The sequence below is a fragment of the Hordeum vulgare genome, chromosome 2H (assembly GCF_904849725.1).
Source record: "Hordeum vulgare subsp. vulgare chromosome 2H, MorexV3_pseudomolecules_assembly, whole genome shotgun sequence".
In the NCBI taxonomy this organism is placed as follows: domain Eukaryota; kingdom Viridiplantae; phylum Streptophyta; class Magnoliopsida; order Poales; family Poaceae; genus Hordeum; species Hordeum vulgare.
This window is the reverse complement of record NC_058519.1, coordinates 637,131,149-637,203,237: the sequence shown is the minus strand read 5'-3', so window position 1 is coordinate 637,203,237 and position 72,089 is coordinate 637,131,149. Positions and strand designations below refer to the sequence as shown.

General features: G+C 44.6%; 3 protein-coding genes across 10 annotated transcripts; 1 reads left to right on the top strand and 2 right to left on the bottom strand.

Annotated features, from left to right (window-relative positions):
* Positions 1-20,301: 20,301 nt before the first annotated feature.
* Positions 20,302-37,748, bottom strand: LOC123428170. 7 transcript variants are annotated; one of them, XM_045112348.1, is made up of 11 exons: positions 36,866-37,748; positions 36,301-36,355; positions 34,957-35,092; positions 34,805-34,879; positions 34,653-34,719; positions 32,709-32,823; positions 21,893-22,013; positions 21,599-21,658; positions 21,228-21,507; positions 20,795-21,127; positions 20,302-20,728 (listed from the first exon to the last, which is right to left on the bottom strand). In XM_045112348.1, exons 6-11 carry the CDS (start codon positions 32,813-32,815, stop codon positions 20,550-20,552), a joined length of 1,080 nt encoding a protein of 359 aa, XP_044968283.1. In that variant the 5' UTR covers positions 32,816-32,823; positions 34,653-34,719; positions 34,805-34,879; positions 34,957-35,092; positions 36,301-36,355; positions 36,866-37,748; the 3' UTR covers positions 20,302-20,549. The 7 variants fall into 7 exon arrangements, with proteins under 7 accessions (XP_044968283.1, XP_044968279.1, XP_044968280.1 ...); XM_045112344.1 differs by having other exon boundaries at positions 34,962-35,092; XM_045112345.1 differs by having other exon boundaries at positions 34,662-34,719; positions 34,962-35,092.
* A 103-nt stretch (positions 37,749-37,851) lies between these two features.
* Positions 37,852-40,046, bottom strand: LOC123428171. Of its 2 annotated transcripts, XR_006622502.1 has the most exons (4): positions 39,614-40,046; positions 39,479-39,527; positions 38,555-38,669; positions 37,852-38,134 (listed from the first exon to the last, which is right to left on the bottom strand). XR_006622502.1 is itself a non-coding variant. In XM_045112350.1 (3 exons), the coding sequence occupies exons 1-3, from the start codon at positions 39,894-39,896 to the stop codon at positions 38,655-38,657; spliced, it is 360 nt and encodes a 119-aa protein (XP_044968285.1). In that variant the 5' UTR covers positions 39,897-40,045; the 3' UTR covers positions 37,852-38,654. The 2 variants fall into 2 exon arrangements, 1 of the variants encoding a protein (XP_044968285.1); XM_045112350.1 differs by having other exon boundaries at positions 37,852-38,682; positions 39,614-40,045.
* Positions 40,047-60,885: 20,839 nt separating this feature from the next.
* On the top strand, positions 60,886-63,145 carry LOC123431057 (early nodulin-75-like). Its single transcript, XM_045114870.1, has 3 exons — positions 60,886-61,035; positions 61,762-61,843; positions 61,968-63,145. The coding sequence occupies exons 1-3, from the start codon at positions 61,024-61,026 to the stop codon at positions 62,879-62,881; spliced, it is 1,008 nt and encodes a 335-aa protein (XP_044970805.1). The 5' UTR covers positions 60,886-61,023; the 3' UTR covers positions 62,882-63,145.
* Positions 63,146-72,089: the final 8,944 nt, after the last annotated feature.

The window sequence follows — 72,089 nt, the reverse complement described above, 5'->3', positions numbered from 1 at the left end:
AGTAACATGAATCAACTTACTTACACTATGAATAAGACTTTATAGCTAATAAAATAAAATAAGGCTTTACCTTGATGCAAGATTATGAAAAAAAAATGTACATTAGCAAAATAAAATCCAGCCTCCTATGAACAATTTAAGCTGAGAAAAAACAGGAAATAAAGAAAAAAAGAAAGAAAAAAAATTACCTGCAGTGGGAGGAGGGCAGTGGGAGGAGGGGAGGGCGAGCTCCGGCCCTGGGCGGCGGGGAGGAGGGGCGTGGGGAGGACGTGCGCGGGGAGGAGGGGCGGGCGAGCTCCGACTATGGGGGTGGCGCCCCTTTGCGGGGAGGAGGGGAGCGGGGAGAGCCGGTCGTCGGCGGCGGGGAGGAGGTCCGTGGGGAGGAGGGCCGCAGGGAGGAGGGCGGCGGCGGTGGGCCGGAGCAGTGAAGGGGGTGGTGGCGGCGGCGCTGTAGTGCAGGGAGGAGGGGCGGGCGAGCTCCGGCCGTGGGGGTGGCGCCCCTTTGCGGGGAGGAGGGGAGCGGGGAGAGCCGGTAGTCGGCGGTGGGGAGGAGGGCCGTGGGGAGGAGGGCCGCAGGGAGGAGGGCGGCGGCGGTGGGCCGGAGCAGTGAAGGGGGGTGGCGGCGGCGGCGCTGTAGTGGGCAGGGGCGCGCGCGAGATGAGGCAGGAAATCGACGGGGAGCGTGCCGTTAGGGGAGCGGGGGTGGGGGCTGGGTGCCGTTAGGGGGAGCCCCCTTGGCCGTCTGCAGAAGCTGGGAGGCGGACGGCAAAGGGGTGGGTGGGTGGGGCGGGCTTCGGCCGTTAGGGGGAGCCCCCCTTTGCCGTCCGGGTTTTCTTTGCCGTCCGGGTTTTCTTTTCCGTCCGCCTCGGGGCCTTTGCCATGCGTCAGCAGACGGCAAAGAGGTAGCCGACGGCAAATAAAACCTTTGCCATCAGCAACCTCTTTGTCGTCTGCTTTGTGCCAGCTGACGGCAAAGAAGATCTTTGCCATGTGTCAGCAGACGGCAAAGGCATGGCAGATGGCAAATTTCTCAATTCCAGTAGTGACCGTAATATTTGCTATCATGAGATAAGCCTCTAGTGAACACTATGGCCCCCGGGTCTACTTCACATAATATTTTCAGCTCCACAATTTTACTTTGTTGCACTTTCCACCTTCAGATCTCACCTTGCAATCAATCGTGAAGGGATTGACAACCCCTTTTTAGCGTTGGGTGCAAGTTTGCTGTTTTTGCGCACGTACTTTGGAGACATGGCTTGATACTCCTACGGGATTGATACCTTGGTTCTCAAACTAAGGGAAATACTTAGTGCTACTGTGCTGCATTGATAACCCACAAGTATAGGGGATCAATTGTAGCCTTTCTCGATAAGTAAGAGTGTCGAACCCAACGAGGAGCTAAAGGTAGGACAAATACTCCCTCAAGTTCTATCGACCACCGATACAACTCTACGCACACTTTACGTTCGCTTTACCTAGAACAAGTATGAAACTAGAAGTACTTTGTAGGAGTGATAGGAAAGGTTTGCAAGAAAAGAAAGAACATGAAAAAACTTGGGACTGGTTAGAAACAATTACTTTAGTTTAACGAGTGTGGAAAAGTGGTGGTAGTCATTGCGGAATTGTCCCTAAGCAATTGACTACGTTACTAGACCGATATCAAGTTTTACGTGGGAGAGGCCACTACTAGCATGTCATCCCTTACTTGGAATTCTATGCACTTATGATTGGAACTATTAGCAAGCATCCGCAACTACTAATGTTCATTAAGGTAAAACCCAACCATAGCAATAAGATATATTGGTCCCCCTTCAATCCCGTATGCATCAATTTCTATGCTAGGCTGAAGCTTCTGTCACCCTTGCCCTCCAATACATAGTCCTATCAACATACAACTAACCCTATGGTGTGATCCACGTGCGCTCATATGATGGGCACCAAAGGACAGCAACATAACCACAAGCAAATTAAACCAATCATAGCAATTCATCAATCACCGATAGGACAACAAAAATCTACTCAGACATCATAGGATGGCAACACATCATTGGATAATAATATGAAGCATAAAGCACCATGTTCAAGTAGAGGGTACAACGGGTTGCGGGAGAGTGGACCTCTGAATATAGATGGGGAAGGTGATGGAAGTGTTGGTGAAGATGACGGAGGTGTTGGTGTAGATCGCTGTCACACGATGATGTCCAGGGCGGCGTTCCGGCGCCGCCTAGAGAGAGGGGGAGAGAGCCCCCTTCTTCTTATTATTACTTGACCTCCTCCCTAGATGGGATAAGGGTTTCCCCTCTGGTCCCTGGTCTCCATGGCGGCGGAGGGGCGAGAGCCCCTCCGAGATTGGATCTCTCTCTCTCTGTGTCCTTCTGTTTCTGCACTCCCACATTTTTCCTTTCACCGTTTCTTAAATTCCCGGAGATCCGTAACTCCGATTGGGCTGAAAGTTTAACACGATTTTCTTCCGGATATTATCTTTCTTGCGGAAAAAGAAGGGCCCCAACCGCCTTAGGGATTGGTCACAAGCCTGCCAGGTGCGGCCCCACCCCCAGGCCGTGTCTAGGGGGCTTGTGACCTCCTCGGGCATCGTTTCGCGTAGATTCTTCTTCCCAAAAATCATAAATTCCAAAAGAATCCCCGTAGGTTTTTTATTGCGTTTGGACTTCGTTTGGTATGGATAATCTGCAAAACAAAAAAACATGCAACAAACAGGAACTGGCACTGGGCACTGGATCAATATGTTAGTCCCAAAAAAAGTATAAAAAGTTGCCAAAAGTATATGAAAGTTGTAGAATATTGGCATGAAACAATCAAAAATTATAGATATGACGGAGACGTATCATCATCCCCAAGCTTAATTCCTACTCGTCCTCGAGTAGGTAAATGATAAAAAAGATAATTTTTGATGTGGAAGGCTACCTAGCATAATCTTGATCATATAATCAAATCATGACATGAATACTAAAACACGAGTGATTCGAAGCAATAGTCTATCATTTGACATAAATACAATAATATTTCAAGCATACTAACAAAGCAATCATGTCTTCTCAAAATATCATGGCCAAAGAAAGTTGTCCCTACAAAATCATATAGTCTCGCTATGCTCCATCTTCCCCACACAACGTATTTAAATCATGCACAACCCCGGTTTCAGCCAAGCAATTGTTTCATACTTTAGTGTTCTCAAACTTTTTCAACTTTCATGCAATACATGAGCGTAAGCCATGGACATAGCACTATAGGTGGAATAGAATATGTTGGTTGTGGAGAAGACAAAAAGGAGGAGATAGTCTCACATCAACTAGGCGTATCAATGGGCTATGGAGATGCCCATCAATAGATATCAATGTGCGTGAGTAGGGATTGTCATGCAACAGATGCACAAGAGCTATAAGTGTATGAAAGCTCAGAAAGAAACTAGTGGGTGTGCATCCAACTCGCTTTCTCACGAAGACCTAGGGCAATTTGAGGAAGCCCATCATTGGAATATACAAGCCAAATTCTATAATGAAAATTTCCCACTAGTATATGAAAGTGGCAACATAGGAGACTCTCTATCATGAAGATCATGGTGATACTTTGAAGCACAAGTGTGGTAAAGGATAGTAGCATTGTCCCTTCTCTCTTTTCTCTCATTTTTTTATTATATATATTTTTTTTCTCTTTTTTTGGTGGGCTTCTTTGGCCTCTTTTTTTATTTGGGCTTCGTTGGCCTCTTTTATTACTTCCTCACATGGGACAATGCTCTAATAATGATGATCATCACACTTTTATTTACTTACAACTCAATAATTAGAACAAAATATGACTCTATGTGAACGCCTCTGGCGGTGTACCGGGATGTGCAATGATCTAGCGTAGCAATGACATCAAAAAACGGACAAGCCATGAAAACATCATGCTAGCTATCTTACGATCATGCAAAGCAATATGACAATGATGGTGCATGTCATAATAAACGAAACGATGGAAGTTGCATGGCAATATATCTTGGAATGGCTATGGAAATGCCATAATAGGTAGGTATGGTGGCTGTTTTGAGGAAGGGTATATGTTGGGTGTAATGCACCGGCGGAAGTTACGTGGTACTAGAGAGGCTAGCAATGGTGGAAGGGTGAGAGTGTGTATAATCCATGGACTCAACATCAATCATAAAGAACTCACATACTTATTGCAAAAGTCTATTAGTCATCGAAACAAGGTACTATACGCATGCTCCTAGGGGAAGGGTTGGTAGGAGTTAACCATCGCGCGATCCCGACTTCCACACAAAGGATGACAATCAATAAATAAATCATGCTCCGACTTCGTCACATAACGGTTCACCATACGTGCATGCTACGGGAATCACAAACCTTAACACAAGTATTTCTACGAATACACAATTACTCACTAACATGACTCTAATATCACATCTTCATGTCGCAAAATTATTGCAGGGAATCAAACATATCATATTCAGTGATCTACAAGTTTTATGTAGGATTTTATGACTAACCATGTCAATGATCAACTCCTGTTAACTCTCTAAATAGGTATAAGTGAAGCATGGAAGTTTGATTCTTTCTACAAAAGATATGCCCCACTCTAACTATAAGTGAAGCAAAAGAGCATTCTACAAATGGCGGTTTCTATGTCTAGGGAAACAGGCAATCCAAACTTCAAATGAGATAAGTGAAGCACATGAAGCATTCTATAAAGCCATACTCAAAAGATATAAGTGAAGTGCAATGAGCATTCTATAAATCAACCAAGTACTATCTCATACCAGCATGGTGCATAAAAGTAAAAGGAAAAATAAACACAAAAGACGCTCCAAGCATTTTCACATATCATGTGACGAATAAAAATATAGCTCCGAGTAAAATTACCGATAGATTGTAGACGAAAGAGGGGATGCCTTCCGGGGCATCCCCAAGCTTAGATGCTTGAGTCTTCCTTGAATATTACCTTGGGGGTGCCTCGTTCATCCCCAAGCTTAGGCTCTTGCCTCTCCTTATTCCTCCATCCATCGTGGTCTCACCCAAAACTTGAAAACTTCGATCACACAAAACTCAACAAAACCATCGTGAGATCCGTTAGTATAATAAAGTAAATCACCACTTTAAGTACTGTTGTGAACTCATTACAAATTCATATTAGCATTATATCTACTGTAATCCAACTTCACCATGGTTCATACCCCCCGATACTACCCATAGATTCATCAAAATAAGAGAAAATGCATAGAAAACAGAATCTGTCAAAAACAGAACAGTCTGTAGTAATCTGAACATTTACCATACTTATGATACTCCAAAAATTCTGAACAATTATTAAAATTAGGGAAATTTCCATATCAATCATCATAAAAAAGAATCAACTCAAAAGCTCTTTCTGGATAGGAATTAAAAATAATTTTGTGAGCACAAAGTTTCTGTCTTTTTTGGCATGATCAAACAACTATCACCCAAACTAATCATAAAGGCTTTACTTGGCACATTATTTTTATAATACAATGTAATTGTACAAGGGGATAATTATTTTTGCGAGAAACTTCCATGGAAAATTCTACATTGTTTCTATGAGCATGAACACAAGTGTTAAAGGTCGACCCTTACTTCCGCAATGCATCACCTTTCAATCGCTTCTCTTTTTGAAAAAGTTTTAAGTTCCCCTCTATTTTTAAAAAAATATAAAAGCCCTCAACAGAAATAAATGACTCTCTAAAACTTCCGGGTTGTCTCACAGGCAACGCTTTCTTTAAAGCCATTAAGCTAGGCATAAAGTGCTCAAGTAATGGATCCACCCAGATCCCAAGGTATATCAAAGCCAATTTTAATTAACAATGATTTGTAATTTAGTAGTGAGGACAAGGTAACATATATCATGCAATGACGAAGTATAACTCTCTTCCTATGCATTGGCATGTCATAAAAGAACAATTCGTGCACATCAAGTAAAGGACAATACATAGCATAAGCAGTTTCTTGCAATTTTATCGTATTGGAAACATATAGAGGTGGAGATGTAGTTCCTCTCTCATAATAATTGCAAGTAGGAGCAGCAAGCACATGCATATTATATTCGTCAAAATCATCATGTGTAATAGTAGAAGGCAACCCATCTATGTAATCCCTAATAAGAGCAAACTTCTCCGATATAGTGTAGTTGGGAGAGTTCAAAAAGATAATAGGACTATCATAAGTGGGTGCGATAGCAACAATTTCATGTTTAACATAAGGAACTATAGCAAGTTCATCTTCATAAGCATCATTCATATTGGCATCATGGCCACAAGCACAGCAAGCATCAAGTTCATCAAAAAGGGATATTTCAAACGAATCCAAGGGATCATAGCAATCAACATAGTATTCATCCTTCGGTAAGAACGAAGGGGAATTAAACAATGTATGAGTTGAAGAGTTACTCTCATTAGAAGGTGGGCACGGGTAGCTAGTCCGCTCTTCCTCCTTTTGTTCTTTGCTCTCCTCGTCATCTTTTCATCTAATGAGCTCACAGTTTCAGCATTTTCTTCTTCCATGGTTGCCTGCAAAATATTATTCTCTTCTTGGGCAGCGTAGAATTTCTCCATAAATCGATAAATATGTGCATAATATTCATAATTAGTATAACAATAAAGAAGCATAACCAAATTTTCAGATCGGTAAGCAGCATCATCATTATCATCACACCCTTTAAATAGAGCTTCAATTTCATAAGCACCCATAAAAGCAACAAACTATTCTATTTGTTCCACATCATAGTAATCATATATACCATTAGCATAAGAAGCCAAGGTTTCATTAGCATTAAATTTACAAGAAAAGGGAAGGAGTTGAGCCTTCATCCTAGAGCAACAAGTAATATCATATCTCGAGCATAGCTCCCAAGCATACCATTTCAACATATGAATTTGATCCCATAATAGTTTCCCTTTTTGAGTCAAGCAATAATCCTTAAAGTATTCATGTTGATCCAACGTGTATCCCATTATATAATTTAATGGGGTTTTCTCAGGATTATTAAAGAAATGCATAATATTTTCCACATAACGAGCATCGAGGGTTTTAGGAGGTTCCCCATCTCCATGAGTAGCAAGTACACCTAATTTTTTTTGGTATTTCGTGTTCCATATCCATAACTAAAGATAGAGAACAACTTAGAACAACAAATAAATCTACTTAGTGATAAAGCAAACAAGCACACACGAGAATATTCACCCCACACTATTGCTCCCCGGCAACGGCGCCAGAAAAAGGTCTTGATAACCCACAAGTATAAGGGATCAATTGTAGCCTTTCTTGATAAGTAAGAGTGTCGAACCCAACGAGGAGCTAAAGGTAGGAAAAATATTCCCTCGAGTTCTATCGACCACCGATACAACTCTACGCACACTTTACGTTCACTTTACCTAGAACAAGTATGAAACTAGAAGTACTTTGTAGGAGTGATAGGAAAGGTTTGCAAGAAAAGAAAGAACACACAAATAAAAACTTGGGACTGGTTAGAAACAATTACGTTAGTTTAACGAGTGTGGAAAAGTGGTGGTAGGAGTTGTGGAATTGTCCCTAAGCAATTGGCTACGTTACTAGACCGATAACAAGTTTTATGTGGGAGAGGCCACTACTAGCATGTCATCCCTTACTTGGAATTCTATGCACTTATGATTGGAACTATTAGCAAGCATCCGCAACTACTAACGTTCATTAAGGTAAAACCCAACCATAGCAATAAGATATATTGGTCCCCCTTCAATCCCGTATGCATCAATTTCTATGCTAGGCTGAAGCTTCTGTCACCCTTGCCCTCCAATACATAGTCCTATCAACATACAACTAACCCTATGGTCTGATCCACGTGCGCGCTCATATGATGGGCACCAGAGGACAGCAACATAACCACAAGCAAATTAAACCAATCATAGCAATTCATCAATGACCGATAGGACAACGAAATTCTACTCAGACATCATAGGATGGCAACAGATCATTGGATAATAATATGAAGCATACAGTGCCATGTTCAAGTAGAGGATACAACGGGTTGTGGGAGAGTGGACCGCTGAATATAGATGGGGGAAGGTGATCGAAGTGTTGGTGTAGATCGCCGTCACAAGATGATGTTCCGGGCGCCGTTCCGGCGCCGCCGGGAGAGAGGGGGAGAGAGCCCCCCTTCCTCTTATTATTACTTCACCTCCTCCCTAGATGGGAGAAGGGTTTCCCCTCTGGTCCATGGTCTCCATGGCGGCGGAGGGGCGACAACCCCTCCGAGATTGGATCTCTCTCTCTGTGTCCTTCTGTTTCTGCGCTCCCACATTTTTCCTTTCACCGTTTCTTAAATTCCCGGAGATCCGTAACTCCGATTGGGACGAAAGTTTAATACGATTTTCTTCCGGATATTATCTTTCTTGCGGCGAAAGAAGGGCCCCAACCGCCTTAGGGATTGGTCACTAGCCTGCCAGGCGCGGCCCCACCCCTAGGCCGCGCCTAGGGGGCTTGTGACCTCCTCGGGCATCGTTTCGCGTAGATTCTTCTTCCCAAAAATCATAAATATTCCAAAAAAAAATCCCCGTAGGTTTTTTATTATGTTTGTACATCGTTTGGTATGGATAATCTGCGAAACAAAAAACATGCAACAAACAGGAACTGGCATTGGGCACTGTATCAATATGTTAGTCCCAAAAATAGTATAAAAAGTTGCCAAAAGTATATGAAAGTTGTAGAATATTGGGATGAAACAACCAAAAATTATAGATACGACGGAAACGTATCATGCATCACCCTTTCCTCTTCAAGGGAAAAACCAACGCAAGCTCAAGAGGTAGCAGCAATCCCCTTTGTCTATCGGTATATAACTTGCCCGAGATTCGATCGTCGGTATCACCATACCTTGTTCAGTCTCGTTACCGGCAAGTCTCTTTACTCGTTCTATAACACATGATCATGTAACTAACTCCTTAGTCACATTGAGCTCAATAGGATGATGTATTACCAAGTGGGTCCAGAGATACCTCTCCGTCATACGAAGTGACAAATCTTAGTCTCGATTCGTACCAACCCAACACACACTTTCGGACATACCTGTAGTGCGCCTTTATAATCACCCAATTACGTTGTGACGTTTGATACACCCAAAGCATTCCTACGGTATCCGGGAGTTGCACAATCTCATGGTCTAAGGAAATGATACTTGACAATAGAAAACCTTTAGCAAACGAACTACACGATCTTGTGCTATGCTTAGGATTGGGTCTTGTCCATCACATCATTCTACCAATGATGTGATCCCGTTATCAATGAAATCCAATGTCCATGATCAGGAAACCATGATCATCTATTGATCACCGAGCTAGTCAACTAGAGGCTCACTAGGGACACATTGTGATCTATATATTCACACATGTATTACTGTTTCTGGTTAATACAATTATAGCATGAATAATAGACAATTATCATGAATAAGGAAATATAATAATAACCACTTTATTATTGCCTCTAGGGCATATTTCCAACACTTCCTGTGATGTTGTATTACCGAGTGGGCCCTGAGATACCTCTCCTTCACACTGAGTGAAAAATCCAAGTCTTGATCCATGCCAAATCTACAGACACCCTCGAAGATACCTATAGAGAATATTTATAGTCACCCATTTACGTTGTGATGTTTGATAAACACAAGGCATTACTCCGGTGTCAGTGAGTTGCATGATCTCATGGTCATAGGAATAGATACATTGACATGCAGAAAGCAATAACTGTTGGAAATATGCCCTAGAGGCAATAATAAATTAGTTATTATGATATTTCCTTGTTCATGATAATTGTTTATTATCCATGCTAAAATTGTATTGATTGGAAACTCAAATAGATGTGTGGGTACATAGATAACACACTTTCCCTAGTGAGGCTCTACAGGTCTAGCTCGTTGATCAAAGATGGTCAAGGTTTCCTGGCCATAGACATGAGTTGTTATTTGATTACGAAATCACATCATTACGAGAATGATGTGACCAACAAGACCCAAACTATGTAACACAACATATGATCGTGTCAGTTTATTGCTACCGTTTTCTGCATGTCAAGTATCGATTCCTATGACCATGAGATCATGCAAATCCCAAACACCGGAGGAATGACTTGTGTGTATCAAACGTCACAACATAACCGGTGACTATAAAGGTGCTCTACATGTATCTCCGAGGGTCTCTGTTGGGTTAGCGTGAATCAAGACTGGGATTTGTCACTACGTATGATGGATAGGTATCTCTAAGGCCCACTCGGTAATAAAACATCACAAGAATCTTGCAAGCAATGTGAGTAAGGAGTTATTCACACGATCTTGTATTACGAAATGAGTAAAGAGACTTGTCGGTAATGAGATTGAACTAGGTATGCGAATACTAACGATCGAATCTCAGGCAAGTAACATACCGATGGACAAAAGGGAATAGTATACATGATTGATTGAAGCCTTGACATCGTGGTTCGACCGATAAAGATCTTCATAGAATATGTAGGAGCCAATGTGGGCATCCAAGTCCCGCTATTGGTTATTGGCCAGAGAATGTCTCGGTCATGTGTGCATAGTTTTTGAACCCGCAGGGTATGCACACTTAAGGTTCGGTGATGATTTGGTATTAACGAGTTATGTGTGGTGATAACTTAAAGTTGTTTGGATTCCCAGATGAGATCCTGGGCATCACGAGGAGCTCCGGAATGGTTTGGAGGTAAAGATTGATATATGGGAAGTTCCGTGTTGGTCACCGGAAAAAGTTCGGCGTCACCAGTAGCGTACCGGGAGTGCGAGAAGGGTTCCGGGGGTCCACCGGAAGGGGCCACCAGCACCGGAGGGGCCACATGGGCTGTGAGGGATCCACACCAGCCCCTGGTGGGCTGGACACACCTCCCCACCTAGGCCCATGCGGCTGGGCTGGTGGAGGGACAACCCTAGGAGGTGGCGCCACCCTAACTTGGGTGGCAAGCCACCCCTAGGGCAGCCGCCCCTCCTCCTCTTGGCCGCCCCCCTAGAGGGGAACCCTAGGGAGCAGCCTCTCCTTGCTTCCTCCTATATATAGTAGAGAGGATAGAGGGCTACAACACCCCAACACCATGGTGCAACCCTGCCTCTCCTATAGATCAGTTTTCTTAATTAGATCGGTTTCGGTAGTGCTTGGCGAAGCCCTACCGGAACAACTCCACCACCACATCCGTCATACCATCATGCTGCCAGAGAACTCATCTACCTATCCACCCTCGCTTGCTAGATCAAGGAGGCGGAGAACATCATCGAGCTATACATGTGTTGAACGCGGAGGTGTCGTCCGTTCGGCACTAGATCAAGATGGACCGTGATGGGATCGCGGGACGGATCGTGATGAGATCGCATAACGGGTCGTGATTGGATCGCGAAGACGTTCGACTACATCAATAGCATTATATACGCTACCGCTTAGCGATCTACAAGGGTATGTAGAGCATATGATTTTTTTTTGTTTCCAATGCGATGTTCCCCAACAGTGGCATCATGAGCTAAGTCTATGCGTAGATGACATCACGAGTAGAACACAAAGGAGTTTGTGGGTGTTCATATTCAGATTGCTTCCCTCCTTAGTATTTTATTGATTCAGCGGTATTGTGGGATGAAGCGGCCCGGACCAACTTTACTCGTCCACGTACGAGAGACCGGTTCCATCGGCTGACATGTAACTCATTGGATAAATATGGCTGGCGGGTGTCTGTCTCTCCCACTTTAATTGAATAGGATTCGACATAGGCGGTCCTTGTAGAAGGTTAAATAGCAACTTGTATATCACTGTTGTGGTTTTTGCGTAGGTAAGAAGCGTTCTTACTAGATACCCATAGCAGCCACGTAAAACATGCAACAACAAATTAGAGGACGTCTACCTTATTTTTGCAGGGTATGTTGTGATATGATATGCCAAATACATGATGATATATATTTGATGTATGATATAATCATGTTGTAATAGTTAATATCGACTTGCATGTCGATGCCACGTCAATCGACAAGAGCAATAGGGTTGTCTTTAATTCTTGTATGACCTGCGTGTCAATCATTGAGCGCTATGTAGTGCTTTACTTTATTGCTAAACAATAGCAATAGTATTACAAGCATGGTTGGCGCGACAACCTTGATGGCAACATGATGATGGACATCATGGTGTTGTGCCGGTGACGATGGAGATCATGCCGATGCTTTGGATATTGAGATCAAAAGCACAAGATCATGGCCATATCATGTCACTTATGATTTGCATGTGATGTTAATTCTTTTTTATGCACCTTGTTTTGCTTAGGACGAGATAGCATTATAAGGCGATCCCTCACTAAAATTTCAAGATAAAATTGTGTTATCCTCGAGTGTGCACCGTTGTGAAAGTTCATCGTTTCGAGACACCACGTGATGATCGGGTGTGATAGACTCTACATTCACATACAATGGGTGCAAGATAGTTTTGCACATGCAAAACACTCGGGTTAAACTTGAGGAGCCTAGCATCTACAGACATGGCCTCGGAACACAGGAGACCGAATGGTTGAACATGAGTCATATAGTAGATATGATCAACATAGAGCTGTTTACCGTTGAAACCACCTCATATCACGTGATGATCACACTTGGGTTGGTGGATTTGGATCATGTAACACTTGAACAACCTGAGGGGTGTTGAGTTTAGTGGGAGTTCTTAAGTAATATGATTAATTGAACTCATTATCAAGAACATAGTCAAAATTTCTTTGCAAATTATGTTGTACATCAATAGCTTGCACTGTAGCTCCCGTGTATTTTTAATACGTTCCTAGAGAAAACTAAGTTGAAATATGACAGTAGCAATTATGTGGATTGGGTCCGTGAACCGAGGATTGTCCTCATTGCTGGACAAAAGGCTTACGTCCTTAATGCACCGCTCGGTGTGCTACCCCAAGCATCGTCTGTGGATGTTGCAAATATCTGACATACATGTTTTGATGGCTACATGATAGTTCAACGCATCATGCTTTACGACTTAGAATTGAGGCTCCCAAAACGTTTTGAATGTCACACAACATATGATATGTTCCAAGAGATGAAATTAGGATTTCAGGCTCGTGCCTGTGTTGAGAGGTATGAGACCTCTGACAAGATTCTTTGCCTACAAAGTAAATGAGAAAAGCTCAATTTGAGCATGTGCTCAGATTGTCTGGGTGCTACAATCACTCGAATCGAGTGAAAGTTGATCTTCCAGATGAAATAGTGATTGACATAGTTCTCCAAAGTCACTGCCACCAAGCTACTAAGCTTCGTGATGAACTATAGCATACCAGGGATGGAGTAGATGATGCCTGAGCTATTCGCGATGTCTAACACCACGAAGGTAGAAATTGAGAAGGAGCATCAAGTGTTGATGGTTAGTAAAAGACTAGTTTCAAGAAGGGCAAGGGAATGAAGGGAAACTTTGAGAATGACAAGTCAGTTGTCACTCCAATGAACAAACCCAAGGTTGAACCCAAACCTGAGACTAATTGCTTCTATGATGAGGGCAATAGTCACTGAGGCAGGAATTCCCTAGATACTTGGTAGATAAGAAGGTTGGCAATGTCAACAGAAGTATATTAGATATACGTGTTATTGATGTGTACATTACTAGTACTCCTAGTAGCACCTGGGTATTAGATACCGGTTCAGTTGCTAAATGTTGGTAACTTGAAATAAAAGCTATGGAATAAACAAAGACTAGCTAAAGGTGAGGTGATGATGTGTGTTGGAAGTGTTTCCAAGGTTGATGTGAGCACCATCACACGCTCCCTCTACCTTCGAGATTAGTGTTGTACCTAAATAAATGTTATTTGGTGTTTGCGTTGAGCATGAACATGATTAGATCGTGTTTATGCAATGCAGTTATTCATTTGTCAGAGAATAATGGTTATTTTGTTGACATGAATAATACCTTCATTGGTGATGCACCCAATGTGAATGGTTTATTGAATCTCGATCGTAGTAATAGACATGTTCATAATATTGATGCCAAATGATACAAAATTAGTGATGATAGTACCACTTACTTGTGGCATTGCCGCTTCGGTCATATTGGTATAAAATGCATGAAGAAACTCCATGTTGATGGATATTTGGACTCACTCGATTTTTGAATCATTTGAGACATGCGAACCATGCCTATCGGTGTAAACGCATGAAGAAACTCCATGCCGATGGATCTTTTGAACTCACTTGATTTCGAATCACTTGAGACATGCGAGCCATGCCACATGGGCAAGATGAATGAAGGCCTCGTTTTCCAGTGAGATGGAACGAGAAAGTAACTTATTGGAAATAATACATTTTGATGTGTGCAGTCCAATGAGTGCTAAAGCACGCAGTAGACATCGTTATGTTCTTACTTCACAGATGATTTGAGTAGATACACGTGTATTTAGTTGATGAATCACAAGTCTGAAATATTGAAAAGTTCAAGCAATTTCAGAGTGAAGTTGAAGATCATCGTGACAAGAGGATGATATGTCTATGATGTGATCATAGAGGTGAATATCTGAGTTGCGAGTTTGGTATACATTTAAGGCAATGTGGAAATTGTTTCACAACTCATGCCGCCTGGAACACCATACACTACTGGAATCACATAATTCTCCATCTGCTGCTTCTTTGCCGTGTGCTGGCTGATGGCAAAGACCCTCTTTGCCATCAGCTACCAAAAACCTGACGGCAAAGAGCATACTGATGGCAAAGATACTCTTTTCCATAAGTCTATTCTTTGCCATCAGCCAACTGATGGCAAAGATTCAAGTGGAAGACGACAAAGAACTGACGGCTCGTTGCCGTCTGCCAGCTGACGGCAAAGCACATGCAGGCAGACGGCAAAGAGCACGGGGCGGCCCACCCCACACCCCCTATCTCCCCATAATGGTCCAATCCTTTGTCGTCTGCCTTATACCTCTTTGTCGTCGGGGGCAGACGACAAAGAGGCAAATAGACCAAACGTCATCAACCCCCACCCACACCCCTCTCTCCCCCATAACGGTTCCACCACCGTCCCCTTCTCTCTCCCCACAACCCACCGCGCCACCGGAGCTCGTCCTCCCTCCTTCCCGTGACCCGCCGCCGGAGCTCGCCCCCTCCTCCACCACCGTGCCCCTGCTCCACCACCGCCCCCTCCTCTCCGTGCCCCCTCCTCCACCATCGCCCCGGTACCCTCCTCCCCGCGACACCCTCTCCTCCACCATTGCGCCACCCCTTGTCTGCCACTACCCTCTCCTCCCTGCGGACCCCCTCCTCCACCAGCTCCGGCCACGTCACCCACCGCCCCAACCGCCCACCGCCCCGGCTGCCCACTGCTAACCAAGGTGATTTTTTTATTTTTTTGCTAATTAATAGATTTAGTGGTATATATAGTTTAGTTGGTAGGTTAGTTAATTAGTAGATTTAGTGGTAGTTTAGTTAGTTGGTAGATTATGTTTAGTTAGTTGGTAGTTTAGTTAGTTGGTAGATTTAGTTAGTTAATTAGTAGATTTAGTAGGTGGAGCTACGTGGAACTCCAGCAGGGCTTCGCCAAGCACCGTTGAGGACGAGTAGGGAGAGAGGTAGGGCTGCGCCGAGAGGGAGAGAGAACTTGGTGTGCAACAGCCCCAAAACCCTCTCTATATATAGGAGGAGAGGGGAGGGGTGCGCCACCTCTAGGGTTCCCACCCTAGGCGTGGCGGCAGCCCAGATGGGGACCAAGGCGGCGGCCAGGGTAGGGAGAGGGGACGACGGCGCCCTACGTGGGCCTTGGGGCCTCTCCTGCGCCTAGGGTTTGCCCCCTCCACCTCATGTTGCGCCTTGGGCTGGGTGGGGAGGCGCACCATCCCACTTAGGGGCTGGTTCCCTCCCATACTTGGCCCATGTAGCCTCCCGGGGCTGGTGGCCCCTCCCGGTGGGCCCCCAGAACCCTTCCAGTGGTCCCGACACTTTGCCCGTGGTGCCCGAAACATTTCCGACGTCCAAACCCATCCATCCTATATATCAATCTTTACCTCTGGACCATTCTGGAACTCCTCGTGACGTCCGGGATCTCATCCGGGACTCCGAACAACCTTCGGTAACCACGTACATCATTTCTCTATAACCCTAGCATCATCGAACCTTAAGTGTGTAGACCCTACGGGTTCGGGAAGCATGCAGACATGACCGAGACACCTCTCCGGCCAACAAACAACAACGGAGTCTGGATACACATGTTGTCTCCCACATGTTCCATGATGATCTCATCGGATGAACCACGATGTCAAGGATTCAATCAACCCCGTACACAATTCCCTTTGTCTACCGGTATAGAACTTGCCCGAGATTCGATTGTCGGTATCCCTATACCTTGTTCAATCTCGTTATCGGTAAGTCTCTTTACTTGTTCCGTAGCACATCATCCCGTGACTAACTCCTTAGTCACATTGAGCTCATTATGATGATGTTCTACTGAGTGGCCCCTGAGATACCTCTCCGTCACACGGAGTGACAAATCCCGGTCTTGATTCGTACCAACCCAACAGACACTTTTGGAGATGCCCATAGTGCACCTTTATAGTCACCCAGTTACGTTGTGATGTTTGATACACCCAAAGCATTCCTACGGTATCCGGGAGTTGCACAATTTCACAGTCTAAGGAAATGATACTTGACATTAGAAAAGCTCTAGCAGACGAACAACACGATTTAGTGCTATGCTTACGATTGGGTCTTGTCCATCACATCATTCTCTCAATGATGTGATCCCGTTATCAATGACATCCAATGTCCATGATCAGGAAACCATGATCATCTGTTGATCAACAAGCTAGCCAACTAGAGGCTTACTAGGGACATATTGTGATCTATTTATTCACACATGTATTACTGTTTCCGGTTAATACAATTATAGCATGAACAATAGACAATTATCATGAACAAGGAAATATAATAATAACCACTTTATTATTGCCTCTAGGGCATATTTCCAACACGCCCTGTGAGCGGCATCGGCACGCAAGACATGGTATGCTAGCAAGTCGCCCTCTTTGTGTGTCATCAAGTTTATGCTTGGGTGTTCGTTTGCATATCATTTTGACCAATATGCTTGCATTATACATTTGTAGGCATTTCAAGCTTTGGTGGCATTCAAGGTCCAACACAATGGCAAGTGCTTCAACCTCTCCCATTGCTTTAGGGTGATCAAGGACGAGAAGAAGTTCAAAGCGCAATATGCCGGCCTCAAGTCGTGTGGTGGGAAGCAAGTCGTGGAGGAGGTTGGGGACAACGAGAAGGATAGGCCGCGGGGGAAGACCAACTCAAAGAAGGAGGACAAGCGGGATGCGGCATCGATCACCTTGATCGCAACCGTGGAGGGCATGATCACCAAGAAGGACTCAAGGGAGGAGAAGCGCCGGCAAGAAAGAGAAAAGCAAATGAACGCCTTCTTGGAGATCCAAAGGAGGAGGCTTGAGATGGAGGCGGAGAAGCAAGCACGGATGCTTGAGATGGAGGCGGAGAAGCAAGCCAAGATGCTAGAGATCGAGGCCACCAACGCCAAGACCAAGGCCAAAGAAGTGGCTCTCACGAGCATGAAGACCAGAGTGAAGATCATGAAGGTGGATCTTAACACCGTGTCGCCAAGGAAGAGGTCGTGGTTTAAGAAGATGCAGACCGACATGCTCAAGTTCGATGAGGAGTGATCTATGGCGACGAGCGCCATCCTTTTTTATGTCGGCAAGTGTGCTAGCATGACTACGGGGCCGCGATGGCGTGGTCTAACTCGAGTCCCGCCCATTTTGTGTGATGGCATGTGTGCTGGCCGGCTGACGAGTGCGCCAGCATGAAAACTGTGGTGTATTTTCTAAAGCTGGCATTGTATGCCGGCGCCGGCATGGTGCCGGCATGATCGGCCACGGGCCCTTTTATTTAAATATTGACTACGGGCATGAAATGGGTCGGCGCGTTGGGCACACTGCCGACCCATATTTAAAACAGGGTGGACGTCGGGCGGGCGGCCGACACAAATGGACAAAAAGCGGACAAAGTCACCGTCTGTTTGGGTCGGCCCGTTAGAGTTGCTCTAACTACCCTTGCATTTATGGAAATATGATATTTCCGTACAATTTTGACAGAATTTTGATGGACGAATTTTGACGGACAGAAACTGCATGTACTTTCGTGCCCGGACACCCTCGCTTCATGGTGCCATGCCGTGATGCCACCTCAACACCCACCATTGCCCACTCCACATTGCCAACCACCTTTATCATCCCCATGCTGCCAGCGAGTCTCCGCCGCCACACCACATGGCTGGCCACCATTGCACTACGTGTCATAGGCCATTAAAGCAACTCTAATGGACCGACCCAAACGGACACCGTTTTTATTCATTTTTTATCTCTTTGGGTCCCCGTCCAGCGTCCGTTCCGTTTTAGATTCGGGTCGGCACTGCGCTCAACGCGTCGATCCATTTCTACCGGCGTGGCCTGCTGGCCGCTCTATTTCAACAAATATCTCATTTTTGCATTGCTTTTGCATTCAAACATATAGTCAAATAATAGTTTCGACCAAATAAAATAGCATAGTTTTACAAGCTCGATAAAAGTAAAAATGTATCACATAGTTTTGCAAGCAGAATAAAGAAGATACATCTATTGATTGCCAACATGAGCCCACATATGCTCAACCAAATCATTTTGCAGTTGGACGTGAGTTTTTCAATCACGTATATCATAATGAAATTGGGTGTACTGTTCAAACGTTACCGCTTCTCCATGCTCACGCACAACATTCTCACTCTGAAACTGAAACCCTTGATCGTACAGACGTTCCGGGCGCTCATCTTCTATACGATCATATTGTGCATGATCACACAAGCAGTCATCACCTCCCATAATTTCTGCGTGCTTCAGGTATTAGCAGGATACCGAACGATGCCCCATCAAGATTGCAAAACACCAAAGGCACGCTCGACATCCTTCCTAGCACTCTCGATTGCGATTCAGCGCCGGAAGGTGGCCCGGAATGGAGCCACGGAACAACGGCCGCTGGCTATTGTGGTGGTGATGGACCAACACGGCAGCCAATATCTCCTCCTCATCATCGGACGACGAATCGTCGGAGTCACAAAGGAAATTGTGAAAAAAGAACTCGTCGGCGGAGTCCATTTTGTACCTTGGCAAAATGTCGAACACCTTGCGGGCGTCGACGAAAGAGACGGCCGGCGAAGGGAGTCGCGGCTTGCACGGACCAGCTAGCTACCCTGCCGGCCTCCGACGAGCGTGCCGGTGAGGATCTGGATGGGGCAGTGAGGCGACTTCTTGGTCGCGGTGGGAAGGAGTTGGTTCCCCAGCGGCAAGACGACGGTGGCGGGCGCCGGGTGACGTGGGAGGTGGCGGCGTTGTTGAGCGGATGTTGCAGTACTGGCAGCTGGCAGAGTCACGGGAAAAAATGGACGGCGGCATCGCCGACGAAGGGGGCGAGGGTTGCTGTTGGATGAAGGGAGGCCAATGTGCTACCGACCAGCGGGCCCGGGAGGAGGAGAAGGTGAGCGCGTGTGTCCGTCTCGTGTCCGCGCTGACGCAAATCCGGCTCAAAAATGGGTCGGGAATGGGTCGCCCACGGACGAAAAGCGGACGCGCGTCCGTCTGGGTCGGCATGTTGGGCCAACTTTTATGTCCTCACCGACCCAAACAGATGTCAGCGGACGAAATTGATCACCCCGTTGGAGTTACTCTTAGGTAGTCTTGTTTATTGAGAAGTTATAAAAAAGATTTTAGTGAAACATGTTTACGAGACCGAGAAAAGTTATTCTCTAACAACTTCCCATAAAACAACTTTTACACGAAGTTTTCAGGGGAGTTATTGAAGTTGCTCTTATTCGGTTTAGAAGATCACACCCGTTAGATTTTCTATTCACAATTTTTGGGTCATTTAATAGTAGGGGGGAACTTTAGCTGTGACCCAAATCAAAGGCAGACAAGAGGGGACACAATCAGGAGAGAGGTCCCATCAAAAAGGACAATCATTTGCATCCGATTTTTCTTTTAAATCTAATTTATGTCAAGGGAACAATTATAATAAAGAGAGCAGACAATGTGGGAAAAAAATCCACTCACAACCACAAACACAACCTATGAAACTCCAACTGCACGGTAGCTTACATTTGAAGCCAAGCTTACTGTGCAACTGGGTGGCATCCTGCAAAAGCTCTGTGGTAGTCAACGACGAGGGAGGTGTTGGACAAGCTTTTTTTCAGAAGGAAAACTTTCAATGACTTATCCAGAAAAATACTAAAATACCACAAGCTTGTTGGAGTACATAATAACATCATTTAGCACCAAATCTAAAGATACATGTAGCAATACCGGTTGGAACATAACAGTGCAGCATTGTACACATCAAGAATTCTGTTCTGCAGATATTGCGAGTAACTGGTCCAAATGGAAATAGAAACAAGAATCCATGTCTGGTGTCTGGCTTGTAATTCTGAATACACCAATCTAAGATAAATCATTCTGAATGCTGTTTGGGACAAGGCTACGCTTTCATCAATGACTTTAGTTGGGAGGCATACTACCTGACCCATTTCTGAATCTAGAGTAATATGTGGAGCTAGAGCCAGAGAAGCCCTGCGATCTTACAGAATCATAACGATCGTTACCGGGCCTCGGGTGCGACATGGGAGGCCACACACGACCAGGAACAGAACCGCTAGGTGGCCTCAAGTGTTGTGAACCTGCAATAACATAGTCAGTCTCACGCCATTTGCTAAACATCCAATGGTGCTAGTCAGGAGAAATACCATTATTGTTGTTTCCATGATCTGTTAAGGGCCTGAAATATTCTGGCACAAAACTAGGAGGTCGATGGGAAATGAAGCCTTGACCTCTTGCACAAGGAGGATGCCAATGAAAGACACCTTGACAATCTGGAGCATGAGGAGGATGTCGAGGATGTAACCCTTGACCTGGTAGTCCAGGAGCAGGATGCCGAGCATGGAAGTTGTGACCTAGTAGTCCAGGAGGAGGATATGGACAATATGAGCCTTGCGCTGCCAGTACCAGAGGAGGACGCCGAAAATATAAGCCATCATCTACTGGTACATGAGGAGGATGAACAAGCAATGATCGTTGGTCTGAAAGAAGAGAAGGATTATGTCCATGATCAGCAACTAAGGAGGACAGTGAGAGAATAAGACTTCCATGTATGTGGACTAATAGATAATACAAGCTTACCATATATCACTTCTTGTGCTTCCATACGAGTGCCCCCAATTTCTTGTATTTTGTCAATACTTATCTCTCCGTTGCTTGTGTTTACCGGTGATTTTCGGTCCCGTACAACAAAACCGATTAATGAGTCTTGGTTTGTATCGACTGTTGACGCACCTTTCCAGAAACCATATTTTTGAAGGACTGTTATTATCTCCTTCTGCCCGGGACATACATAAATACATGTATCATCTTCTATTTTTGCTAAACCGATTCTTTTGTTCACTTTTAATATCTTTGCAACCTGCATCAGTGTCATAAATAGCTTAAACATAATATTCTGAATGTCCATACCTTCTAAAGACTGGAAATGGAAAATCAAGTGTCCACGTTACCTCCTTCACTCCCTCTAAGCCATCTTTCGAAGACTCAACATTCAAGCACAGAGAAATTACCTAATAGGATATTGATTGCAAGTAAAAATTAGTTCAGGTTTATTTCTGTGATGTATCATTAACTAATAAAACTTATGATGAAAGAAACTGATGCTACAAAACACATAGTTATCTTGGTATGTCACATACAATTTCAAACTCATTTCAGCACAATAGTAAATAATCCTAAAAGAGGAGAATGTCAAATCATAAGAACGAGGATGAATCATATATAATGTAAGAAAATAATCTTACCATTATCGACCGGTTTTGAGAGTGACGAAGATCCTTGAGGAATTTTTTAAAATCCCCCCATTTCACTCTTCCTTTGATTTCTATGGTTTTCGGCCAGACAATATCTTGAATTTTTTCCCCACTGCAAAAAGAACACATGGAAATACTATAATAAGAAACAACATGGTTCGAACATCCACCACTAACAACAACTAAATATTTGTTTTTCAATCTAAGAAACAAGTATATTCCCACTGTATGATTATGGTGGAAACAAATAAATATACTATGTACATCAGACTATCATTAAATCTGGTCAACTCAAGACATGTGTTGTCATACAAAGACAAATTACATTTATTCTAACTTGTAGAAAGCAAACAAGTATATATCAATTTAGTTATGCTTCACACTTTCACTAAGAAAATTATACAAATGTGATCTTCTATGTAGGCAAAGATATTGATAGCAAGGTAAATGTCTTGCCAAATGAGGTCTTGCATGTAGGCCCAAGTCATGTGGTGTAGAGGTACTTCATCTGAGAGTGCAGAACTCTGGTCTACTGATGAAGTTCCTATACATAGTACACATATTCTTCAACAAGCAGAACATCCCTTGGATGAACTTCATCTAGCAAGCTCATTACTCTGACATGTCTGCCCCCACAACACTTTGGCAGATGTTGCTCCTTTTGGTGGAGAGATTGTATGTCTCCATGGGACCAATTTCATTCTTTTGCTAAATGTGACGTTGGGAGAGGTGATACTGTTAGGTTTTGGTAGGACACATGGTCTGATCATACTATGCAATCTAAATCCCCCTAGTTGCATTATTTTACTATTGATGATATCACCATTCAGAAGGCCTTAACCTATGAATCCATATATGACATGTTTCACCCTCCCCTGTCTTTTACGGCATCCTCCCAATGCAACAACCTTGTCATTATTCATGCTCAATTGAGCTACTTTGATGATGATGGCTCCTGGAAACTCACTGTGGGAAGGGTCTTTTTTCCCAGCAACAATGTTTACAAGACTACAATCAATCAGGATCCTTATCCCATCCCTATGTCCTGGATATGGAAGCCATATTGTGAATGTAAACATAGGCTCTTTTCTGACTCCTACTTGACATGCTTTATAACAGAGATCTTCTGGGGAAGGACTGCAACACTCCTATTTTTTGGATGTGACTTGGCCAAAAGTTTTTGTGAATGTTGAACCAGCTGGAGCGGAATTTGGACATGCAACTCATGGATATGTCAGAAGAAAGTAAACGCAGGAGCCAAGACAAATGCTTCTTTGAGATGGTTATTCTTGTATGCTGGAGCTAATGGAATTCATATTTGATGGTGACACACCTAACATTCATGAATGTTTTAGGATGGTCAAAGAAAATTTTGCTAATGATACTTATAGAGAAAAACCTAGCCTCCAAGAGGGAATGCAGGAGTTCTTAGATACTTTGTAAGGAAACTCTGGCTGCCCACCCTCCATTGTACATTTTCCCTCAAACAATTTCTAGAAGCGCAGTAGCGTCTTCCCTACTATTTTCCACTTAAAAATGATATAAGGAATAATTGAGCAGGAAAAATATAATAGACTTGAACAAAAGTCCGCATATACATACGGAAATATATATACGCTATCTGATGACCAGTACCAAAAATCACTAGCAATATGCAAACTCTTGTTACATACAAAAGATGGAATCATATGTAGTGGAGATGTTGCAAACAACGAAATGTTTCAACCCCGAAATAATTAACATGTTACCACTACCTTATATAATTCATACAATAATATGACGAAAGGCTCATTTTGTTGGAATTTGACTTGTTTTGACCTCATTGACCTCTCGCTATCAAATTCCTTTTGGAGAATATGCCCCATTAGTACCAATAGAAAATGCATGTTTTGTCCCTGTACTATTATGAATGTGATGCCTAGGGAACCAAGACCATCTCACATCCTACAATTGAAGGCTTCAACACCTATTATGTAAGGAAATGGAGATTTGACTGGATTGAGTAGTAAAACAGTTACATAACTTAGAAGCACGGTGCAAACTTCTACCAATCAACATTCTAGTAAGGATATATGTTGGGCTGAGTGTATGTGTGGGGTGTGTGTATGCATGGGTTTGGCACAAAGGCCCACCCTTGTGTATATCTACTCATGCTTGTAGCCTTGCAAGCTGTAGCTACTAGCTAGAGAGGATCCAGGTTGTCAGTAATTTGATAACAGCCTAAAATGGCTCTCCGCTCCGCTCCACCCTGCTCCCCGCTCCACCCCCGCGCCCCGCTAGCCTGACTGCTGCGCCGCGTCGCCAACGCCGCCTCCGTCCCTGCCGGCCGGACCTCCCCCGCGGCCCTCCCTCCTGCGACATGACTCCAGTGGGGGCTGACCCTGTCGACCGCCGCGAGACCCTCTCCGGCGAGCGTGTTTCCTACGGGGACCGCTGGTCGAGTTCGGAGAGCGAGTCCTCGGCGCGCTCGTACAGAGACGTCGCCCGCACTCCGCCGGCCGCTGCTGCGCCGCCGGCCGCCCTCGCTTCCGGCCGCCTTGCGCCTGTAGTCCGTCCCCCCGCCAAGGAGCGCCTCGGACCCCGCTCGGAGGTTCATCGCGTCTCGGGCGGCCCAGTGCTCGACGCCGACGGCTTCCAACAGGCTCGTCACAGAGAACGGCCCCGTCGCCCGCGTCGCGTTGCGCCGGCCGCGCCTTCACCTGCGCGCCGCCGCAGCCCCTCCCCTGAGGAGCTCGCGGGCCTCTGCTTCCGGCGCCTTGATCACCGCCACTGCGTCAGGGACTGCCCCAACGACATCCGCTGCCGCCACTGTCTCGCCTCTGGCCACGCTTCCCACGACTGCGATGGTCGGCGGCCTGCGGCCGCGGCCGCGCCCCAGCGCTCCCAGCGCGCCGCCGGGGACCAGCAGCCCAGGCCTCCTCGCGGTGCCCCTGCCAGGGCGTCCCCCCCGACGACGCGCCTGCCCGCTCCGATCCCCACCGCTGTAGCCCCTCCCCTGCAGCGGTCTCGCCAGCTCGATGATGCCCCCGCCCGCGTGTTCCTGGCCCAGACAGAAGAAATGGACGAGGCGGAGCTGGTGCTCGGCCGCGCGATGGTGGCCACCGTCACGGGCACTCGGCCATCTGTGTCCCTGGTCGAGGTGTCCGAGCTCGTCATGTCCTCTCTGGAACTGGAGGAGGGAGACTTCTCGGTCCATCAGCATCACCCGGAGGACTTCCTGATTCTCTTCTCCTCCCTCGCAACCATGAGAAGGTTCCGCGGCGAGCACTTCATCAGCTCGTCGCGCTTTGCACTGTCCCTCCAGCCCTGGTGCAAGCTTGCCCACGCCGGCGCTGGCGAGCTCGAGTACCGCGTCGAGCTGGAGCTCTGCGGCATCCCCGCCCACGCCTGGCTGCTCTCCACGACGGAGCACGTGCTGGGTGGCAGCTGCTGGATCGAGCGCCTGCACACCCGTACGCGCTCCCGCGAGGACATGGCCGTCTTCCGCGTCACCGGGCGCACCCACGACCCGGCTGACATCCGGCGCGCCGCCACCCTGGAGATCATTGAGCAGTTGCCCGGCCGTGTCCCGTCGGAGGCGCCAGACATCAGAACGCTCACCTTCCCCGTCTCCATTGCTCTCACTAAGGCGGAGCTGATCAGGGCTGCTCCGGCTATCGCCCAGGACGCTGCGGGCAGCGCCGGAGACGGTGAGGACGGTGGCGCAGACGGCCGGCATGGCCCCGGCAATGGGCATGGTCACGGTCCTGGTCCTGGGCTCGGGCGCGCTCGCCGGCGTGGTCGCAAACGTCGTCGTATGGCGGAGGCACAGAACGGCTGGGCCGATGGTATGGCAGTGGACGCGCTCGCGCCGCTCGCGCACGCATGTGGCCGCTCCGGCCGTTCAGACGGCGCCAGCGTGGTGGCTCCCTGGCCGTACCCGGCCGCGCCGCGGCAGGGGTTGTGCCCCAAGCGGGATGTCATGCTGACCTGGCCCGGTCAGCAGGGCCCAGCACGCTCTCGTCACGGCGTCAGGAAAGGGCACCAGCAGGCGCGCGTCGTGACGCCCAAAGCGCCTTTGTCGACGGGCCCCTCGCGCAAAGTGGCGAGCACAGGCGTGGAGGACGGTTTGGCCGTTCGCATCGGGACAGCTGGCGCTCCCCCGTTCGCTGCTCAGGGCCACGATGCGGCTGGGGCGTCGACGTCGTGCACGACCGAAGCAGATACGGACGGATCCACTTCTACAGCAGCTGATCCTATGCCCTGTCGGGATCGGTGCCTGCTGCGTCTGGGGCCCGCCGAGCAGCGCGTGAGGTCACCGCCCGCACCCCGGTCGGGGCAAATCGAGCCGATCCCATCCCTTGCCGCTGCTGCACCAACAAAGGCCCTCTTTGACCAACCCCCTCGGCTAATTTCGCGCGCCTTTGAGGAGAGGGCGGGACGCGCATCGCCCTCCCCCGCCAGCTCTGCTGACGCCGCCCCGTCCCTACCAGCCAGCTCTCTGGAGGCGGGGCCCGCGGCCGTCGTGACCACTATCACCGCGCCAGCGCCCTTGGATGCCGATGGGACCGAGCCCTCTGGGCTGGAGGCTGCCGTCGCTGTTGCTGGAACCCTAGCCGAGGATCCCCTGCCCGCTGGGGCCACGCCTGCTCCTGCAGATGCGCACACGGCAGGAGAAATGCCCACGCCCGATGGCTCGCATGTTCGGTCTGTGGTGCCCTTGGACGCGCAACAACAGCAGGGACCAGGCGTGGATCCCCTCCGCGGCCGCGGCCACATCTCCATCCTGCCGAGGCCTACCTGCCAGCCGGACCCTGGGGCGTATCCCATCAGCAACCGGACGCAGCCTTCGATGCCAGGACGCTTTGCATTGCCGCCGCTTACTCTGCAGAGACGCCGACCCTGTGTAGCCACTGGACAGACATGGACGCTGGGGGCCTTCCTGTCTGCAGCCACTAAGCAGCTTGATGCGATGCTGCCATCTCCCGGGATACGCCAGCGGCCCCCTCTCAACTTCGGTCCAAGGAGGGGACGTTCCGCCGCCGTCGTCGCTCCGGCACCCGCGGCCTGCACTACGGACAGAAGGGCGGTGGTGCAGATTCTCCGCACCCTCGGGATCGTTGGCGCGAATCAGCAGATCACCCCCGTCGAGATGAAAGCATATGACGACATGTTCGCCGCGCCGATCAAGCTTCCGGCGCTGCATGCCATAGCCGCTCTCGTAGACCGTGCGATCCCTGCATGCCTATCTATGTCGGCTGGTGATGCCATGGCATGCGCGCGCCTAGGCTGGTGGTGCCTGTAGTCGACCTCGTGCTTATGTATCCAGGACCCCAGATAGTGGTTTGGAATGTCAGGGGCTTGAACTCACGCGCTAGGCGCTGTGCTATCCGCTCACTGATATGTACCACCAGTGCGTCCATTGTATGCCTTCAGGAAACTAAAATGGCGTTGGTCTGCTCGTCGATTGTGCTAGACACCCTTGGGTCCGAGTTTGATGGCTCTACTTATCTCCCTGCCGACGGCACCCGCGGCGGTATTCTCATCGCTTGGAAGAGTAGGGCTGGCACCATCTCCGACCCCCTATTCACCCAAAATGCGATCACGGTTAAAGTGTGCGCGCCTAGTGGTGCACCGTGGTGGCTTACCACGATGTATGGCCCCCAAAGCGACCCCGACAAGATACTGTTCCTGCAAGAGCCGCGGGACATCCGGGCTGCTTGCCCGGGCCCTTGGATGCTATGCGGCGATTTCAACCTCATCTACCGTGACGCGGACAAGAGCTCCGGTACCCTGAATCGCCGCATGATGGGAAGGTTCCGCCGCGCCATCAACGATCTTGCCCTGAAGGAGGTATACCTGAATGGGCGCCACTTCACATGGTCTAATGAGCAGACCCCGCCGACGCTTGTGCACCTCGATCGTGTACTCTGCACCACGGACTGGGAGGATTACCACGGAGAGTGCCACCTCAGATGCCTTGCATCTGTCGTGTCTGATCATTGCCCCCTGCTGTTGGACTGCTCCCCCATGCCCACGGCCCACAGACGCTTCCGCTTCGAGTCTTTCTGGCCCAGCCGTGATGGATTTCACGACACGGTCGCCACAGCCTGGAGCTCTGTGCATGACCCCGACCCCTTCCAGCGGCTGGTTCGGCGTCTGCAGGCCACCGCCCGCGCCCTTACGAGTTGGAGTGCTAGGTCCACGGGCAATGTCCGGGACAAATTGGCCATATGCCGAGAGCTGATCGCCCGCTTCGACCACGCGATGGAGAGTCGCCTTCTCTCTCCGGCAGAGGACTGGCTGCGTAAGCAGCTCAAGGTGGCGTACCTTGGGCTGGCTTCTCTGGAGCGCACCATCGCGCGGCAGCGCGCCCGCATCTCCTTCCTGGCCGAGGGTGACGCCAACACGAGCTTCTTCCACAAGCAGTGCACGTTCAGGCGTCAGAAAAACCGCGTGCAGAGCCTCCTAGTTGACGGGCATGTGCTATGTGAGCATGAGGAGATGGCCCAAGCGGCATTCGCGCACTTCAACGGGCTGCTGGGCACCGCCGTGGACCGAGAGCGCACTCTGGATCTCGAGCAGCTCGTCACGGCCGATGACCTTGGCAGCCTGGATGCGCCCTTCACCCCTGAGGAGATTTGGGCTGCGGTGCAGCACATGCCGACGCACAAGGCACCAGGGCCAGACGGGTTCTCTGCAGAGTTCTTGCGGGCCTGTTGGGGCGTTATCAGGCAGGATATCCTGAATGTCTTCGAGCAGTTATTCCTGCTTCGTGGGAGAGGGTTTGCTAAGCTCAACCAAGCCCTCTTGACCCTGCTGCCTAAGCGCGCGGATGCACAAAAGCTGGGCGACTACCGTTGCCTGATCCACATCATGGCCAAGCTATTCGCGGAAGTTCTGTCGTTGCGCATCGCCCCCAAGTTGTACAGCCTAGTCAGCCGCAACCAGAACGCATTCATTGCCGGACGCTCCCTCCACGACAACTTCATGCTCGTTCGGCAGTCTCTCCGGATGCTTCACCACTTGGGCGCCCCGTGCATCATGCTCAAGCTCGATCTCACGCGGGCTTTCGACTCCATATCTTGGCCGTTCCTCTTCGAGATGTTGCGCCAATATGGGTTTGGGGACAGGTTCAGGGAGTGGATAGCCATCCTCCTCTCCTCGGCCAGCACGCGGGTCATGCTCAATGGCGTGCCTGGCCCCCCGATTTGGCACTGTCGCGGGCTGCGTCAAGGGGACTCCACATCACCGCAGCTATTCGTCCTCGCTGTCGACGCGCTGGGCCGCCTCATGCATCGGGCGCTCTAGGCCGGCTGCACCCCGACGTACTGTTCCGGCCGTCTCACTATACGCCGATGACATGATGCTGTTTTGCCATGCTGAGATGGATGAGGTGCTCGCGGTGAAGGGCATCCTAGGTATTTTCGAGGCCGCGTCGGGCTTGCAGGTCAACTATGGCAAGAGCTCGGCCACGACCCTACACGGCGACGAGGAGAGCGCTGCCCTGCTGGAGGCGTTGGGCTGCCAGGCGGCGAACTTGCCCATCACCTACCTGGGCATACCGCTCACCACCAGACGACCCACAACAGCTCAGATGCAGCCACTAGTCGATGTTGTGGCTGGCCGCCTCCCGACATGGAAAGCATGGCTCATGAACAAAGCTGGGATGTTGGCATTGGTCAAATCGGTCCTCAGCGCGATCCCAATCCACCAGATGCTCGCCCTGGCACCCCCGAAGAAGGCCCTGAAGCAACTAGAGAAGATCCAGCGCGGCTTCCTCTGGGCTGGCCGTGCGGCTGCTCAGGGAGGACACTGTCACGTTAATTGGCGCGCGGTCAGTCGGCCTCTCGCACCAGGAGGGCTGGGCATCCGAGATTTGGAGCGCACTGGGCTAGCACTTCGGCTGCGGTGGCTCTGGCTATCTAGGACGGACGCCGACAGGGCCTGGAAAGGCCTGGACCTGCAGTTCTCCAGTGAGGAGCTCGGCCTCTTCTATGCCTCCACCTTCATGGTGCTAGGTAATGGCCGCACGACGCTGTTCTGGGAAGACCGATGGCTGCATGGGCAGTCGATTCGCGAGCTAGCACCCCTGCTGTACCTATGCATTCCCAAGAACAGGAGAAGGGTGCGGACGGTGGCGGATGGCCTCGCCGGCAACGCGTGGGCCCGAGACATCCGCGGTGTCGTGGGGCTGCAAGAGATTGGCCAATACCTGACGACATGGCAGCGCGTCACGCACACCGCCCTGTCCGCCGAGCCAGACAGGCTTGTCTGGAAATGGACTGCTAATGGAGAATACTCGGCACGATCATGCTATCAGGCCACCTTCCACGGATCCCTCGCTTGCCATTCCTGGAAGTTAATCTGGAAGGGATGGGCTCCGCCGAAGGTCAAGTTCTTCCACTGGCTTGTGAACCTAGACCGATGCTGGACGGCGGACAGACTAGCCCATCGCGGCCTCCCTCATCACGCCCGATGCCTACTTTGCGACCAAGAGCCAGAGACCATTCACCACCTGCTACTGGCATGTCCCTTCGCGCGGCAAGCCTGGCACGAGGCTCTTTCCTGGCTGCGCTTACCAGCCCCCACACCGGAGCAGGATATCTCCATTCAGGATGGTGGATTAGGGCGAGAGATGCAACACCACCATCACTCCGCAAGGCGCTGAGGTCCACCACACTGCTAGTTCCATGGATGATCTAGAAACATAGGAATGCGTGTGTATTTGATCATGCCACTCCGTCGCTCTCCGAGCTCGCGGATGGGATCAAAGATGAGATGAGATGTTGGGCTAGAGCTAGGGACAAGGGGCTTAGGGTAGTCTTGCCCCCATCCTGGGATGTCCATTGAGTTGCTTGTAATCTGTTGTAACCGTCTCCTCTGAGACTGACTTTCCCTCTTTTCAATACAAAGAAACGCACATCTCTGCGTTTTCTCGAAAAAAAACTAGCTAGAGAGCAAGAGAGTGTTCCAGATTTTTCCCCGAGAGACAACATGGTATCAGACCCAGGTTATGGCTGAAGCTATCGCTGGAGGCGAGAGGAAAGGTGGTGCTCTTACCTGTGGGTGAGGAGTTCTGGCGCTAGTGGAGCCTCCTGGAGTGAGGAGCAAATCGAACGGGAGAAGCTGCAACAGAGCCATGGCCTGTAGCACAGAGGAACTGGTCTGGAGCAAGGAGAAGAGAAGCCCTGCTGGTGGTGGACTAGAAAGGAGAGAAGAGGTGCCTGCAGCCAGAAGCGTGGGGCAACACAGTAGGTCGGCAATGAAGCTTGTGGTGCGCAATCTGGGACTGGGGCCCCTCCTTGTGGCTCGTGCAGGAACTGCAGGACGTGGGTGCTGGGGGCAGCAAGCAGGAGGCAGACGTGTGGCTGCTCGAAATCAGAAGCTTCAGCCGAGACGGCGTCCGGCATCGCGTGCAAGTAGAAGGATCTGCAGGCCTAAGGTGCTGGTCCGTCGTGGTGATAGGAGAGCTGGGTGAAGTCGTACGCCTACTATCACCTGGACGTAGCGGTGCTGGTGCAGTGATTACTGTAGCAAGAAGCAGAGAAGAGGTTTGCTTGAATCTGTTTGTGGGTTACTGCTGCTGTCTTAGAGTGGAGAGAAGGAGCTGTTTTTCCACTGGTTGCTGCAAGAAGGCAAAGGAGAACTTCTAGTAGGAGGTGTGGCTAGTGTTTGTGACAGGGAGTAGTGTGGTGGATTTATGGCATTGGTGTGCTAGCTGCACTAACCTGGTTGTTAATTGTTGTTGCTCAAGTAAACTGCAAGAGAAGATCCAATAGAGCAGAAGAGAAGAGGCTCTTGGTGCTTTCCAGCGACATTTGTTTGAGGAGAAAAATATGGCCAATCTAATACAAAAGGATCAAGTAAGATGCTTAAAACCTCAGTGGAGGAGTTAGAGAAATTGAGACGGTCAAAGAGGACGGAAGAAATTCCGAACCAAAGTGGAAAAACAACAGCTCTAGGAAATCTTGCTCATATTGACAAAGGTACCACAAATAAAACTTCTTGTTCAAACTGGATACCAGACTCAGGAGCATTAGCACATGTCACATGAAGGTGGAGTGAATTTGAATCATATGCTCCACATCCGCCTATGTATAAAAAATTTATTCGAGCCATTGATGGAACTTATCATCGTATCAAACGGGTCAGCCATTGATATACACTTCGTCTATCACATTGTCTTCGGTCTTATATGTTCCATCATTTCCGGTAGTTTGGTGTCTATGAGCTCCTTGGTCGATGCCAGTTTGAACAACAGCAGATTTCAATGCCTATTGAAGTGGACTCATCAAAGAGTGATCCATGTATCATAGGTGATTCAATGAATTTGCCTATTGCCTCGAGGAAAGAACCACACGCTAAAGCAGGAAAGACTCCTGAAAGGTACAATTTTGAGCATGATATTGCAAACTATGTGGCATATGACTCACTGTCACCAGGGTATAGAGCCTTCATTGTTTCGTTACAATCTGTTGTGATTCCAAGGGATTGGAAAGCACCAATACAAGATCCAAAGTGGTATGAGGCCACGATGGAAGTAATGAAAGCTCCATGATATTTAAGCTACTATTGTAACGGATTGAAAGACGTTTTAGCTACTATTGTAACATTTTTTTGCTCCATGCTCCATGATATTTAAGCTACTATTGTAACAAATTGAAAGATGTTTTAGCAAAACACCAATTTGGTAAGTGCAAAACAACAATCATTTTTACATGTATAGGGTTGTCTGTTATTAAAATAAAATCTGATACTTGTCTAAAGACAGAAAATGAGACATCATACTAAATCATTTGAAAGCATAAACATGGTACTTATTTACCTTATAAAAAAGGCGAGCACAAACACCGTGAATCTCTGAAGTTGGATCACACCATCCCATAGACTTGTACGGGCCGAAGGAGATATGCGACCAATGACTGGCTTCATATCATTATCTGAAAAATGATTGCATTAGAAATATTATGTTTTGTTTTACATTCTTGTAGATCATGTTATAGTACCTAATAAAGGTTGCACCATGTTTATATTTCACTTTGTCACTAGGAATCACCTATAGGTAATATATAGCTATATTACTTTAATCAACCTTTTGATAAGCCAAAGGTGCCTCTGTCTAGCTCGGACATCTCGCATGTCTCTTTGGTACAACCATTGTTACATCCTATTTAGCTTCAAATTATTTGGAGGTTGGTACAGACTCAAATATGTATAGCAATGCATGGTCTATGCACTTCATCTTAATTTAGGAGCCGATTAACTTTGATCCGACCATTGCATCATGTGGTTACCTTCAAAGTAGAAGGAAAATGGTTTCAATTCTCAAGTTTTTAACCTACCAATCTTGTGAGGTTAAACTATAGAGTATTAAAAGAATAAAAAAGAGAATTGAGTTTATAATCAAGAGTCACCTAGATGACATTCCTTGACCCTCACAACAAAGAAGTGCGAAAAGGAGTTTCAATTCTAAAGTTTGTAACCAACCAATCTTCTGAGGCCAAAATTTTGAGCAATTCATGGAAGAAATAAGCGTGAGATTTTTAATCAAGATTAACCTAGATGAAATACCTTGGATGTGACAACAAAGAAAGTCATCATAAACAACAGTATTATGGCCACTGCTAAATAAGCTCCAGAATTTTATTTATTCTTAATGTATAATCTGGAAGGTACTATTTGGCCAAGTTTTTCATCCTTTACACAAGTGTATGAATGTATGATAACATGTTCTTACTTGCATCTCTTGTTTCGCTACAAGATATGTTACTGGCAGTGTGTTTAAAATCTCAAGCCTGTTTGATAACTGGCTTAGTTGGTTAGATTTTTTGTGGTGAAGCCAGTCCATCCGGGTTTCAAGTCCTAGACTTTGCACTGGTGCCCACATTTTCCTGGATTTATTCCAGGCTTTTTGGTGCTTTCTTTCAGCAGAATGGCAAGCTCGTCAACTACGAGGTGCATTTGACGACTTCGACAATCTAAAGATCTAACGGCTCAGTCTCTCAGAGGTGCTCAGAGAGATAGGTGTGCATGCTTGCATTTATAGGGGTATTGTGGGTGTGTTTTTTTGAGCGCCTTAGTTTGTACTGTGTTTGTCAAAAAAAATCTTAATCCTATTTTGCATTGGATCTATTCGCTTCTATTACACATGCGCATGTTATGGACTTATGGTAGCATTTTATTTAGAAACATGACATGCCCTATTATTTGTCTTGGATAACAACTAGCCTTGAAAAACTGGTTAAGTTATTTACGAACATGTTGATTCTCAATAACATACTCTAATTGTGAAATCTACTACCAAATATGCATTCTGGTTTGTTGTTTGAGCATTTGTCGAAGCTTCCTCTTGCAAGCAATGATTTTTTTTATACTCCATAAGTTTACCTACATAGTACCTTAATTGCTCATCATTAGTGGGAGAATTGATTTTTACCCCCCCCCCCAGCTCGCGCCCCTTGGATCTTATGCCTCTCTCTTCGCTTGCCTTCCTCTGAATCCCCCCAGTTCTGCCTAACCCTTGCTGATACCCCCCTTTGGCATGGTTAACAAGTATGTTAGTACATAACTATCAATAGAAACAGGAAAAGACAAAAGTGCCCTTCAGTTTGAAAGGCACAACTTTGTACAAAATATTTTGCAACAATCAATTGCCTTTTACACAAACAGACTGGGAATAATAGTCTCACATCCATTCAATGATAGCATAGATAATAAGTTCAACCATGTTCTACAAGACTTCATGACAACAAAATAAGTGAGTCTCTACCTCACATACATAGGTTAGGTTTGTCACACTGGATTGATTAGAATCATGCATTGACGTTGCATCGATCCTATTCAATGTAGACAGAAAAATCAGAAATTTGACACACCAAATCTCATGCATACATCAATTAGAACAGGGGAATATGATGTTACCTTTTCAGATCCATCACACCCCTTCCTCAATCCAGCCCCTCCCACTCAAATCCCCTTGTGAATCCCACACAACACCTAGGGTTGAACGATTCAGAAACTATACCAGAGGAAGAACCCAAAATCTGTGAAAAATAGAAGGGGGGAGAGGCTACCTTACCTTGGGCCAGCAATGGAAGGCGGAGGATGGGGGGAAACGCAGTGGAGCAGGACGACGGACGGCGGGCGGAGCGGCTCTCGCGACTGGCGGCTAGGTCAGGTCGGGGGCAGAATGAGGAACGGGCCAGGCCTCTGTCTCATGCGGGAAGGAAGGAAAAGTGGATGAGGGCAGATTTGGCAATTCCAAATTTGTTAAATCCCGATTCTTTCCTTACCAGCCAAAACAGGAGATAACAGCGAGGGGGTGGGGGTGGGGGGCAACAGAGGGAAAATTAGGCCGCGTCGGGGGGTTTAGAGGAAGGCAAGCGAAGAGGGGGGCATAATACCCAAGGCGAGTTTGGGGAAGGGGGGTGTTAAAATCAATTCTCCCCATTTTGAAAAAGGACCATGATCCCAATAATGAAATTTCATCTGTTGTTAATCCTGCTAAATCACATGCATATGCTGAAACAACATATAGGTGCGTAGGTGGCCTTGATAATAAATGATGAGCAATTATGGTACTATGTGTGTGCTAAGTGTAAGAACATATTTGAGCCCTACAAGTGATGGTTGATGCCCCCCCCCCCCCCCCCCCGCGCCGCCCCAAAGTTAAACAAGCTTGTCAGGTGGGTTGCTGGAAGTTTGTTTATGTTTTCTATAGTGTTCTTTGGGACAAGATACACTATTAAGATGGGACGTTGAAGGCAAAAGAGAGGTGCTTATTGCTCAATCACATTGTGGTGTCGCCCCAAAGTCAAAACCAAATCCACGTGTTGAAGGTCAACTAGATCGGGGAAGATTGGAGTCTCTAGGGCCGCTAGCTCTCAATCTCCGAATGTGGAACTCGGCTAGGGTGCCCCCTTTGGTTATTGCTATTACTTGCTCTTAGATTTGCGTAGTGGTGTTGTTGTTGTGGCAACATCAAGTGTTTAGGCGGTATCTCATATCTCATCGCTAGTACTTAGAACAACGTTAATGGGTGTGTGTCATAGGCTTATAGTGAAGGTTGTACACCGACTAGGTTCGCAAGCCTAGCATATCTCGTAGCAAAACATGGGGTGCAAGTAAGAACATGCTATGATGTCAAATTTTCTCATAGATATAAGAAATTGGGTATCATATATCAAAATCAATAAACAGAAAATCACATTTCAGTAACATGAATTTAATTGTGAAGGAACCCTAAAGGATGAAAATATGGAAAGAAATATGTATCTAAATTTGGAAAATCATCACAAATAAAAGGCTGAAATTGTAGATATAAAATGAGATCAGAAAAGAAAGACTATTTAGAAGCCATTAACAAAAATAAGAACAAAAACATGATGGCAATTGGGCGTAGGAGTTGAAAGGAGTACCATTGCCCATGATGTCGAAGCAGAAGTTACTAGACCGCTAACCAATGAGAAGGACCTGTGATGCAAACAACTGAAGTTGAGTTTAAGAGTAGGAAAAATTCGAGGTTTATGTGTTTCAGTTTCCAAAATGAAGATGCATTAACCCATCAACATAGGAATTTTTGCATCCCAAGTCTAAAAGAGAACATATGCCCAACAAGGTTTCTAACTGGAATTTATTGAACTTTCCCTATGACAGTGCATAAACAATCAATTTATTCAATCAAGGCTCACAACATCCTAGTTCAGGAAATATATTCCAAATGTGCAAATTTACAATACAACAAAAAGGTACAATATAAGCAGGAAGAATGGCATAAATTATTCAATTGTATATAAGCAGGAAGCATCATTGCATGATTTGCATCAATGGCAATATGGCATGAACATGGTTGACATCAGTTGTATGGTTGACATGAACATGTTTGACATCAATAGAAACATAAGCAGGAGCATTGTATGCATCAATTATTCATCTTCATATTCCCGGAATTGCCAAGAAAAATTGCAGGAAGATCAATTGTACCTTGCTAACTTGCTGTGGCAGGTCAACGGTGCCTGTCTAGTGTCGCGACGAAGGGAGCGATGGTGCGGACTGAGGACGCCCAGCAGATTGGAGGTGAGCCGATGAGGGGAGGGGGGCGTGTGGCCGGCAGGCACCGTGATGAGAGCGGGCTAGCTGGTGTCGGCGTCTCGGCAACGGCCGACGGGGCACAAGACAAAGGAGTGGGGGCCAGGCGGCGAGGGGTTAGTGGGCCAAAGGGGAGCGTGCGGCCTACCAGCGACGTCTGGAACCGAAGCGACCGAGCGGGGTAGTGGGCGATGTCCAAGGGAGGGGAGGGGAGGGGAGCAGCGATGGTCAAGGGAGGGGAGGGGAGCGGCGCTGGCTGCGTGCTGGGAGATGACACAGTCGCGGCGTTAGGTCTCGCGTACCTCTCTGTCGATAGGAGAGCAAGTGCTGAGAGCGGGTTGCTACCTTGCTGGGCTTAGCTCGATGGGATGCTGAATTTGGGCCTCAAAATATGCAAAATATCACATGATAAAAGAAAATTTCTTAGAATTCTGGGTGTGCAACGGCCCACCTGTGCTTACCACTAGTACCAGTGCTAGGGCTTGAATGTAATACTGATCTTTCCATCATAGAGATGTTGATAGATGGATATAACAGGAAGAGAATAACATGTTTAAAGGAAATGCTCATCACGGAAGTTACTTTCTTGTTTCAAGCAGGGTCAAGGTTTTGGCTACCGAATCCCAGAAAATTACCAAGGGGCGGCGAGAAATGCGGTAACCGTGGATACCGAAAAATACCGAGCAAATACCGTTCTTTTCAAACAAAATTTAAATTTAAAAAAATCTGTACTGCTACAGATTGGAAATAAGCTTAGGTATTTCAGAAGTTAGATGCTAGCGCAGTAGCAAGGGCACCATCCTGCTTACCTGAATTTTAGCGTTCGATTCCCCGCTTGGCCTCGTTTTTTTATAATGTATTGTGTACTGTAATGTATCCTCAAAATTTGGCACAAAAGAAGTGCACCAATGATAGTCAAGCACAGGACCTAGATAAGAAGGCATAGGAGGGGCATACGAAACATTGGGTTATCAATACTTAACTGTTCTATCAGAGTTTCCATCTTACTTGACTTCACTTTTGCCCTTCAAATTCAAAATTTTCAAAAAAAAACAAATTGTTTTGTTCGGTACAGGCTTTTCTCGTAGGGTAGGATACCGGGCAGTATCCGATTTTCCACCCGGTACCCAAGACCATGCGCAGGATGCCCTTCCAAAAAAAAATCTGCATGGCATAATAAACAGATTTCCTTGGTTTGCATAAGTATAAACTTACTGGCAAAAAATGAATGTTAACTAAGATATTAGTAAAATATATGGAAAGATAGGTGAAATAAACATTTACAACACCACCATCTTGCCAAAAATATATTTTGGGTTGAATAAAAAAATACTGAGAGCAATAAACATAATTACACCCATAAACACCCAAAATAAGAAATAATAAATGAAAGAGTTCCGTTAAAATCAAATAAGATGTGACAGCACTAGAGTATATGTGTGCTCTAGTCAAATTTAGTTGTGGATTTCAGATGATTATATGTTTGGATTCATACTAGTTTTGAAACCTGCCAAAGCATGCTGGTTGAATTTATAATGTAGAAGAACTAAAATTAAGGAATAAAGAAAAGCATAAATAGCTGACCTGAGCTGCTTTAAGACTCCAGGCACTGGAGAAGAAACAGTAAGTGGGCGGTTAAGAATTGTTAACGTAAGAAGTTTGCTCGAGCTCTTCAATGCCCATGTCAGACCATAAGAACCTGCAAGAAATCCCTACATATAAGGAAATGGATGAAGTGATTCAGACAGTCCATATGATAACTTTCATAGCAAGGATTCTCCAAAAACTTCCAAGGATGTACCTGGACAACTAAGAAAATGGTTCAGTGATATTTAGAGTACAAGAAGTTCATCAAATGCCTTGTGGAAGTCCTCTTCTACAAATGGTACAACATACATATGCCTTTTTTTTGTGAGCGATACATGTATCTTTGGTTAACTCCATTTTTATAGACACATTTGTACCGGAAATTTAATAGACATTTCCTGACCTTTAAATCGAACCCATATCCAGTCTATCATCTCACGTGGATCAGGAGAACCTACAATTGTACTGTGAATTGTATGAAAACTAACAATCACGAGGATTGTGTTTACAGAACATGGAGTAAGCATTCTGATGATTCTTAAATAGTGAAGGGCGTGACACAGCTGACAAAGATTTACAAACTAAAACATCAGTTTTATAGCAGCATCGTGAAAGCATGCAGGAACACGTTTGTTTTCGCGCTTCATTGCCGAAAGTGAGGGTTACTACATCATACATAAATTGCATTAGAAAAAAGAAGATCAACAGTTTCAAGTTTCAGCTCCACAAAGGTCCATCGCAATCGATCATGTTCATAAATATGAACTGTGGTTTCATTCTTCCAAGCCAATTGGCTTTCACAATTTCACACGTGCAGCACTACCCCCTCCAGATACAAATGTTACCCTAGGAAATTCATCTCCGCCTCACAAAGATGAGCAAGCAAATTATCTGTTTCCTACTAAAAAAAAAGCAAATTACCTGTTTCCCTCACGAACCATCCCAGTTGTCCTCTCGTCTCCCCTGTCGTCTACACGCAACAAGGCACGTCAGTCATCAGCTGCTAAAACGCACAATAGGAAGGTTCGGACAAGAGGAAGTGGAGGTCGGCATTACGTAGAGCATCTGGGCGGCATTGCCGTCCTGAGCGGGCGACTCCACGGCAGCTGCATGGCGCTGCGTCACGAACCAGAAGGGTTGAACGCCGGATCTCCCTCCTTCTCCCCCGCCTCCGCCGTCTCGTGCTCGCCGCGGCTATCGCGCGCGCCCCTCCGTCGCACGAGGAGGAGAAGGCGACCCTAATGCATCTCGGAGTAGCGGGGACGGAACTGGGAGGGGGCAGGAGGGAGAGTGGAGAGGAGGAGGTGGAGGTGGAGGCGGAGCAGGGGCAGCCGGACATGGCGGCGGCGGCGGCTGCTCTCTGGATCGGTGGGGGTACCAGCGGCGCCGCTACCCCCTAGCCACGGGAGCGAAGATTCACGGTTCGGCTCAGTTTTCTTGTTCTTTTTAAGCTTTACTATTTATTGATTAATGGTGATGTTCATATGTGTTGGATGACCCAACCACAAATGACCATCTATGCTAGGGAACTTTTCTACTTAGGAACAACCACTCCCTCTGTATTTAATAAAACTAGTTTTCTCTAACTATAATTATTTAGATATAAAGAGTGTAACTAATAAGGTTTTTTAATTAAGCGTGTAGCTTAGATGGTATAAGTTTTTTGTGACGAAACTGTTCTAAACTTGTACTAGTGTTTCATTTTTCTAAATTTTATTTCAAACCATCCTACGATGTGTGTGGAGTGGACGGAGACGTTCTCATTGACTATAAAAATGTTTATGATGACTTCATTAATCTGAAGTGATGTGCGGCTCGGTATTTCAAAGGATGCTCATGGGTACGGAGCGCGTGTGCGTTGATATGATTGAATGTACGTCTGTATGTGAATATTTGTGTTTATACTGTATTTAAGAATATGTATCTTTTGAAGGGCTTTTATAAAGGTCACCTTTTCGTATGAGAAAAGCATTGTTGTCCTTGTGCAAGAAGCATTGTTGTGGTTCTAAAAAAGGAAAAAGCACGGTATGTACTTTTCAAAAATGGAAAAAACAGTTATGCTTCTGTCAGGATGTACTTTATAACTATGCTTGTTGAAAAGAAAAGACGTAATTGTGGTTTTTGGAAAAAAAAAAGGCATGATTGTTCTTTCCAAAGAAGTGAAAAGCACATTCTATGTTCACCAGAAGTGTTTTCCACAAATGAAAAAGCATGATATGTGCTTCCGCAAGAAGCATATATAGTTGTGCTTTCCGTAAAAGTAAAGAGCGTAATTGTGGTTCCTAAAAGAAGTGAAAAACATAATTGTGCTTTCGGGGTTCTTGTTCTTTTTTGCTTTTGTATATTATCCAGTTTTGTTCTTTTAGTTTTAGCTTTTTTATTTCCGGCTTTTTCGTGTAAGAAAAGTTTGTCAAAACTTCTTTAACATGAAATCTAGTTTTGAAGATCTCGACTCAAGCAATCTAACATTGATAACGGTTCGTGATTTGAGCACGTGGTTCAAGAGATATAATATTTGAAAAATAATCTATGAAAAAATAAAAACTCCTAAGTTGCAGCAACTCGCGCACATGCAGTGCATCACTTGTCAGCATGAGAGAAGATAGAATGTGCTTTGTAAGGAATACCTTTTAGTTAGTGATTTCGACTTTCATATATCGCTAGTTTTAGCCTTAACAGTATAGTGCGTATGTAACTTCAGCTTCCTCCATATTAAAAGGAACAATTTGTGTCAGATAAACCATCAAACCCTTCCTATATTTCTCGACGAATGGCGGTCACCGTCCAGTCATTTTTTTGTCATCTAACCAGACACCTCGAGTCATTCATATACATCCAGGCTGACTGGCTACCCCATACCGACCCATATGTGGGGTGGATATGGGGACGCCCGAACGCGTATACCACGCAGGATCTAATAGGCAAGATGCATCCCAAGTCCACTCCGAATTGACCAAGTGCACCAAATCGACCATACTCCTTCTGCATTTGTCCTTCATTTCTCGCGTATGAGTCATCCTCGTCCTCCATCCTTGCTCCATCAAGGCCACCGCCCTTGTCTATCATCATAGATTTCCTCACTGAGTATCCTGTCTCCGACAATCGTCATGGATGATGCCTCGGATGATCCCGTGGGGCTCCCGGCCGTGATCGTTAGTTGCAAGGCGGAGAACATCATCTAGAGGGAGGGGCACCAGAAGCAGCGCAAGCGGGAGAGTGTCGTCTGAGAAGGCAGTTGGTGAGAGGGTCGGCTGAGAGATGGTCGTCGATGAGGACATGGGCTTGGGCGTGTCTGGTCTGGCAACTACCACCATACGTCCATCGTGGCCGTGAGAAGGAAGAACACCATTGGCATAGCCTGAGTCCCTTCGTGCCTCCTAGTGGCGGCATCCAAGATGCCTTCCAGGTAGACACCACCACCGAGCAGACGACGGTGGTTGAGTCGCCTAACTCCAAAGGCGGTGGATAACGTTGGGCATGCCCACCTAGTGCTCGACAATATAACTCAATAAATTATGGTACATTATTTGCCCCATATGCTACTTGTATTGCTTGCTTAATTGGTTTCACGTACCATTGGATCAATCTAGGGATAATTGTGAACCATGTTGTGGTATGAACTAATATTGTACATAATTAATGATGGTCAAGAGCCTATGCATATTGACTTGGGATACCAGATCCTCCTTGTTTGAAGTAGGGCAAACACGAACAAGGTAGACAAGCCTATAGGTACGACATTCACAACTTCTGAAGATGTCTATTGGTTGAATCTTGGTTAGCCGCAAGGATGGACCCAATATGTGAAACTCAGCAAAATGATGTCAGATAGGCAAAAAAAATCCACCAACTTTACCATGAGAAAATGCTATATGTGAAGCCGCATCCTATCCATAGAGATCGCGACGAGGGATTTCTCCAATATATACGGTCCACCATCCAAGAGAACGTTAGCAAATTTGTTGGTTACTACAAGCAACTGAGATTGGCTAGAATCAAATTGGTGTTGGAGTCCAAAGACAAGCAACTTTCATGGCGAGTTTGCACCAACAAACTGATGATTTTTAAGTGTACATGGTTTAGTTGTAGCTTTATTGAAGTAAGGCTTTTGATCCCACAGGGAGCATGATACGTCTTCAACATGTCTATAAAATTTGATTGTTTTATGCTATTATATTATCAATCTTAGATACTTTTGATGCAATTTTATATCATTTTTTGGAGCTAACCTATTAACTAAATGCCTAGTGTCGGTTGTTGTTTGCTGCCTGTTTTTGGTTTTATAGGAATTTAATACCAAACGAAGTTCAAACACTGCGAAACTTTTTAACGATTTTTTCTGGACACCCTAGAAGCTTCTGGGGGAGTCAAGACGACAAACGAGGAGACGACAAGGCAACAGGGCGTGCCCAAGGGGTATGGCGCACCTTGATGCCTTGTGGATCCCTCATGGCTCCGTATGACCAGATTTCACTTCTATAAACTCCCAAATATTCCAATACCATAGAGATCAATCCGAAACAATTTTTTCACCGTCGCAAGCCTTTGTTCTTCTGTGATCCCATCTAGAGGCCTTTTCCGGCAACCTGTCGAGGGGGAATTGATCACGGTGGGCTTCTACATCAACCATGCTACCTCTCTGATGATGTGTGAGTAGTCTACCACAGACCTATGGGTCCATAGTGATTAGCTAGATGACTTCTTGTCTCTCTCTTTGATCTTCAATACCAAGTTCTCTCGGAGATCTATCAAATGTAATCCTTTTGTGCGGTGTGTTTGTTGGGTTTCGATGAAATGTGAGTTTATGATCAGATTATTCACTAAAAGTAATTGAGTCAAATCTGAATTATATTATGGGTGATTTATATAGGTATGTAATACTTTTCTATCTATGGGTTTTCTTTGGCCAAGTTGATCCATCGAATATCAATGGAATGGTGAATTGTAATGGGTTCAATCTTGTGGTGTCCTCACCTCGTGACAGAAGGGGTGACAAGACACGTATTTGTATTGTTGTCATTAAAGATAAAACAAAGGGTCTAAACATATTGCATGTTTCTTTGTCTATATTATGTCATCTTGCTTAAATCGTTGTTATGTTCGTTATGAACTCAATACCATAGATGCAGGCGGCATTGCAAGGAATTGAGAGACAAAGAAGGAGACAATGATCTGTCAGATAGTAGCCTCTTGGATGATGAAGGAAAGAAGCGATTGAGCAACATGAAGAATATAATCGATGAGCGCAACAATGGAGGCGTTTGATTCATTCGTGTATCACATATCTATGTTTTTTTCTCCTTGTGGCATTCCTTCTCGATCTTCGGTGAGTGTTCAGAACTCGACAAACATGCAACCTGGCAGTCGGTTATCATAATTCGTCGAGCGTGGAACTCGACAAAGGGCTAACTTTCTTCGAGATTAAAACCCCAAAAAACTTGGTAAATATGTGGACTTGAAAAATAATCGACATAAGTTTCCCTAGTTTCGTTTGTTGCAAACTCGGCGAATTGTGGCACTGGGTAATATGGTAGGGCCATGCGCCGGGCCCTTATTGGATGGAAGGTTGCCTGGTTTCAAACTCGAAGAAAAGTTCATTTCTTTACAAACTCGACGGACTGTAGCACTGAGTAATAACACCGTGCCACACGACAGGCTCTTATTGGTCTGTCAGTTACCCGAGTTTGGAACTCGACAAATAGATTGCCAAATTCTGCTTCATAAAGAACTCGATAGATATTTTGCACTGGGCAATGTATGCTGGCACATGGATTATTTCTATGGCCAAACTTTACCGAGTTTTATTGTCCAAAACTGGCAAACAAGTGGGCCACGTGGCACTTTCGTTAACGGCATGTTCCGTCTGAGGGTGTGGTTCGTCGAGTTATTTCTTGCCAGAACTTGACAAAGTTTTTTGCTTACGTTCACTGAGTTCGTGATAGAAACAACTGCAGTATTAATGATTGTCGGGGTCCGTCCAGCCGAGTGCGTTGCGCCGAGTTTGGAACTCAGGGAACATTTCACCGAGTTTAATATGGGCTCTGCCAAGTTTCTTTGGAACCTGGCAATAATGACGATTCTAGTTTGAAACCAGGCAACGGAATTTATATGTTGTGTTGTGCTATCTGCTAGATACAAGCAGATTCAATATGAACTATCTGCTATTGAGTAGTGATATAGTTGTGCCATTAACGAGATGCATGCACAAATCAGGGGGGATGGTATCACAATTTTGAATATTCCACATAACACAACACAACATATAAATTATAGTCGATACAAACACTTACACAATAAGTTCATAGCCCTCTACACTGGGGTAACGTGTCCTCCCTCTTGTTGCGGACAACGTAGGCGGTCCGTCCCATGTCCTTCCTTGACTGGATCTCCATCTCGTGCTTGTATCTCCTCTCCATCCTCCGGAATCGTCGGACCCATTTCACCTCCGCCTCCACTATCGCCTCCCCGTAGTTCCTGTCCAGCTTTCGGAATTTCCGAACCCAATCCATCTCCTTTCCTTAGTCCTTCATCAACTTCTCTACCCTCCGGATTTGCCTAACCCAAACCCTCTCATTCTCCTTGCTGGATCCCTTCTCCGTCTCCTTGAATTCCCTCTCCATCTCACCACCACCGGCCGTTGCTCTCTGCAGGGCCGGCCCATAGGCCGGGCAAACAGGGCAACTGCCCCGGGCCCCGAGAGGATGAGGGCCCCCAAACATTAAACTATACTACTAACAACCATAATATTGCATATTAGGTTGAAATATCATAAAATGTGTTGGAAAAACAAAATTCTCAATTTGGATGAGCAAAGTCCACACTGCAAACAAATAGCATGTATAAGGTATAAATAGATCACTGGTGATATTAAATTAAGTTAGACTCTTTGTAATAAACACCATCTTAGGTAGATTTATATGTGCAATTTCGTGCAGAGTTTTTGATTTGAAAGACTGATATCTGCACTAGATAAATCCAAACACATCACATAAGTGCATATGAAATAATAAAATCAGTATATAGAAATTGAACGTTATTTTTATCTTTGCATAGGTGATTCTTATAAGTGATGCTACTTCAGAATCAACTATCTAGTACGCACATAGTGTCAGTTTATTAATTAACTTAATTTGCAAGATTCAGTTGACAACTACTCAATTTATACTCTATAAATTTCTATAGATATACTTACCCAATAATACGCTAGAAACCACTATTAACTTTTTAAAACAATATGCTTTAGGAAGCTTTATCATGATATTTGACGATATTAAAATAAACATGGACGCGCACACTCACCCCCCCCCCCCTATATATATAATTTATGCAAACCATCAAATTAATTTTTGTTAGGATAAATAATTTAAATTTAGTATAATTGTTTTGTTAATGTACGTTACAATCGTAGGACAAAAAAAACAATAATTAATATTTAGCAATGTTGCTGGGTGACTAATTCTGCCAACTAAGTGGAAAATATCATACTCGTTTAGGTTTTAGTCTAACTAGCAAAAGGGCCCGTGCGTTGCAACGGGAGAAAAACAATTATAATCTTCAATGGTGCTGATCATATTATGTCTTTAAAATTTTAGGACATTTCTTGAAATGCATGAACATTTTTTGAATTAGCAAACATTTTTTTCAATTGCACTCAAAAAATAATACACAAACTTTTTTTTCAAAATCATGGAATTTTATTGTTTTCACCAACATTGTTCTAAAAATTATGAATTTATTTTGTGAATATGCGAATATTTTTACAAAACTCCCGAGCATTTTTTGAATTAACAAACATTTTATGTTTTTTCAAACTTTTATTTCAAAATTCTAAGTTTTATAAATTGCAAAAGTTTTTCAAAGTTCTAAATTTTTTAAATTAAAAAATGGAACAGAAAAATGAAAATACAAAACGAGAGTAAAAACAGAGGCACGAACTGTTTTTAAGATTTTTACACGGACTTTTGTTTAAAATCATTGATTTTTTTTATTTTATGGACATTTTCTCAAAATTTAAACATTTTTTTGTATACGCAAACATTTTTCAAAACTCCTGAGTAGTTTTTGAATTCTCAAAAAAATATGTTTTTTTTAATATTTTATTTCGAAATTCTCAGTTTCTTAAAATTGAGAAAAGTTATTTTAAATTCTAAATTATTTAAAGTAGAAAAACAAAATGGAACTGAAAAAGGAAAATTAAAAACTAAACTAAAAAAACAGGCACCCACGCATGGGCCGGCCCAAGCAGGTGTGCTGCATCTTTTTCCAATGCGCAGAGCGTAATATAGGAGGCACCTACATGGGCCGGTCCAGTCCGAAGATTTTTCCTGTTTCAAACGTTTCTTATGACTTATAGTGGCATTGGTGGGTAATTTTAACCAACTTTAGGGGCAATTTAAATAACGTACGACAGAAGCAGAATTTTCTTTATTAGTAGGTAAGATAAGATTAAACAATATATTTAAAAGAATATAAAAGTTTGGTATAAAATTCATTTATTTTCGACTTCCCCCCGGGGCCCAAAATTTGCTTGGACCGGCCCTGGCTCTCTGGTGTTTTGCGGGGTCGAGATGAGGTCGGAGGCTAATCTCGCGTGAATTTTTTGTTGTTGTTGAGGGAACCGCCGCCATGATGGCTGGTTTTTCGTACCCGGGGTTTTCAACGAGAAAGCTGGGTCAGGGTACTTATCCTCTGACTCACGGTCAGCCCGGCACGGCCGCAAGGGCTATGTCTCGTCCAAACCGATTCCTAATCGGAATCGCGTACGGGCGGACGACTACGGGGCGGCTCATTAGCCTTCATTATGTTTAACATTTTTCGTATCTAAAATCCGGCTTCATTATGTCTATTTTTTTTATACAGGTTCTACATTTTTCATATACATCTAAATATTTTTATACATATTTAAATCCTTTCAAATACAAGTTTGACATTTTTACCAAAAACATATCTTGATTTTTTTAAATACATGCTACATTTTTTTGAATAAATTTTCAAAATATAAAAAAAATGAACTATGCAGCAAACATTTTCTTATATTAACACATTTTTGAAAGTTGTAAATGTATTTTCAAATGGGATGAACCTTTTTTCAATGTATGGAACAAGTTTTGTGAATTAAACAATTTTTTAGTACATCATGTAAATACTTTTATAAATGTCATGCACACTTTTTCTAAAATGTGTGACATTTTGGACTGTCAATAAAAAATTCATAGACGTGATTAATCGTTTTTTGTACAGGTGATAAATATTTCTAGTTTTCCATTCATGTTATACACTTTCCGTATACATAAAACACATTTTTTCTATACCTGTTTAACATTTTAAGTGCAAGATTAACATCTTTTAATTTTTTATGTAAAGCATTTTGTATATGGAAATATAAAGAAAGTAGAAAACAAGAATAAACATCTGGCTTACCGGGCGTGGCAACGTCTTTGCCGTCTTTCTTAAAGTTCTTCTTACCCTTGCCCTTCTTGAAACTAGTGGTCTTGTTGACCATCAACACTCGATGCTCTTTCTTGATTTCTACTTGTGCAGACTTGAGCATTGAGTATAACTCGGGAATGGTCTTCTCCATCCCTTGCATGTTGTAGTTAAGCACAAAGCCTTTGTAGCTTGGTGGGAGAGACTGGAGGATTCTGTCAATTATAGCATCATCCGGAAGTTCGACTCCAAGTGAAATCAGACGACCGTGTAACCCAGACATTTTGAGTATGTGCTCACTGACAGAACGGTTCTCATCCATCTTACAGCTAAAGAACTTGTCGGAGACTTCATATCTCTCGACACGGGCATGAGCTTGAAAAACTAGCTTCAGCTCTTGGAACATCTCATATGCACCGTGTTGCTCAAAACGCCTTTGGAGCCCCGTTTCTAAACTGTATAACATGCCACACCTAACCAGAGAGTAGTCATCACTCCGCGTTTGCCATACGTTCAGAATGTCCTGGGCTGCTGCGGGAGCGGGAGGGTCACCTAGCGGCGCATCAAGGACATAAGCCTTTTTAGCTGCTTCAAGGATGAGCTTCAAGTTGCGAGCCCAGTCCGCATAGTTGCTACCATCATCTTTCAGCTTGTTTTTCTCTAGGAATGCGTTGAAATTGAGGTTGACGCTGGCCATCTACAATATTTATAAAGACAACTTTTAGACTAAGTTCATGGCAATTAAGTTCATTTAATCAAATTAAGTATGAACTCCCACTTAAATCGACATCCCTCTAGTCATCTAAGTGATACATGATCCATGTTGACTAACCCGTGTCCGATCATCACATGAGACAGACTAGTCACCATGGTGAGCAACTTCATGCTGATCATATTCAACCATACGACTCATGTTCGACCTTTCGGTCTCTTGTATTCGAGATCATGTCTGTACATGCTAAGCTCGTCGAGTCAACCTAGGTGTTTCGCGTGTGTAAATCTGGCTTACACCTGTTGTATGTGAACGTTAAAATCTATCACACCTGATCATCACGTGGTGCTTCGAGACAACGATCCTTCGCAACGGTGCACACTTAGGGGAATACGTTCTCGAAAATTTAAGAGGGATCATCTTATTATGCTACCATCGTTCTAAGCAATAAGATGAAAAACATGATAAACATCACAATGCAATCATATAGTGACATGATATGGCCATTATCATCTTTGCTCTTTTGATCTCCATCTTCAGGCATCGCATGATCATCATCGTCACCGGCGTGACACCATGATCTCCATCATCATGATCTCCATCAACGTGTCTCCATGAAGTCGTCACGCCAACTACTACTATCACTACTACTATAGCTAATCGTTAGCAATGAAGTAAAAGTAGTAAGCACATGGCGTTGCATCTCATACAATAAATTAAGACAACTCCTATGGCTCGTGTCGGTTGTCATACTCATCGACATGCAAGTCGTGAAACCTATTACAATAACATGATCATATCATACATCATACATGCAACATCACAACTTTGGTCATATCACATCACATGTCAAACCCTGCAAAAACAAGTTAGACGTCCTCTAATTGTTGTTGCAAGTTTTATGTGGCTAATTTGGGTTTCTAGCAAGAACGATTCTTACCTACGTGACAGCCACAACGATGATATGCCAAAGCTATTTACCCTCCATAAGGACCCTTTTCATCAAATCCAATCCGACTAGAGTAGGAGAGACACACACCCGCTAGCCACCTTTATGCACGGTGTGCATGTCTATCGGTGGAACCAGTCTCACGTAAGCGTACGTGTAAGGTCGGTCCGGGCCGCTTCATCCCACAATACCGCCGGAAAAGAATAAGACTAGTAGCGGCAAGCAATTGACAAATCATCGCCCACAACCTTTTGTGTTCTACTCGTACATAGAATCTACGCATAGAAAACCTGGCTCGGATGTCACTGTTGGGTAACGTAGCATAAATTCAAAAACTTTCCTACGCATATTCAGATCTTCCTATGGAGAGACCAGCAACGAGAGAGGGGTGAGTGCATCTTCACACCTTTGAATATCGCTAAGCGGAAGCGTTACTAGAACGTGGTTGATGGAGTCATACTCGCAGCGATTCAGATCGCGGTGTGATTCCGATCTAGTGCGGAACTACGGTACCTCCGCGTTCAACACACGTGCAACCCGTTGACGTCTCCCGCACCTTGGTCCAGCAAGGAGGAGGGAGAGGTTGGGGAAGAACTCCAGTAGCACGACGACGTGGTGTCGATGGAGAGACGAGGTCTCCCGGCAGGGCTTCGCCAAGCACCGACAGAGAGGAGGAGAAAGAAGGGCAGGGCTGCGCCGAGTGAGAGGGAAAACTCTGTCTCAAAACAGCCCCAAACCTCAACTATATATAGGGGGAGCGGGAGGGGGCGCAGCCCTTAGGGTTCCCACCCCCAAGGGGTGTGGCAGCCCCCATCTGCGCCAGGAGGTGGCGGCCAGGAGGGGAGGAGGGGTGCGGCGCACCCCTCTTGGGCCTTAGGCCCACCTTGCTTAGGGTTTGCCCCCCCTTCCCTCTCCCTGCGCCTTGGGCTGAGTGGGGGGGGGGGGGCGCAGCAACCTACCTAGGGGCTGGTTCCCTCCCCACTTGGCCCATCTAGCCTCTCGGGGTCGTTGCCCCCCTTCGGTGAACCCCCGGGGCCACCTCCGATGGTCCCGGTGGTCCCGGTACGTTACCGGTGATGCCCGAAACACTTTCGGTGTTCGAAACCATCCGTCCTATATATCAATCTTTACCTCCGGACCATTCCGGAGCTCCTCGTGACGTCCGGGATCTCATCCGGGACTCCAAACAACTTTCGATAACCTCGTATAACAATTCCCTATAACCCTAGCGTCATCGAACCTTAAGTGTGTAGACCCTACGGGTTCGGGAGACAGGCAGACATGAGTGAGACACCTCTCCGGCCAATAACCATCAGCGGGGTCTGGATACCCATGGTGGCTCGCACTTTCTCCACGATGATATCATCGGATGAACCACGATGTCAAGGATTCAATCAATCCCGTATACAATTCCCTTTGTCTGTCGGTATAGAACTTGCCCGAGATTCGATCGTCGGTATACCTATACCTTGTTCAATCTCGTTACCGGTAAGTCTCTTTACTCGTTCCATAGTACGTCGTCGTGTAACTAACTCCTTAGTCACATTGAGCTCATGATGATGTTCTACCGAGTGGGCCCAGAGATACCTCTCCGTCACACGGAGTGACAAATCCCGATCTCGATTCGTACCAACCCAACAGACACTTTCAGAGATACCCGTAGTCCACCTTTATAGTCACCCAGTTACGTTGTGACGTTTGATACACCCAAAGCACTCCTACGGTATCCGGGAGTTGCACAATCTCACGGTCGAAGGAAAAGATACTTGACATTAGAAAAGCTTTAGCATACGAACAATACGATCTAGTGCTATGCTTAGGATTGGGTCTTGTCCATCACATCATTCTCCCAGTAATGTGATCCCGTTATCAATGACATCTAATGCCCATGACGAGGAAACCATGATCATCTATTGACTAACGAGCTAGCCAACTAGAAGCTTGCTAGGGACACATTGTGATCTATTTATTCACACATGTATTACTGTTTCCTGTTAATACAATTATAGCATGAACAATAGACGATTATCATGAACAAGGAAATATGATAATAACCATTTTATTATTGCCTCTCGGGCATATTTCCAACACGCCCGACTTTCTTGGTAGACGACTCGTTGTGGAAGCAGCGAGCAGTCGTGCAAAGCGCTTCCCAAAAACCTAATTCGCCTTCTCCCATACAGGATCGCAAAGGCGACTGGTTCCGGAGACCTGCTCTCTTGTTCGTCGTTGGATGCCGGCGCTCGGGATGAGGTAGACTACGATGGCGGCGCAAGTTGTGAGACAAGGCAAAACCCTAGATGGTTTTTGTTGTGTCTTTGACCGACCCTGATAAGTTGTATATATAGGAGGACCAAGGTCAGTTCCGTGTCGCGATCACGTCTCAAACCGACTTGGTTTCCAAGTCGTATACTTACCGGACAAGTAATTAACTTGTCTGCCAAGACATAAAAAATAAAACGGCAAAAGGTAGCGCCCCCGCAAGGCATCGGACCGGATTTTGGTGGACCATTCACGCACATGTCGCACGTATGCCCGGCCAGGCGAGGCGAGCGAGCGCGCGCGTGTGGTTCTCTCCTTTCTCTTCTCAACACACACTTAGAGTAGTGGGGAAAACTCACTATATAAAGAGGTCCAACACTTCCTCCACTAGCGGTATGGGACTAAACTTTAGCACCACCACACCACCACTTGCCATTTTATTCATGGGCTCAAATTGAGATTTCAGAATTTTGTACATGGGCCATTCAATTCTAACAATCCTCCACCAGATCTCAAATACCCATTTAGAGATTTACCTTGTCTCTCCACTTGTTTAATATACCAGTGTTTCAGCAGAGACTGTTAAGTTGAACTTCTGCCTAGAACTTTAAGTTACATCCATCCACAACTTGACAATGGACTATGCCTTGAATTGCTAGTTTTGTGTGAACAGGTTTCACTCAAAGTCTTAACCAGTACATGGCTGCCAGTAGGCTACCCTGCGGTATGGAGCATATACGTCGTACTCCCTCGTCTCTTCGTGAGCTTACTAGAGATTACCCAAATCTCCTAGATTGCGACGTTTTACAATCGGAGCTCATATAGGTGTGTTCTTTCAAGATTGTTCTGTAGGACAACATCTTTGCTATAATAGCCAATAGAATCACATTAAGGCATGTTGCCAACCTGCCTAACAGTACTTAAGCCTTACAGCTCTGAGAGTTTTGCATCTTCACTTAGAGACAGTCACTTATTACTCTCCTCTGTTAAACAACAGCTTGTTCTTCCCAGGTCCTAATTCACGGGATCTTCGATCACAAAGGTTGGGTTACTACTATGGTGTAACGTCTATGGGTCTCATACCCATCTCCCTAGATGCACTACCTATCACATTGCGTGATAGTCCCGTTGTAAAAGGATCTGCCAGGTTTTTGTCTGTTTGAATATACATAACAATTATTACTCCGGAGTTTCTCAACTTCCTGACAGATTTTAAACGTCTCTTCACGTGTCTTGATGACTTCGCGTTATCCTTAGAATTATTCACTTTAGCGATAACCATTTGGTTGTCACAATTCATAAGAATAGCCGATACAGGTTTTTCAACCACAGGCAAGTCCATCAAGAGTTCACGCAGCCATTCTGCCTCTACAATGGTTGTGTCTAATGTAGTTAGTTCTGCTTCCATAGTTGACCTTGTCAATATGGTTTGCTTGCAAGACCTCCATGACACTGCACCACCTCCATGAGTAAATACATACCCACTTGTAGCGTAGAGTACATCAACATTAGAGATCCAATTTGAATCACTATATCCTTCTAGCACAGCAGGGTGCCCTGAATAGTGAATTCCATAACTCATAGTACCTCTCGGATAGTGCAAAACCCTCTCTAGTGCATGCTAATGATCATTACCCGGGTTGGACATGAACCTACTCAGTTTGCTCACAGCAAAAGAGATGTCTGGTCTTGTAGCACTAGCTAGGTACATGAGTGAACCGGCAATTTGAGAGTATCTTAATTGCTCTCTCGTTTCTTTCTTGTTCTTTCTAAGTGTCACACTGGGATCATAAGGTGTTGGAGAAGGCTTGCTATCCATAAAGCCTAAACGGCTCAAGACCTTCTCAACATAGTGAGATTGCGTTAGAGTAATCCCACTCTCATCCTTAATAAGTTTGATGTTTAGGATCACATCGATTTCTCCCAGATCTTTCATGTCAAAACTCTTTGATAGAAAAGTCTTGACCTCATTGATCACAACAATGTTTGTACCAAAGATCAACATGTCATCCACATACAAACATAATATGACACTATTGCCTCCACCATGGCGATAGTAGACACACCTATCAGCCTCATTAATGACAAATCCCGCATGAGTCAAAGTTCTTTCAAACTTCTCATGCCATTGCTTAGGTGCTTGTTTCAGACCATACAAAGATTTTAGCAACTTGCACACCTTTTTATCTTCTCCTTTTACCACAAACCCATCAGGCTGATCCATATAAATTTCCTCTTCCAACTCTCCGTGTAGGAAAGTTGTCTTTACATCCATTTGATGAATCATCAGACCATAAGAGGCAGCCAGGGAAAGTAGCACCCGAATGGTGGTTATTCTAGCAACGGGTGAATAGGTGTCAAAGTAATCTTCGCCTTCTTTCTGAGTGTAGCCCTTGGCCACAAGTCGCGCCTTGTACTTATCAATGGTACCATCATGCCTTAACTTCTTTTTGAACACCCATTTACAACCCACAGGTTTACAACCATAAGGTCGTCCAGTTAACTCCCAAGTTCCATTAGAAAGAATTGAGTCCATATCATTATGAACAGCTTCTTTCCAATCATCTACATCTGGAGACGCATATGCCTCTTCAATGGACTTGGGAGTATCGTCCACAAGGTATACAATGAAATCATCACCAAAGGATTTTGCAACCCTTTATCTCTTGCTCCTTACAGGAGTTTCATCGTTATCCTTCTCATGGACTTCCTCAGGTGTTTGTTCAATATAATCATCAAATGTACTAGATTTAGATTTTAACTCAGAAGAAAATCTAGCAATGCTATGCATATCTTTCATAGGAAACATATTCTCAAAAAATGTTGCATCACGAGATTCCATTACAGTATGTACATGCATATCAGGAACCTCAAATTTAACTACTAAAAATCTATAAGCAATGCTCCGCTGAGCATAACCCAGAAAAACACAATCCACTGTCTTTGGTCCAAGTTTGCGTTTCTTAGGGATAGGAATATTGACCTTTGCCAAACATCCCCAAGTGCGCAAATAAGAAAGTGATGGTTTTCTCCCAACCCACTCTTCATAAGGGGTTTTCTCTTTATTTTTGTTAGGAACTCTATTCAGGACATGACATACAGTCAACAAAGCCTCCCCCACCATGCCTTAGATAAACCAGCAGTGTCTATCATGGCATTCACCAAGTCAGTCAACGTGCGGTTTTTCCTCTCGGCAATCCCGTTTGATTGGGGCGAATAGGGAGGCGTCCTCTCATGAATAATACCATGTTCCTCACAAAATTCATCAAAAACTTTGGAAAAATATTCTCCACCACAATCCGACCTAAGACGCTTGATCTTTCTCTCTAGTTGATTTTCAACTTCAGCTTTATAAATCTTAAAGTAATCGAGAGCTTCATCTTTAGTTTGCAAAAAATAAACATAGCAAAATCTGGTCGCATCATCAATCAAAGTCATGAAATATTTCTTTCCACCTTTTGTCAACACACCATTCATCTCACATAGATCAGAATGTATGAGTTCTAGAGGTGCCAAGTTTCTCTCTTCGGCTGCCGTGTGAGGCTTTCGAGGTTGCTTCGATTGCACACAACTATGGCACTTAGAACCTTTGGCAAGTGTGAAATTAGGAATTAAACTCATAATGGATAGTCGAGACATTAAACCAAAATTAATATGACACAAACGAGAATGCCAAACACTTGTATCATCATTAATACTAGCACAAATTTGGTCTACTGACTTATTGCAGAAATCTGAAAGGGAAAAGTGGAACAAGCCTCCGCACTCATAGCCTTTACCTATAAATTGTCCAAATCTCGACACGACTACTTTATTTGACTCTAAAACTACCTTAAACCCATCTCGACATAGAAGGGAGCCGCAAACTAGATTCTTGTTCACAGTAGGGACATGCTGCACGTTCCTTAGTTGCACGATCTTTCTCGAAGTAAACTTCAGATCCACCATGCCAATCCCACGAACAGAAGCATGCGACCCATTCCCCATTAGGACGGAAGAATCCCTTGCGACCTGATAAGAAGTAAACAAAGAGACGTCACCACACACATGAACGTTAGCTCCTGAATCAATCCACCACGAAGATGATTGAAATACTGAAAGCACAATAGGTAAATTACCATACCCATCAGTATTGCTAGCGGTCACCATGTTGACTGTCTTGGAGCTGGTTTTCCCTCTGCGGTCTGCGCGTTCTGGGCATTCCTTGGAAAAGTGTCTGAGCTTCCCGCAGGCGTAGCACTCTAGCATAGCCTTGTTAAACTTCTTCTTCTTGAAGGTAGTAGTCTTTATAGGCTTGTTGAAAACAGGCTTGTTCTTTCCTTTGTTCTTGTTCTGTGGGAACCTTTGTACCATGTTGGCAGTAGATTGAACTTCACCTCCTTTCTCACTAGTGTCTTTAGCCCGAGCTTTCTCTTCAACATCAAGAGATGCAATCAGATTTTCAACTGATATCTCATGTCTCTTATGTTTCAGAGAAGTGGCGAAGTTCCTCCATGAAGAAGGCAACTTTGCAATAATGCACCCAGCCACAAATTTATCGGGTAGATCACACTTAAGGAGTTCTAGTTCCTTCACAATACATTGTATCTCATGAGCTTGTTCAACCACAGAACGATTATTCACCATCTTGTAGTCGTGAAAATTCTCCATGATGTACAATTCACTGCGTGCATCTGTAGCACCGAATTTAGCCTTCAGTGCATCCCACAGTGTCTTTCCATCTTGTATGTGCATGTACACATCACACAGATGGTCAGCAAGAACACTCAAAATGCATCCCACAAACATAGCGCAGCCATGAGCGGCGGGAGGCTGAAGCGGAGCTCGACATTCCTAGGTCGCGACCCGGAACGGCGTTGTTGCGCGTCGTCGCCGGAGAAGAAGAACAACAATGGTCGGGGAGCGGGGTGAGGATGGGAAGGTCGCGGTAGGGCTCGGGTGCTGCACGGCTCGGTGTCCTCTCTTGTACCAATGCTGAGCTGGATAAGTTAGTGGGTCCTATGTTGTGGGTCCCGCTTTTTTACGTAGGGGCTCACCTGATTCGAGTTTTAAACATGTGTCTTTGGATTAGGCAGCAGTATCGCACGACAGCTATTTCTGCGCTGGGAGATGTCGCATGAGAGCCATTACAACCAACGACGTCGCATGAGAGATAATTCAACTCAACGACGTCGCATGGGAGCTATTCGCCCGCCTTTTTGTGAGGTCAATATGCACCATTCAAAGTCACATCATCAATTTTCAACCCTTTTATGACTTCATTTGCTATTTTTCATGCATTTAATCATTTTTTAGTTAAATGACCCCGAAATTGAAAAGCACTACAAATGAACACTGAAAAGGTTGAAACTTGGTAAGGTATCATAATTTCACCCACATAGCATGTCCTAAAAAGTTAAGAGGGTTATGGAAAAAACTGGATGCACTTCATGTACAAACTGAAAAATCTTTTTTGAAGTATGAGGGTTTCGGAGGAAAACTCATCTATTACAAAAGGAGTTAATTTTTTTGAACATATTTTAACTCCAGACTATTTGTGAGGTCAATATGCACCATTCAAAGCCACATCATCAATTTTCAACCCTTTTCTGATTTAATTTGCTATTTTTCATGCATTTAATCATGTTTTGAGCTAAATGACCGTGAAATTAAAAAGCACTAAAAATGAACTCTGGAAAGGTTGAAACTTGACATGGTATCATAATTTCACCCACATAGCACGTGCTAAAAAAGTTGAGAGGGTTATGGTAAAAACTGGATGCACTTCGTATATAAACCGGACAATCTCTTTTGAAGTATGAGGGTTTCGGACGAAAACAATTTTGAAGTACAGGGTTTCAAACAAAAACTCATTTATTTAAGTAAGTATATAAAAATTATTACAAAACATCATGAATAGATCAAAGTGACCAAATTAATACAAGTCATCATCAAATGTTATTACTGAAAAAATAAATACATAAAGTCCATACATATAGTCCTCATAGACCAACATACATCTCTCTTGAGCATATAATTAAAACATACATTGAAATAGCATACAACTATGTAAAACATTTAAATACAACAACAAATGCGATCAAAATTACAACTAAGGTAACAATTGATCCAACAACATAATGATACCAAGCATAATTATCAATGGCATATTTTCTTATCCTTTTAATCTTCAAGGGCATTGCATTCATCTGGGTCTTCTTTAGATCGACGACATCGGCAACATGCAACCCCAATTTCATCTTATCTTCTTCAACTCTTTTCAATTTTTCTTTCAAATCATTGTTTTGTTTGTCAACTAGATTTAATCTCTCGACAAGAGGGTCGGTTGGAATTTCCGGTTCACATACCTCGTAAATAAAGACATCTATGTCAAATTGGTCGGCATAATTGTCATAAACACTAAATGAAACAAATATTTATAAAAGATAATATACCATATCTGAATCATAGACAGGACGAGAGACGATGGGGGCGGATACCAAAACCATGGCACTATGTAATAACAAACAATAATAAAAGTAAGAAAATTATACAACTAGCTATATAAATCATACAAGTCAGAATTTTTTCTCTAAAAAAGATAATTAAAAACAAGAGGATCGTCACGGTGGTGCAGGCGACGAGATCGGCGCGTGCAATGGACGGGGGAGAGGACGACGTGCACGGGGACGAGACGACACCCTACACATGTGCAAACTAAAAGGTTAATTTGAACTGGCTCGGGCATTTCATCAAACACCTCATGTGCATAGGAGGTGAGAACTAGAGTAGCACACACCTCCACACGTTGTCCGGCCAAAAATGGGAGGAGTGAGTGGGCAGGGACAAGCATATATATAGGCAATATTTTTGTCCCGCTTGGTGTCTAGAACTGGGACTGAAGATAGCCATTTAGCCCCGGTTCCAGACACGAATCAGGACTAAAGGGGTTGCGCCAGGAGCCAGTCCATTTATCCCCGGTTTGTGGCATGGACCGGGACTAAAGGTCCTAGAAGAACCGGGACTGATGTCAGCCGGGGCCCGACCGGCGTCCTGGCTGCTCGAACCGGGACTGATGCACGCATTAGTCCCAGTTCGTAAGTTGACCGGGACTAATGCTCTTATCACGCCAGGACCAAAGCCCTGTGTTCTACTAGTGTGTGTATGTGGTAAATAACGAGGACTCATCACAAGAGCTCACGAAGAGACAACATATTGGTTCGTAGTTCCCAAAAATTTAAGCTACTGCAGAACCTTTTGCATGATCACTTATTTGGCATAATCCCATCACGTGACAACAAAAGTTTCTGCAAACAATGATGAAAACAAAGTGCTTGAGAGCCTCGATAATGAGGCACCCATGGGTGTGTTAGCGAGTTACTGTAGAATCATGTTGTCTTTACATATTTTTTACTCTTTAATTCATGTTTTCATTGCTCAAACCAAAGAAAAAAAATCTTATATGCATTCCCGGCAAGCAAGTGTTAACAAGAGGAAATAGAATTAAGTGCTACCATTTTATTTTATCGAGTTGAGCAAGAACTTTTTGCTGACTATCTTGCTTCACTAACATTTGCATAATAACCATGCCACGACTACAACTACACTAAGTTTTCAGGTCAAGAAGCAAAGGGTATGTAGGCGCACCAATCATAAGTGAACCAAAATCTTTTCCTTATTTCAGTTTAAACAACTGAGTTTCTTATTATTCTAATTTTTATGTATGTTTCTCTATAATGATCAAATTTAAGCTTGGGGGAGTTGATGAGGCTTTCTCGTGCCTCCTCTCGGCGTTGTCATTGGTCTACCTCGTCTCCTGTGGTCTTAGGATCATGAAGGCACGGTGGATACCGGCCCTTGCCGGTTGGAGGGCTTCGTTATTTCATACTTTTTAGTTTTCTTAGGGTTTGTGTCATGCTTAGATATGTGACGCGGTGGCGACTCTTTATAGATGGAATGTGATCCTCCTCGCGTAGCCCTCGTTCCGGTGTTGTTTCTAGCGCCATCGGAGGGTGTGTGCATGTTTGTCTCCGATGGATCTCATGGGATTCAATCGGCATTTGTCTTCGGTGGATCTACGTGGATCCGGTCTTCGTTCCTCTATGTTTTTCTATAGGTTGGATCCTTTTGATGTACACTTCTCTTCGTCTATTCCGATTGTTATTCTGGTGTGTTAGCCCTATGGGGCCTTAGCACGACGATTTCTCGACTGTGTACTACAACAAGATTTGTGTGGCTCCGATGAGGGAGGGGCACTCCCGACGGTGCGCCTTCGACTCATCCCAGTACTTGTAGTCGTCGCTAGGTGATTTACGGACCTGGGTGTATTTTTTATTTATGGTGCTCTTTAAAGGTTGGTGAATAGATTGAAAGTTTTCTTAAAAAAAAAGTGCTTCCTTTTAAGTGTAGCTTAGTGATTTATTTAGGAGATAGCTAGGAGGTGTTACTTTTTTCATGAAGTTTCTTGCAAGGGCGGGAATTGTCAGTTTTCAAGTCATCTCATAATACTTCACACGCGATCATACATGTTCCAGTTTTCTCGCTATTCAAAGAATATAACTCATTTTGATTTTTGATTCGCGGACCTGTAGGTGTAGTCCCCCGCGCGACTTCCATGCTCGAGGGATTCCTTTGTTATCTTCCGTAAGCAACAAGCTCTTGTTTCTTTCCAAGTTGTGCTAAGCCCACATCAATGGCATCAGGACTAAAAGCTTCTTTAATGGCAAGAACCCGATTCCATGGCCTCACTTCGTACTTAATTAGGTGGCAACATTCGCCAGCATCGATCTTCTACCTTTTCTCGAAAGAGAACTGGCTAGAAGCCTAGAAGGATTTAACTGTGTTGGTGACTTGGTGTGGCCAGCTGCAGTTTTCATCTCTGAGTTTTCAAAAGGTTGGGCTCGATAAATCATCCGAAGCTTCTGCCTTCAACCAGACGACCAGGTGTCACACTGTTATCTGTCAACCATACAAAATTCTCTCTCTCTCTCTCGCGCGCGCGCCCCCCTCTCTTCCACTGCGCCTCTCTCTCTCTGCACTTGCATACATATATCTCTCCCCGCCCCCTCTCTTCTCCTGCGCCTCTCTCTCTCTCTCTCTGCGACAAAACCAGCTAGGTCACTGACTCACAACAAGAGCATGTCAGATCAGGTGATCTCTCTCTCTCTTGTTTGCAGCTAGTCCGTTCTAGGGTTCATCTCTTTGTGAGTGATTCGTTCTATAGAGAAAACAAAGTTTTTTTTTTCTATGGAGAAAAACTAAGTTTTTTTTTCTATGGAGAAAAACAAAGTAGGAGCTACAAGTTTCTATCGATGCCTGCAAAAGTATATACTTCTCGTAATTCAAAACCCATGTGTCCATATGCATGTTGTTTCCCATTTTCTGACTTAGTCATTCACTTGGCAACAAAACGTGATAACCTCCTTTTTGAAGAAGAAAAAACTTGGCAACAAAACCTCAGAGATTTTCATAAGATTTTTGCATGATTTCTGCGCGTCGGAAATTTGTTTTTAGGATCATTTCGATAAAAGAAGCGAGACCATCAATTTCTGTGGATTGTTTTCTTGCAACGCAATTTCTTCATAGGATTTCTAAGAAGAGGTTAAACCCCACCTAGTGGAAAATAGTGGTTAAACCTCGTGGAAATTTGTATTTGTGCCTTCTTCTCTCACTTCATATTCCTACAGACATTACTAGCATCAAATGAGTCAAGTAACTAAATTCCCATATTTTGGTTTCCCATGGACCAAAGAGGTCATGAGTTCATGACATCTCAACCATACATTTTTGCCTATTCATAAAATTTTAGAGACCTGATTATATATGAGGCTTCATTAGTACTAACGATTTACTTCACTGATGCTTCTGTCTACACAGATCTCCACTATAATCTTAAGGGTCGACCTTGATTGCCACCTGTGCTACAAAAAGATCCGCAAGATTCTTTGCAACCTTCAAGGTGCGTAGAACATCTGAATGTATTGCAGTAGTGCTATATGTTCGTTCATGCATCTCAGTCACAAAGAAACTCTTCACATGAGCTTGCTATACCAATCACGAGCACAAATTTCTTACCTGCACAGATCAAGAGAGGATTAGGACGATCTCCTTCGACACAAACAACAACGCAGTCATCATCGACGGGCCGTTCGATCCACACAAGCTATCATGCAAGATCAGATGCAAAGGAGGCAAGGTGATCAAGGGCGTCCAGATCATGGGCGACGGCAAGCCGGAGCAGATGGCCGGGCCACCGCCGAGCAACAGCCGCAAAAAGAAATCAAAATCAAAGGGGAAGGGGAAGGAGTCACCGCCGCCGCCCGCTGAGCAGCTGCCACCAGCATACCATCCTCAGCCACCCACCGAGCAGCCACAGACATACTACCAGCCGCCCCCGCCCACTGAGCAGCCACCGGCATACCACCAGCAGCCGCCCACCGAGCAGCCACCGGAATACCACCCTCAACAGCCCACCGAGCAGCAACCGGTATACCACCCTCAGCCGCCCGCTGAGCAGCCACCGGAATACCACCCTCAGCCGCCCCCTCCGGACAGAGAGATGTCAGCGACGATGCCGGCGGTCAGGGAGGAGGAGAGGCCGAAAGAGCGACCGGCCGAGCTTGAGGCGCCAAAGGAGATGCAGGTCCACTTCGTGCCAGAAGCAGGGCCGGAGTGCCACAAGAACCCGAGGGAGAGGAGGCACCCGATGGGAGAGATGGGGCCGTGGCCCGGGCCGCCGATGGTGGAGATCCCCTCGCTGCCGGCGCGGCCTGTGGGCCCGTGCCGCTGCATGTGCTGCGCGTCATGCTACCAGGGGTACTACGCAAGTTGCAGGTGCTCAGACTGCGGCAGGACCTACGGCTACACCGCCGCCGTGGCGCTGCCGCCGCCAGCCGGTTGCTACGGTGGCGCACGCACGCCGTACTGCGGCGGATACAGCGGCGGCTACCGGACTATCTGCGAGGAGGATCAACCGGCTGCTTGCGTCATAATGTGATCCGTTCACTGTTTCGTGTTCTTTGCATGTCTTGATTACAAATGATTCACGTATGCAGCTGCTATGCATGAATCATATTTGCAGGGGGGGGCTTTGCATGAATCATCGCCAACTATTGATGCTCTCCCATTCACATCAGACATTTCTGAAAAGACGAGAGAATCGATGCCTTCCCTTTTTTTATTCAATAAACTTGTTATTCGTGTTCAATAATGTCTACTTTTCAACATGGTGCCGTCAAACAACTTTGGCAAATTCTTGTTCGATAGTATCTCCTTTTCGGCATGTCGTGAAACAACTTTTTTTAGCACTTTGGCATATAAATGGTGTGTTAGAAATTCGCGGTGCAGTAAGATCAAATGCAATGGCAGCAATACAACGCTCAGATTTATTAATGATTTTCAACATGAATGCATACATCCTTGACGCGTGACTACAACGGTTTCTGGTTATCTACTGTATTAAACTGACACAATACACAATATATCCAATGACAAAGCCAACTGAGACCTCCATAAAGGGGAATCAATAAACGAGAAAAAGAATCACAAGAAATTTAAAAAGAAAAACCAAATTGAAAGCTTCTATAAATTTTCCAAAACCGGTGTAAGGGAGTCTACTACATGGGCCTACCGACTTACCGAACGAAAAACAATAAATTTTAGTACACACTAGTACAAATGCCCGTGCGTTGCACCGGGCTAGAAAAAAGTGCAGAACCTACTTGTTTTCCCATTATGCGGCATTAGTTTTAATAAATGTTAATTATAATGTTAAATGTAAGACATCTATTTTTGGACGGAAGGAGTTTCTTTTAAAGTTTTAAAATATAATGTAATGCTTACATAAAAATTGGATTACTTTTTAATAATAATGATATTACAGTGACAATTATAACAGATCAAAGGGCCTATTCTGCTAAGTTTATAAGATCAATGTTGAGAACCTAGCATTGGCTGGAGGATTTACAAATGCAGCCTTGGTCTTTTCTGTTCTGTGACAAATAACGCTTTTCTGATTTTTCAACTATGGACACAAGCCTGAGATGGAAAACTTGCGAGATCACAAGTTGCTTGCAACCGCTTTCGCACTTGGGGCAGGAAAGCCATGTGGCGGTTCGATATCTTCTGATCATGGTAGATCATATGAGAGGGTGAAAGCGCTCCAATCCATGGTCTCAATTCTGGTGAGCGAAGCAGGCAACTCGGAGGAATGGATGGGTCTCACGACATAGGAGGTCTCTGTCTTGCTGTCCCGGATAAGGCAGCTACCTGTTGTGGCGAATGTTTCAGGTGATAATATTCGTCGGCAGCGGTGACTGACAATTTTGTAGCTTTCCAAGGGGCAACCATTTTGAACTTCCCGACCAGTTCTTTAGAAATACTTAGGCTCAGTTTGCAGTTGCTGAACTGTATGATTTATTTTATAATTTTTGCTAAATTTCAATCGACTGATTTTGATTTCGTGCCTAGTCAAATTTTGGGGCCCTTAGATCTGGAGTCGCACATCTCAGCAAGCGATTCTGAAAGTATCTGTCTTTTCAGTTTGGGGTTGTTTGTTCATGGTTTTAAACAGATTGTGGGTTTCATTGTTTTCTCAAATGACCAACCTGGGTGGGGGGTTGGAGAGGGCTGGGGCCTGGGGGTCTTCTCTTTTTGGATTTTCCTTTGTGGCTATGTGTATGTCACTTCTTCAGTTTCGACTGCGTTCCCAACCTAGAGGAGAGGGGCGAGGTGCTCGTTGGGTGAGAGAGAGAGATGGAGATGGATGGGAGGGGCCGACCGGTGTCAGCGAGTAATCTCTGCACACTGATTTTCTAAAAGAAATTAAGCCGGTTTGGATCTGTTAGTAGTCGGCACAGTTGAGGTCTGTGTTGGGGTGTAGTTTGTGTGAACAGCAGGGGTTTCAGGAAATCGGTAGGGAGCTACTCCGAACATGGGCTCTTTGAATGTAGTGTAGCCAGCTATGTGTGTTCTCATCAATTTAAATCAAGTGCTATGCTAGAAGTGGACGTATCTGTATGTTTATCTGAATTTTAACGGAACCACATGCTTGAGGTGATCAGGTTTTCAAAAAAGCAGAGCTCTAGCTTTTTTCAGAAGACCACCACGGTGAATGATTACAGAATGTTGCATGTCATTATACACTACTGTTATTTCTTTGAGACACTGTTTCCGCTAGTAAAATCTTTATTTCTTCTTAGGAAAGTAAAATTTGCATCTGTATATTTATATTTTCTCTTACTAAGTGATCCTATGCTTACGAGAAAATGTCATAATATAATTTGTGTTTGAGCTAAGAATTATATCTTCGTGTGATGTTCTCTGGCATTCATCTCGCCATTGTGTTGCACAGATCTATATCTGTTTTTCTACCTATTCTTCATAAATTTCATTTTAGACAATCAGGAAGGCCCTTCCCGACTCCATTTATATAAAAGAAACCAACTTAGCACACAACAATCTTCTTCATAAAATGTACTCAGATTACCAATCAATGAGGCAAGCTACCTCTGGCTCTACAACTTTTTTCTCTTCCAACTTTCTGTAGCTATTTTGTTGCCCCTAATTATCTATACCGATCCATAGCTAAAGTGAGTAGTTAGTTTTGAACTAACATGACAGTCCACCAATATTTCTTGTCAGTCTTCAGTTTACTCTTTAGCCCCTCAGTATGTATCTTCTTTCTTCAGTTTGTCTTTTTTTCTTAATTTTTTATCAGTCTCTTTCAGTTAATCTTTAGTCTCCCTTTTTAGCTCCCTTACCTATACAGTTTCTTCTCATTTAGTCAGTGTTCAGTTGTTTAATTTTACTTGTTCTTCATTTCTATAAAACGTGTTCGGATGGAAGGTACTGAAAGCAAAACCAACTCACTGTAGTAGTCAAATCACTAAGTATTTCTTGGTTACTGAATTAATCGTAAAACATAAAATTCAACATACTGCCCAAAAATTGCAGACTTTTTAATTTATCAAGAGCAAAATTCCACAGTACAACTGTACAAGAACCATAGTAGAAATCAAACAACATGTTATCGAGAAGAAAGAAAGCGATCCAGCAAATTGGTAACATAATTCAAGTATTTCAGCAGCTAGTATTTATATAGCTGGGTTAACAAAGAGGAGCAAGCATGGGCTGGGGTTTCAAGCAGTCAACTTACTTCTGCTTTGCGTGGTGATATTGAACGGTTTGCCGGATGTTCTTCTTCTCGTCTACTCTGCGTGGTGATATCCAGCAAATGATACATCAACAAATTTGTACAGTAATAATAAAGGTGGGACAAACTTTGTTATGCGTTTAAATTTGTATAAGCTTGAGCAATGAAAGAAATATAAATTCATGAGATTATGTAAACTAAATCTTTCTGAAGTTAGAGATGCAAAAAGGCGATCTACAAGAGCAAGATGTGACGAAGGCATCTAAGATTCTATCTTCTAGGTAACCTTTACCTTCAGAGGGGACAATTTTTTTTCCACAGTGGACTGAGGTTTGTTCCAACAAATGTCCTGTTGTTTGTAAGTTAATACTGATGTTAGATAGAGGTGTTGCACTGAAAACATCACATACTGGGAACTATAGGGTAGTTATACGGATAGGATAAGAAAGACCAAGCAAATATATAATCTGTGAGTCCCAAATGAAGTAAGATACAGTACTCCTGATTTGATTCATCACTGCCGTGGAAGGCATGCCCTCCATACTGAAAATTTTTCAGGGTGACCAAGAGTATGAATGCTAGTACATGGATATGCAATTAAGGGGATAAAGGAAGACCGATAAAAATAGCATAGTAGAAGTCCTAATGGCATGTTTTATCTGTAAATGGAACACTAAAAAGAAATATATTGCAATCACACAAGTTCAGATGTAAAAGGAACACTAAGCAAGTTCATAAATAAAACATGTGGCTAACTCAGTTGAGCATTGGGAAAGGAAAATAAAAGTAAAGATCCAAATTTATGCCATCTGAATGACATGCAACTTCCTTTCCAAAACAGTCAGCTGAGGGACATCATCCCATCTTATTGGAGTTTAGATTAATTACTGAAATAGATCGCGGTAAGGAGTATCGAACATAGGGAACTCCTATGTTTAACAAACTCCAATGCATCCATGTTCCAGAAATTGTAGGCAACATGAAACGCTGCACCACATTGCACAACTCTTTTGTCAGTGCTCAGTACCAATTTGGCATACAGCAGATTTCTAATCTAAATTACATAAAATGGGAGTAACACTATTGGCGTCAAGCACAAATTGCTCATCACTGGTCAAGTGTGCATCCATCTTTGGCCGAAATCAAGCGCATACATGTATCACCAAAGGAGATAAATAGCTTCCATAATACATATACACAAAGAGGTCGTGCATACCTGAAACTTGGTACCGTTGTAGACCGACGGGTTCTGCTGGAGCCTATGGTTCCATGTCTGCAAGACGAACAGATATGAACAATAACAATACCATGGGAAGAACCAACGGAATCAAACCTCGTTGGGGGGCGTGGCCGCCCCGCCGCCTGCACTGCGCGTGCCGCCGCCGCCGCACTTCGCCGCCCCGCGCGCCTCCGCTGTCGTGCGCCGCCGCCTCCAGCCTCGCCGCCCCGCCGCATGGTGCCTGCGCCCGCCGCCTGATCCGGCCCGGCTCACCATGGATCCGGCTGCCCCACGTGCCCCTCGGCCTCGCCTCCACCTCTGACCGCCGCCGCGACACTCGTCGGTGCCGGAGCCGCCGTCGACGGACCGGCCTCCTCCTCAGATCGGGACCGGACCATCGGCATGGTGCTGGCCAACCGCTGCAGTGCTTCGACATCGCCGGAGAGAGGATCCCGCGATGGAGGACGGGGTGCCCCGGGGAGACGGTGGCGCTGCGGACCATCGGCATGGTGTTGGCCACGCTGCTGTAGTGCTTCGACATCGCCGAAGAGAGGATCCCGCGGTGGAGGACGGGGTGGATAAGGTGAGCTGGGGGTGTTTTTCTTTTTAATCTGAAACGTTTTTCTTCATCACTTAAATCTGGACGGCGGGTTGAATACCCAAAAACGGAGGGGCTTTTGTGCTAAATTGCCAACGACGGATGCGATGGATGACAGAAGCGATACCTGCTTTATTATTACTAGCAAAAGGACCCATGCGTTGCAACGGGAGAAAGAAATACCACACGGCACACGCTCTTAATTTATAAAAAATGTCTATAATTTGAGAATTTATAGTTACCATACAAATAAAGATGGTCTTATCCTACAAAAATGCAGTTTAAAATTTCACAGGTCTTCTATTTTAATACGTCTTGCATGTAGATTTAATACGTACAAAGAATCAGTCAAGTGACCTTCAGTTTCATCTCTAATCCTGATTTTGTTGACGTGTTCATTCCCAACCCCGATGAGTACCGGTATGAAAGAAAGACGAATAATGACTTATTTATTAAGATTGCACCCTAGATAGTATTTTTATTAAACGTTTAACAGATAAAATAATCATATTTAAATTCTACATATTTTTCTAATCAAATTCCATGTATAATATGTTAAATTTGGAGTTACGGTTTAAAAGATATGAGTATTTAAAAATATATTTAATATATACTACGAGTTTAATGTCATAAACAGTAAGATTTTTTTTGTAAAATCACTTCGGTGGGTTTTCCGACGGAAGCGATAGCCTCTTTATTATTAGATAAAGATTCGGTAACTAGATTGCCTCATGTAGTAGCCACCCTTACACCCGGTTTGGGAAGCTTCTAGACGCATCTTGCGAGATTTTTTATTTTATGTGTTTCTTTTTTACATTTATTGTTTCCTATTTTAAATAAAATGATGAGCATTTTTAAATTTGTGAACATTTTAAAATTCAAGAAAAATTATTAAACTATGAATATTTCAAGAAACATGAAGTTTTCGAAAAGAAATGAACATTTTATTTATTTTTATTTTCAAGAAAAATCAAACTTTTAAAAAATGTACAAACTGGTAGTTGACTTTTTCTTAATGAGAGCAAATTTATCATAAGCAGGTTTTCTTTTGAAAGTAACAAGAGTGAACGAATTTCCTGGTAAGCGAAGAAACACAAGATAGGCTAGCCCATATAGGTGCTACAATGGCAAACCGGACCCTAAAGCGTGAATGGAATCTCCGAATCCGCTATAAGTGAGAACAACTAGTCAAGGGGTATCCATTGTAGGAGCCCTGCAAGAGTCAGCTTGGTGGGCTGAGAGCGCGTTAAGTGGTGCGTCCAGCCGCCGCCGCGTGCCGCGTACTAGGTGCTTCCACAAGAAGCACATATTGTTTTCGTGAAAAGCACATATATAACTCTCTACAAGAGTCGCAGATTTGCTTCTCGTGAAGGCACATATTTGCTTCTACAAGAAACACAACTGTGTATCTTGGAAAAAAAAATATGAGAAGCGCGGATTTGCTTTTCATGGAGGTACATATTTGTTTCCATGAGAAGCATAGTTATGCCTTCGGAAAAAACAAAATATGTTTTTTGCCTCCATGAGAAGAAAATATAATCTTATCATGGAGGCACAAATTTGCTTCCTTGGGGACACGGTTGTGCCTCTTGAAAAGGAAAAAGTGTATATATGTTTTTTCCTTTGCTTTCTGTGAAGGAACAGATTTATTTTCGCGAAAAGCACAGGTGTGTCTCTCGGAAAAAGGAAAAAAACATCTTCGGTTTTCTTTCTTACAGGTATTTTTGGGAAAAAAATCATCAAAACCTATTAACATCCATCAAATCTAGTTTCAAACATCTCGGCACAAGAAATATATCAGTGAAAACGTTTCGGGATTTGGACGCGTGGTTCAAAAGACAAAACATTTATTCAAAACAAACGTACGAAAAAAGATCGAGTGAGGATGATCTTTGCAAAAGGATCGAGTGCTAGTGGTTCAATTCCACAATAGAACAAAGAATGAAATGAATTAATGAAACTCATGACCATGCCTCCAGTGGAAAGATCGAGGAACATGTGCTGGTGTGTAAATTGCTTTGAATAGTTAAATCAATCATTTGTCTTTGAGGGTTCAACATTAATCCTCTGATACCTACTAGTTTGTGTACCTGAGATGCATTCCATTCGCCAACAAATATGAATTATCTTGATTGGCACATACATGCCACTCAACCAAGGAAAGATAATAGAAAGTTGCCCTAGATGAGCACTCTTCTGTCAAATAAGCTCCTCAAATTGGTATATATGCCCTGCAATTACTCTTCATATCTAGTAGCCCACTTTTCTTCGGTTAACCCCCATCTTCAGCTGCTTTTTGTTCTCTTCCTCATGAAACACATGCTTCTTGACTCCTCTATCTTCTTTTACGTTATTATGTTTTTTAAACATGATACAAACGTAGACGCTCATATATACATACATACATTCATCTCATAAATGCATGCACCAACACCCTATCCTTATAAACAATTTCAAGGAACCGAGCCGGCACATCATTTTGAGATTAACGAAGTTAGCATAGACGCCTTCATAATTGATGGAAACGTCTCTCCTCCCATTGAATGCACATAGTCGAAAGATCTACAATAAATCTAAAAAAATGTGATTACTAATGTCAACTCTAGGACTTGAATTCTCCTGGTTGTCAATATCACTGTCCCCTAATCATCCAACCATATATTCGTTCTCTCCTACACTATTCATGGATAGGGCTCAAACGCGTTTTTGATGGGCCAGCCCATATAAACCTCCGATTTTGTGAAGCTTCCCATCCTGTTTTGTGTGTGTTTTCTGCTTATTTTTTCACATGTTTTGTTGGCCGGGATTTATTTCGTATTTTTAAATTTAACTTCAAGTTTTTATTTCTTTTTTATTTAATATTTTAAAACATGTAAAAAATTATCAATGAACATTTTTTAAATAATCTTGAAAATGTTAAAATTTCATGAATGTTTTTAAGTGCGCAAACATTTTACAAAACCACAAACTTTTTCAACACTGTAAGCTTTTTTTGAATCCGCAATGTTTTATTCAGTCCATGATTTTACGAAACTTGCAATGTTTTCCCAAATTCCCAAACCTTTCTTCAAACCCGTGAACATTTTTTTAAATCTGCAAACTTTATTTGATTCCACAAGTTTTTTCAAATTGGTGAACATTTTGTCAAACTCATAAAAAATATTAATTTTGCGTACACTTTTCAAATTTATGAACTTTCTTTTCAAACTCACAACTTTTCCAGATCACATTTTTTGTCAACAAGTCAACGACCAATCGATGAAAGGTCAATGGTTAACTGTTCAACCAGCAACAAACCAACCGAAGTAGGGATGACTACGAAATCACTAATTAGCGAATACACCTTTCAACGATTAATCCCACCTTTACAAGTTGCGACAAGTGGCGCATTGCATGCGTGTCACTTGTCGCAACCTGGGAGTTTTTTCTTTTTTCGTAGATCCGTATTTTTAAAATATTTTTTCTCCTAAACTGTGCATCCAAATCTCGAACCATTTTCACCGTTGACTTTCTCGCGTCGAGATTTTTAAAACTAGATCCCATGTTGATAGGTTTTGATGAACTTTTTTTTACGAAAAAATCAGAAGAAAAAACTGGGACAAAAAATCGTGCCTCACGAGATAGAAAAAACAAAAACGCGATTTTTCCCTTTTCGAGAGGCACGGGTCGTACCTCTCGTGAAGGCAAAACCGTGCCTCTCGTGGAAGAAAAACCGTGCCTCTCACGAAAAAAAGAAAACAAAAAACGCGTTTTTTCCCTTTTTCGGGAGACGCACGGGCGTGCCTCTCGCGAAGGCAAAACCGTGCATTTTATGAAAGCAAAACCGTGTCTCTCGCAAAAAAACGCATTTTTCCCCTTTCAAGAGAGGCACGAGCGTGCCTCTCGCGAAGGCAAAACCGTGCCTCTTCAAAAAAAAACGCATTTTTCTTTCTTTCCAAGAGGCACGGCCGTGCCTTTCGCGAAAGCAAAACCGTGCCTTTCGCGGAAGCAAAACCGCGCCTTTCGAAAAACAAACAGAAAACGTGTTTTTTCGCATAAAGAAAATGTGTTTTTTCGCGAAAACAATTAAAAATCGTCCAAAAATTACAAAAGACCAGTAAAAAACCGTAACACCCATAAAAAATTAAAAAAACACTCAAAAAACGAAAACGCATGCGAAAAAAATTCGAAGAAAACGCTCAAAGTGCGACATGTGGCGGCGCCTAAAAACGTGTCAAGTGGCGACCCGCGCTAAC

What these genes read in the sequence shown, in the direction of transcription:
- LOC123428171 (XM_045112350.1), bottom strand. Translation starts at nt 39,896, where the DNA reads ATGTCCGGCTGCCCCTGCTCCGCCTCCACCTCCACCTCCTCCTCTCCA. An exon ending in ATGCCGCCCAGATGCTCTAC is followed by an intron (nt 39,528 to 39,613) that starts GTAATGCCGACC and finishes TGTTGCGTGTAG; the next exon opens with ACGACAGGGGAGACGAGAGG. An exon ending in ATGGTTCGTGAGGGAAACAG is followed by an intron (nt 38,683 to 39,478) that starts GTAATTTGCTTT and finishes CCTTATATGTAG; the next exon opens with GGATTTCTTGCAGGTTCTTA.
- LOC123428170 (XM_045112342.1), bottom strand. An exon ending in CTCAAAACCGGTCGATAATG is followed by an intron (nt 21,659 to 21,892) that starts GTAAGATTATTT and finishes ATATCCTATTAG; the next exon opens with GTAATTTCTCTGTGCTTGAA. An exon ending in AGCACAAGAAGTGATATATG is followed by an intron (nt 21,128 to 21,227) that starts GTAAGCTTGTAT and finishes CTCTTCTTTCAG; the next exon opens with ACCAACGATCATTGCTTGTT.
- LOC123431057 (XM_045114870.1), top strand. An exon ending in GATTCTTTGCAACCTTCAAG is followed by an intron (nt 61,844 to 61,967) that starts GTGCGTAGAACA and finishes TTACCTGCACAG; the next exon opens with ATCAAGAGAGGATTAGGACG.